The sequence below is a fragment of the Ostrea edulis genome, chromosome 2 (assembly GCF_947568905.1).
Source record: "Ostrea edulis chromosome 2, xbOstEdul1.1, whole genome shotgun sequence".
Lineage (NCBI taxonomy): Eukaryota > Metazoa > Mollusca > Bivalvia > Ostreida > Ostreidae > Ostrea > Ostrea edulis.
The window spans coordinates 42,320,377-42,392,465 of NC_079165.1; the positions used below are offsets into that span (position 1 = coordinate 42,320,377).

The window sequence follows — 72,089 nt, forward strand, 5'->3', positions numbered from 1 at the left end:
TTCAGAAGCTTTACAAAGTTTCTGAAGATGTAATGAAAGGCTAAAGCTTTACGGAGGATTTCTGTGTTTTCTTTTCATATTTTTTAAATATATATATACATGTATATATATATATATATATATATATATATATATATATATATATATATATATATATTGAGTTGATCAATCTCATAGACGGCTTGGCTTCGTTATACTTTATTTCTATGCATTTTTTAAATTCATTTTAATGATTGATACCTCAACTAATGAATGATGACATGCTATTTTTTTTTACTGTTCAAGTGTCAATAATTTTGTAATGTCATCTGTAGAGTCTAATACAATCCTATGGAAAGTTTTTTCTTCTTCTGGTATTGACAGAAAGGATGTCTTGGATGAATTAGAATATGAGTAATAATCATATTTGATAAAGTTTCAGTAAATTTAGTGTACAATTATACAATACATTCCAAAATGTATGTGATAAACAGGTACTTTGAAAATTTGGGGGGGGGGGGGCAGTAAATTTCACTGGGCCAGTAAATTTAGACAGTTTACTGCATGGTCCTACTGGCCAGCAAGTTTTAAATGTTTTCGTGAAGACTGATCCATCAACTTGTACATCTATTTTATGGTTTTATGCAAAAATAAATTGCATACCACGGATTTGCACCAAATTATAACCAAAATATGGACACTCTGTAAATTTAGCATTGCACTCTGGGGTAGGTTTTAAGAATGCTTTAAACAGGTCCAGTCCAAAGACTATTTCTACCTACATAGCTACTTATAGCTACCTAGGTATTTAAACCTACTTCTGGTAGCTATTTTTACCTACTTTTTCCTACACTTGCATTTCGTGGCCAAACGCAGGAACGGCGCAATATGGTGTGTACCAAATTCCTTGATTCACTTACACTGACGATGAATACCACAAAAATATTGGACAAAAAAGATTACTTTCTAACCTTTCAAATTTGCATCAATAACTACACCCAGTTCCATTTTCTAACTACAAAATCATATCATGAATGAATGCATATTAAATACTACAATGTATCAATTCATACAGCGGATAATTGCATTAAAATTTTTTAAATGTGTAGTAGGGATAGTCGTATATTACTAAAACTGCATGCTTTATAATTTCATTTTATTCCAAGCTTCTCTATTAATAGAAAACTTATAATTCTAAGTAAAATTTTAAAACATTACCTTTCAGTAGAAGAGTCTTTGGAAAGAATGATTCAGTTTGTTTGGAGAATAGTGTTCACTTGGGTCTCCCAGAAGTTCTTTATTCATCAGATGAAAAGTGTTCACTTGTAACTTGTAGATAGTGTGGAGAGAGAGAGAGAGAGAGAGAGAGAGAGAGTTTGAGAGTTTTTATTTTTAAAGTTTGAACTTTGGAGCGTGGGGAATGTGAGCTTGCTCACTTTTGCTTTCTTTCATTTAAACAGTTTTTGAACAAATATTGATCATATATTACAATAGTAAGTAATGAGGAAATACCTTTCAGACAAAGGTCAATCAAGGTCATTTAGTAAAGGTCCATGTCACTCAACATACACCTTATGTATGAAAAAGAAACCTTCATTTTAACAATATTTCAACAATTATTGATCATTGTGCGAGTCAATTTTTCATATGAAGTAGTACAGTGATTGGATGCATTTTGGGGAGTATCCATCAGTTTTATTGAAATTCTTGTGTTCTCCTAATGGAGTATATAATTTGTTACTCTTTCTTTTTGTGAAATTGATAAATAATCTGTCTGTCATTAAACGTAGTTCCACCCTCCTGTGACGTCATAAGATTTCGGAAAATCAATGATTTATTAAGGTTTATGCATGACAGAATTATAAATTCTATTGGAGTCTTTTTCAATTGTTATTGTAAAAAATCTTGTTAACCATAAAATATTTCAAAAGTCTAAGTTAGATATATAAATAATCAATATGTTTAAAAATATTGAATCCAAGGGTAATCACTTTGTTTTCATAGAATCCTATATTAAGTCTATTATACGATAGATTTCCTTTATTTTTCACATACATTTTGTATATTTTTTAAAGAAAAAGTTTCGTGAAATTGTTATGAATACTATTACGTCATTTAAAAAAGTTTTTGTAAAATTTTGGTAATGCTGTTTAAGGAAAATTGTAATTTTCTGATGTTGATAACAGGTATATATTTGCTAATTGACAAAATTTTTATTAATACCACAACATACTTATTTTATCATTTTTATTTGTTACTAAGATGTATTATTTCAAGAATCAACAATCAAATATAAGATTGAACTATAAGATTCAACTTATAACTCTAGAACTGGGGCCTCCGTGGCTGAGTGGTTAATATAGAGCATCATGCTCAAAATCACACGACCTCTTACCTCTGTCGGCGCGGGTTCGAATCCCGCTCGTGCCGTTAATTGAGAAAGTTGCCCAGTTTACTTTTGAAACATCTGTAGTCTCTTCCCAGGTACATTGTATCTGGGTTCTCTATTCCACCAATAAAAACGGGGTGCCTGAAAAATTGTTGAGTTTGGCCGAAAACATCAATCAATATGATTCCAGAAGGGTGGAATTACCCTAAGAGCCACATTCCTCTTCAGGGGAGATAATTATGATATATAATGGGCTTCTTGAAATAGTTAATATTTTGATACATGTAGCTGCATACAACTCCTTCCATAAACCATAAATTTTTATGTACAAAGTTTGATGTCTGTCAAGTTCAAGTGTCAAACTGGACATAGGAATATATTGTCCACTCAATATCTTGAGAACCGTTTGCTTGACAGACATCAAACTTGGTACACTGGTACATCTTCAGGAGAATATGACCCCTGATGATTTTGAGGTCACATGGTCAAAGGTCATGGGTCAAACTGGACATAGGAATATACTGTCCACTCAATATCTTGATAACCCTTTGTTTGATAGACATCAAACTTAATACATTGGTACATCTTAAAACGTAGGTGACCTCTATTGGATTTGAAGTCACCTGGTCAAGGGTCAAACTGGACATAGGAATGTACTGTCCACTCAATATCTTGAGAACCGTTTGCTTGACAGACATCAAACTTGGTACACTGGTACATCTTCAGGAGAAGATGACTCCTATTGATTTTGAGGTGACCTGGTCAAATGTCATGGGTCAAACTGGACATAGGAATATACTGTCTGCTTAATATCTTGAGGACCCTTTGCTTGACAGACATCACACTTGGTACATTGGTACATCTTAAAAAGTAGATGACCTCTATTGGATTTGAAATCACCTGGTCAAAGGTCAAACTGGACATGGAATATACTGACCACTCAGAGTCTAAAGAACCCTTTCCTTCACAGAAATCAAACTTGGTACACTGGTACATCTTCAGGAGAAGATGATACCTATTTTGAGGTGACATGGTCAAAGATCAGGGGTCAAACTGTGACAACTCGGAAAATTTAAGATGGAGTTGAAGTGACAAGCTTTATGATAGAAAACGTCATTTATCGGCCACTATTTGACCCCAGGGGCCAATATGAAAATTCCGAAACTTTATTGCGCATCTACAGGATATACCTTTACAGTTCCTTGAATGATATGTGACAACTCGGAAAATTAAAGATGGAGTTGAAGTGACAAGCTTTATGATAGAAAACGTCATTTATCGTCCCCTATTTGACCCCAGGGGCCAATTTGAAAATTCCGAAACCTTATTGCACATCTACAGGACATTACTATTCAGCTCCTAGAATATCATGTGACTGCTCCTACAGATGTAGATGAACATTCTGAAACCTTATTGCACATCTACAGGACTTTTCTATTCAGCTCCTAGAATATCATTTGGATTGCGCTGTAAATGTGGACCCAGTTTTAGTGACAACAACCGGGACGGACGGACGGACCGGGATAAAAACAATATACCCGAACTTTCTTTAGAAAGTGCGGGTATAATTACTTCAGTTTGGCACACACTCATCCACACCAGAGTGCAACAAAATCCCATTGTAAGGGGATTCAAAACGGAAAACTGGTACAAAATGTGGTACATACCATTCGAGAAGGATTATACATCTGGTATATCCAGGGTCTGTGTTTGCCCAACACTCTACATTTGTATTGCTTATAGGAGTTATGAGATTGATCACTGTTCGTTATCTTCACCTTTCATTATGAATTTGACATAATGATGTCTAGGAAAAGGAAATTCTGATATCGGGGGTCAAAGCGTTTTCAAACACACTTGATAGAAGTGTTCTACATTTTTAAAAACAGAAATCTATAGAATATGTCTTTACATACATAGGTGGGGCAGTTTCCCTTATTACTAGCAGAAACATACCATGTAATCGCTAACAAAAAATTCATAAGCACATATCAAAACACTCACGTAGAAAACGTGGATGTTACCGTCAACAAGAAGTGAAACACGCCATTTCGAGATTTTTACCGACAAAACTTCGGCAACAGTAATGAATAAGGTACACTCATTTTGTGACTTTCTTTTATTAAAAGGAACATTTATCTCAGGTGTAATGTGCAATTAGTTCATAATTCAATGAAGCAGTTCCACTTTGCAAACAAATGTCAGAAATTCAATTTCGTATTCCCGATCGAGAGTTGACTGGGAATGACGCACAATGAATTTAATATACATGTAACACCAATCATCTTTTATATCATATAAACAATATACATATACACAATGTTGTAGAGGTTTCAGGGCCGTAAATTAACCTTCAATTTGGAGGAGGCAGGAAATTAGGCGGGGGTCTGGGGGCCTGGGCGGCCCCCAGACGCTGAGCACATTTTGTGCACACTGAACACGTTTCGTGCAAAATCCTTGATTCTAGGGCCTTCTAAGATGTTACTTGACTAACTCATTCTAAAAGAAAGATTTGGAATGCTTTTTAAGGGGGTATCATGTTCTTAGTTATTGGAAACAACATAAATTCTAATGAACTTTAAATTTTAATTTTTTTTGGCTCAAAAGTTGGAGGAGGCAGCTGCCTCCTCCGCCTCCATGTAATTTACGGCCCTGGGTTTTTGGGGGTAAATGTTCTATATTAATACAATATATCATAATTCAAATTGAATTATCTCCCTTAGACAGTGGTAAATAGATAGTCATCAAAAGAAAGATGATGACATACATACAGACAAAGAGACAGGACCCCGAAATCAATAGATGTTTTCATCTAAATGTAAAATATTTCTGTACAAAATTTGAAAACTGTACAATGAAAACTGTTTGAGCTATCGTGTCACAAAGAAAGTATTGACGGACAGACGGACGGACAATGTGATAATTATAGGGCTTCCGCAGTTCATGCAGGGTCCTAATAATTACTGTTTTACTGAACTATGAGTTGGAAAGTGAACATACCCTTGTACACGAAAAAGATATAAAACATTTTTCTTTGATCCACTGTAAATTGTAGGAAATATTAGGCCCTTGGTCAGAACAATTTGAACATCATTAAACGATAATGGAGTATTGTAAAAAAATAAAATAAAATCTCAATGCAATCCGCTAAGCCATGTTGGAGAGGTGTTCACAAGCTATTTTACACCCATCTTAGATCCACTATAACTTTAAGGATAACTATCCTGACAATATGCACATCTGCAAATGGCAATGAAGTACAATGTATTGTACTAAGTTTCAAGTCTATTGGATAAGTCATCTACGGTAGGAGAAGTGTTCACAAGCTATTTCACATCCTCCACCCCTCTTAGATCTACTATAACTTTTAGAAAAATAATTGGATTCTCACGTTCCGACAATATGCACAATGAAGTATTGTAAAATTGCAAATGAAGTATTGTACAAAGTTTCAAGTCTATTCGATAAGCCATACCGAAGGAGAAGCATTCACAAGGCTTTGTGACAGACATAAGGACATAAACATCTTTCCCCTGGAAGAGGAGAGGCATAATCAGTATGCAAAGAACGGCTTAACAATTGATTCGGTCAGAGGTCTAGCAACCAAAGTGATAAATTCTGTTTTATAAAGTTTACTTGTGAAATTAAAAGAAAATGAGAAGGGGACATTATTATACATATACCCCCCATATCTGTATGAGGTAAACCTGTCCTTTATTACGCCCTTGTAACATACATATACCCCCCCCCCCCCCCACCACCACACATCTGTATGAAGTAAACCTGTCCTTTATTACGCCCTTGTAACATACATATACATATACCCCCCCCCCCCCCCCCCCACACACACACAGAGCTGTATGAGGTAAACCTGTCCTTTATTACGCCCTTGTAACATACATATACCCCCCCCCCCCCCCACATCTGTAGAGGTAAACCTGTCCTTTATTACGCCCTTGTAACAGTCTTTATCTACTCTAAGTACTGTGAATAATTTATGAAGGAGGCGAAAATAGTGAAAAAATCAGAAGATTGAAAACTGGTAAATGTTGGAAATAGCACGTACGGCATCCCGTGGAGATCCGGGTTAGAATAGGTCCCCATTATTCCTTGCTTATCGTAAAAGGCGATTAAATGGGGCGGTCCTTCGGATGAGACAACAAAAACTAGGCCCCGAGTCACAGTAGGTGTGGCACGACAAAGACTCCTCCTTGCTCAAAGACCGTCAGCGCCGAGCATTGGCCCAAATCTTGCAGCCCTTCACCGGCAGTGGTGACGTCTTCAAATGAGTGAAAGATTCTCGAGAGGTACGTTAAACAATATAGAATCAATCATGTACGACAAGCTTCAGTACATAATATCACCAATAAAAATCATTTCAAAATAAAGATACAGTAAATACACATGTATAGATATAGTACACAGAGAAATATTCAATTGTTGATCACTTTTTTCTTTTTGCGGGTCTTTTGCATGTGTATATTTTGATACGTTGGAACCCTGAAATGTTAAAGAAAACAGATAGAACATTCTAAAACCCCTGATTAGAAACTGTAAGTATATATATGTAGAAATTCAAACATTTTCAAAATCATATTTCACAGTTGAATAGTAGTAAGATATAAGTAATACATAGTAGAGAGAAAATGAAATTAAAATAGATGTATACGATTATATTTATGTCTTTACAAATACAATTGAGAAGAAAGTCTATTTAAAAAAGTCGACGCACCCAGAATATTTACATGCAAGAAAAGAAAAGGAGACGGTAGTAAAAGATTATTTACCTCTCTTCATCATCTACATAGAAACAATAAAGATCCGTAATTGCATCAGCCATACAATTTTTTTAAATTCCACTTTGGGCATATCGTGAGTAGATTTTATATGAACACCTAATGACTGACTTTCCTCACTATTGATCAAGATTGAATTATACTGTTCTTTGCATAAAATTCTCATCATTCGGAGTTTCTGATGTGAAACTCTCAATGCAGTTTTCTAATCAACAACAAAATAAATATTCCTCATAGCTGACATTTTAACAAGCGTGTTAGCCCTTTTTACAAATTCAAATTCTGCAATTTTTCTCTAGCCAAGCTTTAAACTTCATTATAGATATCGTTTTAGTGAACGCCTATAAATGTACAGTGTATAATTTATTGGTCAACTGTTTTTCAGTCTTACAGCTTTAGGTGAAGTACATGTAACACAAAAGGCGCCCAGGACCGTATTTAGTATTTCGAGTCCTTTATTGTGTCAACGCCTGCTGTGATAAATGTTGAATGAAATACTCGATATCTCAGATAATATGTTGTTCAACCTTACAGTATTTACATGTATAGCTGTTATTAAAGGCATTACATATAAATTTTGGGTTTCACTGACCGAGGTCGCACTATTAAAACACAGTACTAACTTTTCTTTTGGTTTCCACTTTGTAGTACTTCATAACTATGCTCCTCTGTGACAACTCCAGCGTCTGACTCACTGCCGAGATGGAAACAGTAAGTGGATGGTAACAAATGTCTTAAATTGATTCTTAAAATCTGATAATTCCAATGTTATTTATTACAAGTGTTTTGATTGGACAAAAATAAAACTGAACAAGAGTTTATACATCAATAAATCCGAAAACGCGATGTATTCATACACGCCTGAAAACAAATAACATAGTGCGGGGAAACTATTCAAATTTTTGCAATATTGTTAATGAAGTGAATGAATTGGAATTATAAGAATTAAACATTCTTTTTGAAGAGTTTATCGATGTGTAAACTCCGGCCATTTTACTCACAAACTTAACATAAAAGTGCTTCGCACTTTTATTCAGTTTGTAAGTAAAATGTCCGGAGTTTACACATCGATAAATTCTTCAAAAAGAATGTTTAATCCTATAATATATTTCAATATTAAATTACACTTGAATGCGCTGAATAGTAGGGAATGAACACATTTTGACAATACACGAATTAATGGAAGTAGTGTTACCTTTTCGTGCTTGGTTGTCTACCTGAAAGGAAGTTTGGCTCATTACGTCATCATGATTTTAATTTACAATAGACATCAAATTAATAACAACATTGTTTCAAAAAACATTTATATCGTCTGCAAGGACATACATGATCACTGTATCCATCAAATCAGCCGAAACATAATTTATATCTCTTATAATTTCAAAGTTGTAGGGGGGCGGGGGACAAAAAATCCCGAAGTGTAAATTTTTTTAGTTCAGTTTTCCTTTTCGAATATTCGATCTAGATTAACGAAACATTGAAATGAAAATAAAACCTATTTTGACGAGGAACCAAGATAGCAACGATGACTCTTTCGGAATCCTTCTGTGTTGAATAACGACGAGGGCAGTGCAGGTGACAATGACAACTAAAAGGATGGTCAAAGTCGCTCCAAATGCTGCGGGCGAAATACCAATATTCTTCGATTCTTCTGAGTAATTCACAATATCTGTGTCTAATAAAAAAACACTACTGTGCAATAATAGTTATTCATATAGTGTTTTAAGATTGAAATAACAATATCAGTAAATCTGATGGATACTCCCAGAACTGCATTTAACCCAGGAATGACTTCATATGACGAATGACTAGCACAATAATTAATAACTAGAAATATTGTTGAAATGAAGGTTTTTTCAATATACATGTATAAAGTACAGAGCGACGTTGTGATATTTGATCTATACATGTTCAAAAACAGGTATGTGTTCTGATAAAAAAAACGGTTGAAATAAAAATATTGAAAGTTGTTCGTAAAATTGTTTTTAAAACAGTATACTAATCAAATCAAACCTGTTATTCTTATATAACTATTCGATGAATTTCGTTCAAAGTCTTCCCGAGATATGAACGAAACTATACTTCTCGAAATGCTACTTTTAGCTCTACAATGGCAAACTTTTTCGCCCGTCCTTTTTGATATAAATGAGATCTCTGTGGTTCGGCCCATATTCCTGACATTTTCGGTAATTAAAGCACCATTACAATGCCACGACCACGTGACCTGTGGATTTCCTGCAGATGGCAATGAACACTGAAGGGTAACTGGTAATCCAACTTTAACAATGGCTGAACTCCTGCTGATACGAGGAAAGCCTGATGGAAAATCTAGAGGAAAAAACCCGCAGATCACCAAATTAATTCAAAGAAAATCAATATCTGATTAATGTAAATGCGATGTTATTTATGTATATTGTATCTCTCCACTTTTACAAACAGTACCGATCGCGGTAAGTCAACGTTAGATCGTTAGCTTCTAAACCGGGAGGTCGTTGGTTGTGTATTATTCAACGTCCCGCTCAAAAAGGTTTTACTCATATGGAGTCCACACCACTACCGGTGAAGGGCTGCAAAATTTAGTCCTTTGCTCGGCGCCTATGGCATTTGAGCAGGGATGGATCTTTATCGTGCCACACCTGCTGTGACACGGGGCCTCGGTTTTTGCGGTCTCATCCGAAGAACCATGTTGTCGTCTCTTACGACAAGTAAGGGGTACTGGGGACCTATTCCAACCGTAGTTCTCACGGGACTCCGGGAAGTCTGAGTTCGAGCCCCGCTTGTGCCATGGCCGCGTCAAACCTAAGACGTTAAAACTGGTAGTGATTGCTCCTTCGCCAAACGCTTGGCATTTAGAAGTGAGAATCGTGTCTTTCGGATATGACCTTGAAAACGGAGGTCCCACGTCTGGACAGGCATTGGCATGTTAAAGAACCTTAACTGCTACCGCTATTAGCGCCAAGCACAAGACTAAATTTGTGATAGTTCACCTGCAGCTGGTGACGTCTCAATATGAGTAAAAAATTCTCGATGGGACGTCAAGCAAACAAATCTAAATAAATCTTTTTTTGTCATAAGATGTGAAACTCACAAAGAATCGTTACGGCTGCAGCATTTGAAGACGCCTCGAACCTATACCTTGAAGAACTACTCTCCGCTGTACAGTAGCAGGATTTGCCATCTAGATTTGGGTCAGCTGTGAGAATAATATTGGACGTCAAACCAATGCTAGTTATCCTTCTACGGATTGTCTGGGTTCCGCATTTCCAAGACCAGCGAATTGGAGGGTTTCCAAGCGATTCTATGGAACAGAGCAGTGTTGTATCGCTTTTAGAGGTCAAAACTACTTGTGAGGCATTCAAAGTTGGCGACGACAAAGGAGCATCTATAAGATAAATGAGTATTTTAGTTTCGCATTTAGTTTATGGAACGTATATGAAGAATGAAGAAAGAAAAGAAAAAACAACAACAAAAAACCCCGTGCTTTTAGAGCATTTAATTACACCAACATTAGCGTATTGTTAAATGTTACATTCTGATAATCAATAGGGAAGACTATTAGGTTCAGTTGCTTATTATTGTTATTTTTTTTTTTTACAATGAATGGGGATTATAAACTCACAGTAGACTTGTATGCTCTGGAACCTGGATTTGACTTCATTCGTCTGATTTAGAGATGTGGATTTAGCTGTACAGTAACAATATTTGCCGTTGAATTTTCTGTCTGCTTTGAACGTCAGTGTCGTAATTTTTCCGTTGGAAGTAGAATTCCGTGTCAGGTCGTCATCTCCACATGTCCAGTACCACGTGATTAGCTCCGATGCGGTTACAAATACCGAACATTTCAGACTAATTGTTTGACCCTCATCAACCCGATAAGACGTCAAGGTGTTAAGAGATGGGGAGTTCATTGAAACACCTGATAAAATACCAAAGACACTATTCATTACCAATGTTGCCTCATCCAGTAGTTTTATCTTTTCAACCTTTGATGAACTGCGAAAGGAGTGGTATACAAAAAAGATAGATAAATATGCACCCCACCCCCCCCCAAATAAAACCCAGTTCTATGCTTATTGGGGTAAAAGGACTTTTATTTCGATATATATTGGTTCTACGTATTACTTCGTGTATGATAATGCAGCATGAAAAAATTACCTTATGTGGAAAATGAAAGTAGAGATCATCTATCAATATCTTATCCGAAATATCCACGCAAAATGTATTCTATAGACCGATGCAATTCAAGCGTTTGGAGAAGTCATTAAAACCCAAAGAATTTCAAATCTGCTGTAAATATATATCATTGAAAGCATTTAAAATGCTGTAAAACGGTATCTTTTGATCCTACAAATATCATGGAAGAATAATGGAACTCATTTATGCCTCTTTTGTTTTTAAATATCCGTTTTCTCTGTCGGGATGCGCAAGTCCTTGAATGACTACATGAATTACATAAGTGCCGGATGTTCACTTATACGTGCCTACCCCCATAGAATTAAAAAGGCTATGAATAGTAGGTTTTCTAAGCTCTTTAACTCGTCACTTGCTCGTGACTCTAGAACAAGAGGGAAGATAATATTTTATCGTACATTACTATACTCATTGAATATCATTCATTTTGTAATGCTGTACTGCAGTCAGTCAGTCAATGTTCTACTATATTGTGGTATTCTAATTTAAATTTAATAAAGAATGGTATCTATCAAAAAAAGTGTTTTCTTGCTTTAGTGATCCTCAATGATTTTAATTTATTTTCATAGTCGTGTCTTCCTTGGAAAAAAAATTAGAATGACTTTGTATTATCCCAGTGAGGATCCGGGTTGGAATAGGTCCTCAGTACCCCATGCTTGTTGTAAGAGGCGACTAAATGAGGCGGTCCTGCGGATAAGACTACATAAACCGAGGCCCGTCACAGCAGATGTGGCACGATAAAGACCCCCCCCCCCCCCCCTGCTCAAAGGCCGTAAGCGCCGAGCATAGGCCTAAATGCAGCCCTTCACCGGCAACTGTGACGTCTCCATATAGGAAAAATTCTTGAGCTGAACCTTAAATTGGCAGGTATCGAACACAAAAGGAAAACCATGGGACAATGTCCAATGAAAACAAACATAAGCCACAAAACAGCTTTTGTTAGCAAAGTCTTATATTTACCAGAATTGCACATTTAAAAGAATTTTTGGTTTTATTTGTTAAGCCGGTATGAAAGTTTGCGTAGTATTCAAACCTCCTCAAAAATCAGTTGTACTTCAAAAATAAATTACATAAAACGTTTTTATGTTGTTATAAAACTATATTTATATTGCAAATAACATTTTCCTCTATGAACCAACAAATTTCAGCGCGCGACACAATCCGTTCACAATGACTATGAACTAGCTTAAAACACGCGACTGAGAGAGCGTAATGGTTTGAAAAAATTAGAACATCTGTTACAAAGATCTCGCAAGTCACACCTTTGGATTAAGGTTGTAAACTTAAGTGGATTATTATCCCAATCTTGCGGTCTCCTACCTCCAAAACACAGTGCACCTTGTAATGTTGATAAAAGGCAGGGTGAGACGAAAGGTGACGTCATGTCTATGTGTTGACGTACGTAACAATAACTACTGTGACAGAGGCTAGGAGTTCGTTTTAAGCAATGTAAACAAACGGTGTTTTAGTAAATGAATATAAATATAAGAAATGAACATCACTAGCTAGCGCGATTCACAGAGAAGTTGCCTCAAATCCAAATCCGTTCATATTGACCATGAACAGCTCAAAAGTGATGTTCATTTCTTAAATGGATCGACCTTTTTAACTTGCTATATCAAAATATATTTCCTTATTTCAATATCGGGATAAAACGCGAAAGTTTTCAGTGTGACCTTTGATCATGATATCCACCACTGTATTTTGTAGTTTTGAAAACTATATTCGTGTTGTATAAGTACATATTTCTACTTTTTGTATTAATCGTGAATGCATATACCTTCGCCACAGAATTATACACACCATAACCAAATATAGTAATATAACGTAGGATGTGATAAAACAATGGATCAACCTCTTTAACTTGCTATATTAAGATTTATTTTCTTATTTCTCAAAAGGTTAATTGTTAGCCAAAAATTGAAGTTGGTTAATTTGGTATCGTAGATTAGAGATGTAAAATCCTTACCCTTTGTAATCCCAACAATTAAAATACTCATCAGATGAAGTAATGGCATCATTGTTAGGGGTAAACGTTCCGCACACTAATTATATACCAGGAAGAAAACAAGCGTATAAAGCATTTATCTTTCCATTACCTCTTAGATAGGACGAATGAAGACGTACAGTGATTACAATGCACTGTGGGGCGGTTTGCCTCATTCACTGGTTTCAAGCCTCATTCTAGAACACTTACTCTTATAATGTCAAAGTGTTAATATTAATAATTACTCAGAATAGTTAAAAAAATAAAGGATTGATTGAATATTGTTTTACGTCCCTCCCGAGAATATTTCACTCATATGGAGACGTCACCACTGCCGGTGAAGGGCTGCAAAATTTAGGCCTATGCTCGGCGCTTATGGCCATTGAGCAGGGAGAAATCTTTACCGTGCCACACCTGCTGTGACACGGGACCTCGGTTTTTACGGTCTCATCCGAAGGACCGCCCCATTTAGTCGCCTCTTACGACAAGCAAGGGGTACTGAGGACCTATTCTAACCCGAATCCTCACGGGATAAGAAGATAAAAGATTCAAATAAAAAATGTTCTGATATGATCGAATAATTTCGTGTTTTCCTATTGGCTGAGATCCAACAAATCTAAAAAAAATAAAACGTTTTATTTAGGCCAAAAAATGTATTACTTGGTTCTCAGGCCAGTTTTGTCAAAAATAAATGAAAGAGGGAGGCTTTTTTTATATTACCTCATAAAAAAACAGACGAGGGATTTTTAAAATTTTTATTAATTCAAAACTCCCATATTTTAATCCAGTGCTTGATAACATTGAGCAAAGAAATCAAGAACATTATTTCATTCTTTTCTTTTTCTCTGGCATTTTCTACATTCATTCTTTTCTTTTTTTCCTAGCATTATCTACACTCATTCTTTTTTTCTGGCATTATCTACACTCATTCTTTTTTTCTGGCATTATCTACACTCATTCTTCTGTGTGGCAACTGGTGATTAGCCCTACAGCTTTCACAAGTGGGATAAGCCCCTTCAATTTGCTCAACTGTGTCATCTGCAAAGCATATTGGAGGGAATACCAGCACTAAAATATGGAATTAGCTCTAACATGTATACACATGATCAAGCAGGGCAGATATCTTTGGAGCTCTTTCGTTTCTTATAGCACGAGCTATTGAAGCTCACATCCACACGAATATTGATAAAGATCCAAAACACGTTTCAAAATCATGTGATCCAGTGCCCAGTTTCACAAAACTATCGTATAACTAAGACCAAAATTTGTCATAAGATCCATCATAGCTGTTTCACAAAACTGTCATATCTTAAGATAATTCTTAAAATTGTTAGAAATCTTAAGACATCCAGATACTTGTCTTAAGTCACAGGGGCTAAGCCCATGTAGTCTTATCCGCAGGACCGCCTCATTTAGTCGCCTCTTACAACAAGCATGGGGTACTGAGGACCTATTCCAACCCGGATCCTCACTGGGAAAATACAAAGTCATTCTTACTAGGACATTTACCTGGACCGGTAAATGTCCTAGTAAAAATAAACAAGTGAAATCGAGAGAACGATGACGTATATCTTTGTTATTTTAAGAACCAGTGACTTGAAATTTGGCATGCAAGTAGTTAAAACATTAATCTATGCAAAGACAACGACAAATTACGCATAGCTTACCTAGTTTAAGATTTTTTAGGCATTTGAAGCGAGTGGTTAGTTTTTTTTATCTGTATCAGAGTTAGACCCCTTTCTATATTTATGGTATCACAGAGTTCGGGCCCAAAACGGGCTTAGCCCCTGTGTCTTAAGTCTATACTGAACATGGTGGTGGCCTCTGTTTTACAAAGAGATAGGTAGCTTATCCGGAGGGAACGTGGTTTCAAGGACAGAAACAATATATTACACTATAAGGATGATTGATAAGCTTATACCGTGACATGTGATCTTTAGGATGAACTCAATATTCGTTTAGAATATCCCACAGCCAACTTTTTCCTACTCTCGCTGTTAAGGCATGTCCATTTTTCTTCATTTCTTCCCCCGACCGGACATAGTCTGTTGAATTTAAAAGCGACATCTCCCCAATTTCCCTCATAGCATAGGAACTCTAGTTTTGTGTTGAAAACAAACGTCTTTTCTTTTCTCCACCTCATCAAACAATGCTGTTATTTCAGCAGCTGAAATGTTTGGACATCGTTTCATAAACATCTTTTGACACCGATTTGTTTGAGAGCATGCACACGGACTTCATTACCGCTATGTGGTCACAAGTAAACGCATTCGAATACCATTCATTTGTCACATATTTACAATGGTTTTCTTTTGTTGTTCAGGTATTGTATCTGGTTATCATCAACAGGTTTTTTTTTTATCGCATATGTGATAAAACGAGCTCTTCCCACCTTGATATCGCATGGGCGGTACTAACATCAGAATTACAAAATAGAAACAAGACAGGGATAATTCAGTTTTCGTGAAGTTACTTTTGCTGTTTCACGGGAAAAGCGTGCGCCGATCGATGTCTGGGGTGTTGAAACAGACGTGAAGTGTTATGTAACAAATACATGTATACATATACCTGTGACCGTTTTTGCAGTCAGTAATGTTAAATAGTTCTCTCTCTCTCATTTTATAAAAAAGTTTGCTAATGCAAGTCTTTAATCATTTTCCCACTTTAATATTTGTGTCATACAGCCACCAATATGCAAGGTGAAGATAACGAACAGTGATCAATCTCATAACTCCTACAAGCAATACAAAATAGATAGTTGGGCAAACACGGACCCCTGGACACACCAGAGGTGGGATCAGGTGCCTAGGAGGAGTAAGCATCCCCTGTTGTGATATGTGATAGATACATCCAGGGATAATCAGTTTTCGTTAAAGCTGACATGAATTAATAAATACGTACACCTTTCTCATCTTATCCGCCATATTTCTCTCAGATAGCCTAATTTACTCTACCTGTATATACCCCAAATGTGATTGTTACACCTGAGTGATTTTTCTAGGTGGACTCGACCAGTGCACATCTCCGATAGTAATATATAGGGAATGCGAAACAAATAAAATCACATTTTAAAACATTATGCTTTGCTCAAAATTACAAAATATTTATTGTATACCAAAGCACCATTCCGAAAGTTTAGATAATTTAGGAAAAAAAATGCAAAAAAGCTTTTCTTGCATACTTGCAAGTGCATGCAAGTATTTGCAGTTTCTTATGAAATAAATGCGGATAAATCATTTGCCAATTACATACTGATAGAATGGAATAAGCAAAGAGTATGAAATATATTAATAATATCAATTCTTGCAAAATACAGGTCCATGCCATATGCATAATATGTAATGCCAATGGCATATCCCCCCCCCCCAAAAAAAAACCCCCGGATCAAATACGGACGTCTATTCAACAGGTATCGGAGATGTGCACTTACCGAAAATATTAGATTCTCTTTATTCTGATAAATCCACGAAACAAAATGATAAACTCTATTTGCATCTCGTTAGAACTTTACAACACGTTGTCATTCCATTATACAGACTACGACACACTTCACCCGTGCAAAACAGGGTGTCTTCAATCAGGGGAGATGTCAGAGTCCAAAATTTTTCCTGTATTGGATGCTTGTCTGGTCGAGGTTTTGCAATTTATAGAAATCGGGAATCTAATTATATACACTGAGTATCTGGTTGGCTATATTGCGTGCTCAATTCAAAATTTATCGATGATCATATACAAAGTTGGATATACAAATAAGGGAATAATGATCGAAAATATACATCTGTTTAAAAATGCGGGTATTACATTTGCAATCGATAAAAAAACAGTTGATTACACAAAGACACATATAAAAGGAAATGTATAAACGAAAATATAGTTTTATTGTCTCTTTGGGAACCACATAATTATTTACGGTATGTGTATGTCCATATTCATTGATTGAACAGGAGAGAGAGAGAGAGAGAGAGAGAGAGAGAGAGAGAGAGAGAGACTGTCCTACTTCGATGTACAATATATCATTTCACAGAAGGAAAGAAAATTTATCACTGATATAATGGTAAGCTTACAAGCATTAAAAATTTCCAGCTATTTAAAAATTTGTGATTGACAATATATTAAAAACTTAAAGGAGTTGATGCTTATAATTGAATTCATTACAAATGTTTTAAAAAAGTTTAAACTGTGCATGTAGAAAATACTGACTTTGTATGTTAGAATAACGGAAAAAAGTAAATTGTCAAAAAAGTGGGGAGAGCAGACCAGCCCAGCCTCCCTGCCCACCCCAACCCCCTGTATACGTGCCTGAAACAACATATCAGTTCGTGTTGAAAGAAAGGTGCATATCTGCATTTCATTAAATTCCAAAGGAGCTCGAATTTATGTGTTCCCCTATTAATTATTTTGTATGCAAGATTCGTTCCCGAATTTCGAATCATGATTTCAGTCAGAGCAGAAATGAATTCATTTTGAAGTACATCTAGTTTGAATGTAAATGTGGGGTTCCTTCTTTTAATTTCATCAGACTCATTAGAACTCCCTCCCCCAAACTATGCAGCTTTGTTTTTATTGATATCTAAATCGGCATATGAATCCGGATATAAATTATATAATGTTTTTCCGTGATCATATAGATATCGATACTAGAAAATGTTTATACTCTTGCCTTTTGCATATCCTACTAATGTATTACAGTAGATTGACACTGTATCATATCAAATAAAACCTCAACACGAACTTTACTGATTTATGAATACTAACATCTTATCGAATACATTTGAATTTTCGACGTACAGCGGTATGTCTATTTCCAGATTATATCCATTGCGCTAGATCTACGAAATGAAAATAATCATTATGGCATGTTACAGAAACGTTAAAACACACATATGCTATAGTCCTGCAATGCATGCATGCGCTTTTTCTGAATACATGTATTTATGTATTCGTGAATGAAATTCCTACGCTTAAAACTATCTTGGCCTTTATGCATTTTGTTTTGTGATTTTGGTTTACCATTCCTTACACTGTGTAATTGAAGGAAAACTTGGTAAAGGGTGCAATTCTACACCATACAATTAGTATGCATGCATGTGTTGAAAAGCAAAATGTACATGTAATAACCAGACATGTATCGTCATTTTTCAGGGGGGGGGGGGGGGGTGCAACAGGAAGAAAAAAAATGGAAAATTGGATTCTTCAAAATTTCTTGCCATTCAAAATGATAATAATAATAAAAAACAAAAATGAACGAAAACAACTATGAAATAAAACAAAAAAATCAAACCAACCAAAATGTTTTATCCGATGTTCAAAGTCCTAATGTGGGATGAAGGGTTAAAAGAGTCTTTTACTTTGACTGCCTCAATAATTTTCCCCTACATTTCATTTTCTTCCATCGTTGGGGGTGGGATGGGGTAGTTAGAGTCCTCTACTATGAGTGCCTCATAATATCTTCATTTTCTTAATTGGTGGTGGTGTGTGTCAAGTTGGGGGGGGGGGGGGGTTGTCATCCAAGATATCTTTTATTTGCATTACAAAATAACGGCCTCTTACCTCTGTCGACGCGGGTTCGAAACCCGCTCGCGCCGGTAAGTGAGAAAGTTTCCCAGTTTACTTTCGGAAGGTCGGTGGTTTCTTCCCAGGTACATGTACATTGTATCTGGTTTCTCTCTTCCACCAACAAAAACTGGGCGCCACCAGATAACTGAAAAGTTGTTGAGTGTGGCGGAAAACATAAAAAAAACCCAAATAAACATAATAACAAAAAATGGATATTGTTATCAAAGGTGGGGGACAGACACTCTTTTCCCCTCCCCTTGATTCTATGTGCTTGATAACTACGCATAATATGATAAACTCAATTATTACATTTTGCATTAGTACAATTTGCGTCGAGTTCAACGCAGAATGTAATAACGCAAATGGCATAGATATATAAGATCTATTGAGCACCGAATTAGCATAAAATGAAGTAATTGAAAATAGCATTATTTAAAGATATGTTTAATTCTTAATTATTGCGTGCTTTAAATGAATCAAATAAATCTGTATTATCAATTAATGAGAGCAATATTGAGTTACTGTTCTCTTATATTGAATTAGCGATATCATTTGTCTTAATAAGAGCGCGATTATAGATCATCGTTTATCTCTCTCTCTCTTAATCTCTCTCTCTCTCTCTCTCTCTCTCTCTCTCTCATCCCATACACTCGTACAGTGTTGTATATGCAAATTATCTATGCACAAACAATTTATGTACCTAAATGATTTCCTGATTTATAAATCTGCAATACTCTGACCAGGAAATCATACGGTATAAGGATTCATGCACAATAAAGGGTAAATATTCTAATCTGATACTTCCCTAGATTGAAGATAGCTGATCGGCACGGGCTAAGTGTGTCGCAGTCTTTACGATGGACAATGTTGTTTACTGTTGGAATACAAATGGAGTGTATCGTTTTGTTTCATGGATTATGCTAAAAAAGGGAGTTTTACTACTACTTTGAGTATTTTCGACAAGTGTACATGTACATCTGCGGTCCTTTACAGATATTACGAGTAGACCCAGGTGAATAGTCGTCCGCATTCGATGCTTTTTCATGGCGAGCATACATGACCATGTCTTCTATATACGTACAGTAGCATTTATGCATTTGCATTTTGCTTGATGTAAGAATGAATGGTATAGATTTTATACCCTTTGCTTATTCCATTTCATCAATAGATGCAAGGTGAAGATAACGAACAGTGATCAATCTCATAACTTCTATAAGCAACACAAAATAGATAGTTGGGCAAACACGGACCCCTGGACACACCAGAGGTGGTATCAGGTGCCTAGGAAGAGTAAGCATCTAGATAATAGATGAAATATTTCTCCGCGTTTTTGGTATAGTTTTGACATATTTATTGCAAATGTACACACATTCACGTAAAGAAAAAGGCATTCTACATGTATATTTATTTATCCAAAGCATTTAGAATGATTTACTACTGTACGATATGTTTATTGTAATTTTGAGCACTGCGTGGTGTTTCAAAACGTGATTTGATGTTCTATAAATTAGTATTGGAGATGTACGTGTTACCTCTCGAAGCTACCCGAACAGGTAAATCGAAGACACTGATGTGAAGTGAAGCGTAGCAAAACTCGTTCTCTTATATACCATGCGAACCCTGATATATATAACAATAGAATATCCAACTACTATGGCGGATTAGCAGAGAAATATGGCGGACATATAGAATTATACTATATTTATTAATTCATGTCAGCTTTAAGTTAGTTTTGCTTTTTTACGGGTAAGCGTGCGCCGATTGAGGATGGGCGTTAAAGCAGACAGGAAATTGTTATGTAACAGATATATACGGAAGCGTATTGCTGCCAATTGATATAATTATACCTCCCACAAACGAAGTTTGGGGGGGGGGTATACTGGAATCACTTCGTTTGTCCGTAGACGCAATTTATCCAGAGTTTATTTCTAATACCGCTGGACATATTTCATTCAAACTTTATGCACATCTATATATTATGTAGTTGTGCATCTCATATTTTCATTGAAATATTTTAACAGTTATAGAAGTTACGCACATTTTCTTTTCATTTTGGGGGTTGCGCACTTTGTCCAGAGTTTAATTCTAATACCGTTGAACAGATTTGATTCAAACTTTATTCTCATCTTATATATATAATGTAGTTGTGCATCTTCTATTTTGTATATGGCGTGTAAAACGTTGCACTATTATACTAATCTTGTTATTCATATTCGAAAAGTTGTCATTCATATTCGATAATTTTATCATTCATATTCAAAAACGTGTTATTCTTATTCAAAAACATGTCATTCTTATTCAATAGATTGTTATTCATATTCTAAACTTTTCATTCATATTCAAAAACATGTGATTCATATTCGATAATCTTATCATTCATATTCGATAATTATGTTATTTATATTCGACAATCATGTCATTCATATTCTATAATTTTGCTATTCATATTCAAAAGCATGTAATTCATATTCGATAATCATGTCATTCTTATTCGATAGTCATGTCATTCTTATTCTATAATTTTTAAATTCTTATTCAATATAATTTGCATTGAGGGTAATATTATCTGTTTGTAAAGTCTCTGCTTATTGGGTACATGTATGTGAAAGTATTTAATGTGAAACTAAATGTCAATTTTACTAAATGTTTACTAAAATTTTACTAAACTAAATGTCAATGTCGAATATGAATAACAACTTTTCGAATATGAATGATATGCTTTAGAATATAAATTACAAGTTTTCGAATATGAATAACGAGATTAGTATAATAGTGCAACGTTTTACACGCCATACATGTACAAAGTATTAAATTTTATAAATAAATCAAATCATTACAAATAGCTTAAATCGTAATATTTCAACGTCTTGTTTATATTTCTATATACTTTAATCTTTCATATACATGTAACATTTAAATTCATCCATGCAGTTAAAAGTTGATAAATGAAACACGTTATTTTACAATGTAACGAGTATAACAAGGTCCTAAGATCTAAAGTTAAGATATTTTTGTGAAACGGTACTACCGTATCTTATGATTGTCATAAGTCAGATCTTAAGACACTCTTACGATCTATCTTATGACAATCTTAAGATAGTTTTGTGAAACCCAGCCCTGCAGGGTTGTAAGTGTGTGAACAGAATAAATAAGTCTTGGTTTATCGCATGCTATATACTCCACAGTTTTGTTTGCAGTTTGAGCAGAGGGAGCAAAGGGTATGTCATGATTGTTTGCAGCACTGGCACTTTCTGCTGTAGTGAAGGACGATGCTCTTCTGTGGTATCTGTACCATAGACTCTTTATAATGTCCATCCTCTCCTATGGAATACATGGTAAAATTGACATTTAGTTTCACATTAAATACTTTCATACATTCAATGCATTTTTAACTTAATTTTACTAAAAATCTAATTCTTCTACAAAATAAATATACCTGGATCTGGAAATGAATGAAGTTGGGAAAAATCGTCAGGATGCAGGCGAGGTGGAAGGCATATCTGGCATTCTGGATTCCCACACTTACGAATGGTAAAGAAATAAGACCTGCACACAGTACAGTGGTCAAAGAACTCCTGAAGCTTGGGCCTGTCAATGAAGAAAATGATTCATATTTGTTTCTTATCAGAATTTTTCATAGTGAATTTACATTCCGTAAATCAATTCTATTAAAGATGAAGAAATTTATGTCCAAAAGTGTTCTTTTTAGAAGAAGCTTCAAGATTTGTAGGTATGAAGTAAGTAGGTTTACAGTATAAATGCTACAAAGAATAGATACAGGATTCAGGAGTAGAGAGCATTGACAGAGACTAATGAGTTACAGTTCGGTTACATCCACCTGTTTATTACACCTTTAATTTACCATTAGTATAAAGGAAATGGCTATAGCCCCAAATTAGGTAAAAAGTTGTGTATATCGATAGTTTCTAACAAGCCGTGCAAAAAAAAATACTCACCAGCTGTAGATGTAATGAACTATTAATTATTACTGTAAACATATTGTATTTGACTATTACATGTATTCTATTATTTGGTGCCTTTGGTGGAAAGCAGCTTCCACTAAACCAAATACTCTAAATATCATGTATATATGAATGCATTTATTCAGAAATGCTCTATATCAAATCTGGGCACTTGTGAAGCAATCAATTTTTGCGAAACATTGTAAACGCTAAATATAGACAAAAATTAAATTTTTCGAAACGTTACCAATAACAAATTCTATCATTTGCATAAATATTCATATTTGGTTTCTTGCAAGAATCCATCATCACCTGCATATGGTGTTTATATATCTCAACTGATTCGATATGCAAGAGCTTGTTCTGGGTATAGTCAGTTTTTAAATCGAGGTAAGCTACTGACAAACAAGTTGATGGTACAGGGATTTCAACAGTCTCGATTGAAGTCAGCATTTTGCAAATTCTATGGTCGTTATAACGATCTAGTTCGTCAATACAACCTCACATTGGGTCAAATGCTGTCTGACGTGTTTCATACCGATTGTTAAGCCGTTCTTGGCACACTGATTTTGACTTGCGGATAACTCCGTTTACCTGATCAGGGTATAGGGCTCACGGCGGGTGTGACCGGTCAACAGGGGATGCTTATTCCTCCTAGACACCTGATCCCACCTCTGGTATGTCCAGGGGTCCGTGTTTGCCCATCCATCTATTTTGTATTGCTTGTAGGAGTTATGAGGTTGATCACTGTTCGTTATCTTCACCTTGCATTATACTGATTTGGTTTGATTTTTAAAATAGCCACATTGCTTTTCAAAGTGTAAGGATATTAAACTCATTACATGTCCTTACGATCCTTTTTCAGACTTGGTTGTTTCATATTATGCCCTGGGGTGGGGTGGGGTGGGGGGGGGGGGGAGGCAAACTTTTCCAGCTGATCCCAAAGGTCTTCAATTGCTTTCTCTGTAGCAGCTTGGAAACATTCGAACTGCTTGTCCTTCAAATAAAGCCTCCAGAACATCCGAGTAAGAAGGGCCGAAAAAGGATAGAAGATAGAATTTGATGTAATTATGATGTAAGTCTTCACTATACATCTCTTAGCACAGAAACTAGAATTTGAACATGGAAGATTATGATTCAGATATTTACCTTTACTGGCTCAACCGAATCCTTCATTTCTTGCCGCATTGCCGGATCCTTTGCCACTTCCCTGAGCTGGCCTAATCTACTGGCCGGACGTAGCCTTTTTTCACACCTATTTGAAGCTTGCGATCTCATTAAACCCACAGCCTGAAGTGCTAGATTCAAGATTGACATGATGTACTCAGCTGAGTTTCTCCATGATCCCATGGGTGGAGTTCTTGCTGCTATCAACATATCAAAGTCTCCACTCAAAAAAGACAAACCAGTGATAGCTGTACAGACAAATAAGTGAGTCGATGATCCGGACCACCATCTGTATAAAGACATAATATAGGCTTGGTATATAATTCCTCATCCAAAAGAATCTGGTTTAGTTCAGCAATATGCCGCAGTGGTGAAGACGGCTCAAGGACCAAATCTTTTACGCCAAACCTGTCCCCTGTAGAAGGATCCCTCTTCATGAGATTCAGGTATATCTATGAACATGGTGGCACTTGGGACATTGCCAAATTTTGTGAAATCGTGGTAAGAAACTGCAAATACTTTGTCCTGAGCTACGGTACTACACACGTTTCCCCCCACTCCACAGCAGCAATGCGATTCCCTGGCTCACCGACCTTGTAATATTTGTCGTCCATGCAAGTAAATATAGTAAAGTCACGAAACGTGATACAGAATTCCTTATGATACCTGAATGTAGCGAATGCATAATGTGTATCTTCATGAGTTTTTACGCAACTGTCTACTTTGTACTTGAAATGTCTTTCAATTAGCCAGTAAAGAAGCATAAGTCGATGTACACTTGGGTGCAAATTGCAGTTTGAGCCATTGTTCTGAAGGTACAGTTGTTTCTGGTGGGCATGTCTCCTTTACACAACGCATGGGGTCTGGAACGCATATTGTTGTGGGCATGTCTCCTTTACACAACGCAAGGGGTCTGGAACGCATATTGTTTGTGCCAAGTGAGTTATCTGATCATGACGTCTCTCATCTACTGCCGTCTCAATAACGTATTAGAGATACTGTTTTGCTTTCTAAAAAAGAGAGCATCATACTTCGACAGTTGTCCTTCACTGTGACACCTCAGATCAGTAATATGTCTGCATGGATCCCCCATTTCAAAGGCTTGGTATACACGTGCATCTATCTCTATCTGATCATCTGTTTCAGCTTCCGCAGAATCACCAGCAAGTTGCCTGTATATGAATCGTGCCTCTTTTGCTTTTAAGTTACAAATGAGAGATGCCTTCCGAATAAAGTTTCTACGCAGAGCTCTGGTGTGGTAACTGGGTAATTCTTCTTTTCAAGACTGTATGACTTCTGTATTTTTGGCAACAGTATCTGATTCTACAGCATTGGAAGGAATACGCCAAATGAAATTGTGTGACCCAAGGTTATTGCTTGTAGAAAATGTCAGATGCATACACTTGTATGGTAATCCAGATTTTAAATAGTCAAAGTAATATCGTCTCTGTCTGGTGGATTCTGGAGTATATTTGTCAAAACAAATTGGCCTGTATTCCTTAGATGATCTTCCAATGCCTTGTACCTTACAACAATACAAGGTTTCACTACATATTTTGGATATATGAGTGCGCAGAGGAAACATTTTGCTCTGTTTTCATGCATCCTTTTGGCTGCATTTATCAAGTAATCTGAATAAATGTGGAGATTCTAAGACAGTTAAGTCAAGGCTCTTTTGATTGAAAACCACATTGGCCCACTCATATATAGCTGTTCAATACATCTATCAAGGCATGAAGCAAGATGGAGAATAGAAGAATTTTCCAAGGGAGTGTTCTTGTGTTTCTAGTTCTCAGGATTGTTGTATCCCATGAGATGTAATCAAACAAGAAAGGAACATAAAAACTTCTTTCTCTCAAAGTATCAATATGCGGATCAATAGTCCAGATGCAGTTTGTTATGATTTGAATCAGTGTTTTGCCTTGGTCTACATTGGTTGGTGTAAAGCCTAATCCTGCCTTTTGCAGCATTTTTGGAACTCTGTTGTATAACACTCTCTTGTTGTTAACAATACCCCCATCTACTGCATGTGGTTCTGGTAGTGACAGTTTACGAGCACCAGACAGCAGAACTTCAAACGCATTCTTCTTAGCATTGCCTATCAATATCATAATTAACAAGAGGCCAATGGGCCATATCGCTCACCTGAGTCACCTTGGCCCATATTTTAAGATTTTCTTTATAGATTTGCATGTAAAACTTTGATCCCTATAGTGACACCAACCTAATCCCGGGGGCCATGATTTTTACAAACTTGAATCAGAATTATGTCAGGATGCTTTCATGTAAATGTAAACTTCTTTGGCTCAGTGATTCTTCAGAAGAGTCCCGTGGGGATCCGGGTTAGAATAGGTCCTTAGTACCCCTTGCTTGTCGTAAGAGGCTACTAAATGGGGCGGTCTTTAGGATGAGACCGTAAAAACCGAGGCCCGTGTCACAGCAGGTGTGGATCCCTCCCTGCTAAAATGCCATAAGCGCCGAGTATAGGTCTAAATTTTACAGCTCTTCACCGGCAATGGTGACGTCTCCATATGTATGAAATATTCTCGAGAAGGATGTTAAACAGTATACGATCAATCGTATTATATCATATACATTGTTGGCCGAAATGATTAAAACAGTAACGAAATCCAAGTACAAGGTGATCCGGGTTAGTACCACATGCTTGTCCTCAGTGGCGACTAAATGGGGCGGTCTTTCGGATGAGACGCAAAAACCGAGGCCCCGTGTCACAGCAGGAGTGACACGACAAAGATCACTCTCTGCTCAAAGGGCGTAAACGCCGAGCATATGCCAATATTTAGCAGCCTTTAACCAGGAATGGTCACGTCTCCATATGAGTAAAAAATTCTCGAGCGGGACGTTGGACAATATTCCATCAATCAACCAAGTTCTAGATTTGCTCAAGTATGACGTTGTTTTTATGTATGCTGACCTCTCTGTGAGTCTGTCCAACTTTGTGAAAAATTAAGAATTTTGAATCTCTGAAATGGAAATAATAATCACGAGTATGTTTCAACTGTGCGGACATGCACGATGCGGAATTCATACACGGTTAAAATATGTACATCTGTTTTGAGATATATATTGCATGCTGTCTTGAGCTAAAATTAGTCAATATACATGCAATTAAAACGAAATGTAATTCATTACTGGATGAAAGTCTACGCTGTTTCTAGTGTGCGAATGTATAAGCAAGGAAGAATAGGGGAACTGGATTTACCCAATGCTTCATTCCGCATAATTAAGAAACTATACACATACGAATATTACTTATATTTGTATTTGTTACACGACTTGGCTTTTACGAGTGTAGACTTATGCAAGTCATAATGCTTATGCATTGAAAAATACCATACAGGTACAATGAAAAATCAAAGATTGATCACTGAAAAAAAAAGTTGAAGATAGCGAACTTTGATTAATCTCACAAGTCCTATAAATAATACAAAATCTAGACCACTGGAAACACCAGAGGTGGGATCAACTGTCCCCGTTGACCAATCACACCCGCCGTGACATACTCTGTGTGACCAAAACAAACCCACCCTAGTAAAGTACATGGCAGTCCATGAGACCGTTGTACACGAAGCTCCTTAGATATAATATCTTTGAAAAATTCATTCAGAGCAGATTATACGTGCCAAGTTAATTTTTATAGGCAATATTTATCTAGGTGGAAAATGATGCACGGCACGAAAAGTGGGAAAGGCTCCAAAGAGATTGGAAAAGACATGAGGAAAAAGTATGCTTGCTGTGGTTTATTATACTTGCTGTTAATATGTGATAATTCTGTTTACAAATGACTTCAGCGTAACGACAAGTACGTGATTCTATCACGATTTTCGACATTCAAGAGTTACCCAATGATAGTGTTGTCTTATGATAATGTAATATTATAGGGAGAGAGTATGGCGTTAACTGAAAGAGGTGACGTGTCTCCTCTTATACTGTTTCCGCATTAATGATATATTTTTTAGATGATATACATCCTCTTTATACACTTACCCTGTTCATCAAGCAATCACGGAAATACGAATTTAGTAATACGTATGTACTATACAGTTAATCTCTGATAGATCTTTGCTTTAGTGCATATACATATATAAAAATACCCAGTCTCATGTAAATTCTTGAAATAAGTATCTAATATAATTGAAACATTTCTGAAATTGAAATACATATAAAGATGACATTTGTTTCAATATTTATTACTTGAAATAAAAAAAATATGTACATATGAATGTGCATTTTACATACTACAGGTGCTTGATTTAGTCAGACATTGTTTAGCAATATCATCCCAAAATGTAGTAGGTGGACAACGACGTAGAAAAGCGCCATCTGGTGCACAGGAAATAAAGTGATCACATCGGTTACAGGCGGCGAAATCTCCGTCAGAAGGACAGTCCTTGACGGAATTAATTTGACGACAGTTTCCGGTTTGTGTTCCCGTGCTTGGCTGTGTTACTGTAATACATGTTAATGACAAAAAATTACATGTGAAGGTCTACGGATACACACACAAAATAATCTGACGAGATATGATTATCCTGAGGGATTTCTTTAACAAAGCAAATCAATCGTTAACATTATACATGTAAATATTCAATTCCTTGGGATGAACATTTCATACGGTGTATTCAAGAAAAAAGCACTTTGTCCGCGGCGCTTATGATAGAAACCCAAATCAAAGTGTGAACATCTCCCGACAGCCGTATTTCAGAAGTAATAACTGCCTGATGAGTATAACCAGCGTTATCCTGAATACAGACATCACTAGCACTGTTCATTTCACATAGATACTTACCCATGCCGCCACCAGTTGCACGGCACATCTGAAACTCCATGCCATTTTTCCACATGTTGTACGTGTCACAGGTGAGCGACGACGTGCGAGTTCCGTCAGCAAGGGCAAAACCGTTGTTACAGGTCTGGGTACAAATTCTGTAGCGGGAAATTAGAGCACGAGTCTAATTAAATACAATTATCTTTCTCATCATAGTTTAGACTCATACAAGTGAGCTTTACTACCCTATTAGTGGTCCAATAATGAAATAAGAACTATATCATTGCATATTACTTTGTTACATGTTGTACTTATTATTGTATTAAGATACATGTACTTACAGTATATAATTTAAATTTGTTCATAAGAGATAGTTGATGAGTGGAAATTCAGAATTCTTCAAATCAAATGGGACAACAAAGGGGATCAAAGTTTTACTTGGGGATAGATAGAAAATATCTATGAAGATCGTCTTCTGAAGACCAACAGTTTCATGAATAATAATATTGATACAGTGTATGCATTGATGCCCATATAGTTTAGATTCAAGTTTCTTCAAATCGTATCCCTGGGAGTAAAGTTGGGTCACAGTAGGAGAACAAAATTTTACATGGGAATATTTAGGGGGAAAATCTTTAAAAACTTAGTTATAATGATAGCAAGCATCCATACGTAGTATAGATTCCAGTTTGTTCAAATATTGGCCTCGGACTTTGCCTCAAAATAGGGAATCAAAGGTTTACATAGTAATATATTAGAAAAACTTCTTCTCAAGCCCAGAAGGATCACAATTAGTCACATTAATATGCAAGCATCATCAGGTGGTGTAAATTCCATTTTTTCAATTCATTGTCCTAGAGGACAAGGTAGACCACAACAGGGGATAAAAATTACATGGCAATATTTACGGAGATTTTTTAAAAAAATCTTCTCATGACCAGCAGGTCCATCATTTGACATTCATATTAAAAATATGCAATCATGCTTAGCTTCTGCATATTAAAAGTTTCGTCAAAACATCAAATCATGCCCCCCCCCCCCCCCCGGTGTGGTGTTAGGAAGGTGCCTCAATAGGGGGTTCAAAATTTGACATTGGAAAATATTATAATCTTCGAAACGTTTCTTATCAAAAGCCACTTGTCATGATTAGTCATTTTAATATGCAAGCATGGAAATAGGGGGATCTTTATAAAATCTTCTTCAGGATATCGAGGCCATGTTAGTCATATGAAAAGTTGAAGATAACAAACAGTGATCAATTTCATAATTCCTATATGGAATACAAAATTAAGAGTAAGGCAAACACGGGACCAAAGGTGGGATAAGGTACCTAGGAGGAGTAAACATCCCCTGTCGACCGGTCACATTCACCATGAGCCCTTATATCTTGATTCGATAAACGGAGTAATCCATAGTCAAAATCAATATGTAAAGAACGGCCTAACAATTAGTATGAAACTCGTCAGACAGCATTTGATCCAATGGCAGGTTGTATTGGCAATCTAGATCGTTATAAAGACCACAGAATTTGCAAAATGCTGACTTTAAACGAGACTATTGAAACCCCCGTAACATCAACTTGTTTGTCATTTGCCTGTCTCGATTTAAAAAAAGATCATACGCAGAACAAGGTCTTGCATATCGAATCAATTGAGAATGCAGGTGATAATGGAATATTGGTACATAAATGTGGAAAGTTGAATCCGTATATCATAAAGCAGAGTTGTTATTTTGCCGTTAACACCTATATTCAATAAAAATATCTAAGTATGAAGAAAATGTGTAGGGCTCTGTGGTGTCTTTTATGCTTTCTTCACTGGAATATATCAAATTGATATATGAATGATAAAACGTCGTCGATACATCTAAATACCGAGTTGAATGCCACAGCAAGAGAATTTTCATGTAGGATCGTTTGAATAAATTCTGCCTCATAAGAATATAAAAACAGGTCAAGTAACAAAGGAGCAAAATTGGTGCTCATGGGAATTCCAACGGACTGTTGGAAGACCTGATCACCAAAGACTACGGAGATATTGTCAATGAGGACTCCAGCATATTTTAGATTTCTATTTCAGAGTACTTGTGCGTGTTTAACAAATATTTTTTCGGATGACTGATCACTAGATATGAATACTTCCTTTCCTTATTATTGTTAAAGAAGCAACTGTCTATGATGTCAACAATTCTAGTCTTTAGTTCATGGTCATGTAAAGTGTTGAAAAGACATACATATTGATTTTGTTGATTTGAGAAAAGTTTTGCTATTTCAAATTTACTAAAACTTCTTTAGAATCCACATTTGATTGACATCATTTCTGGTATATGTTGTAGGACAGTAGGTTTAAATGTTCTCCTTCACAGCTTTTAATATCTTCGCGAAGAGCAAAGATAGTGGCTTAGTAGAACATTTACTGGATCCAGCAATGTATCTCTCTTTGTAAGGGTTTTTGTGAAGTTTAGGAATCCAGTATAGGTACGGTAACTCATATTCATCCATCCCATCGACTGGGATATTAGTTGTGTCTACAACTGAAGCATGATTTTGAAGAATATCCTTATTTGAAAGGGCAGTTGGAGTACAATTACGATTACCAAATGTGGGATTAATGCCAAGTTACAAAGTTTTTAATTCCACAATCCATTACTAATATAATTATCAATTGTAAATATTTCCCATATTTAACAACAATTGTAACCAAACCAAAACATGTTATCAATAACAAAAAATCTAGAAATCCTAGTACTAATTATATGGGTGTGGGCTAGAAAATAAACCTGGTACTATAAATTGTACATGAATCGATGTTTTGATTGAAGATGAGTGTATTATTGGTATAAAAAAGGAATGCATTTCTTATACATTATACTACCAGATAACATAGTATTCATTTATGTAAATTCCATCACTCCTCTGTTTAGTATATGATTAAATACAGTGCGATATGATACAACACACTATAGAATACAAAAGGATGCAATTTTTGTATACGTACAGCTGTGATGCCTTGTATGCACATTTTACTTTGGCATTAGTTGCAGATCTTAAAGGAATACACCTTGTCGCCAAAAATGGATCTGAAAGAGTAAATGATTGTTTTAATCAATATTTTACAACCTCGTGTCAGATGATCTCAATAGACACCAAAGTACATGTTCTATGCATTAGTCGTTTGATACTTATGTTGCGTCTTTACCCAGGTGTGGTGGATTAAGTCCAATTATGCTGAAAAGTAGGGCATCGCTGGTGATGACACTTCCGCTGAAAACTGTAAAAAGAAAAGTTTGGAATTACGACGAAGACATATCCATCCAGAATTGCAACTGCACGTCTAGGATTAAGGTGATGATCACGTCTCACATGTATATAGAGAATGGTAAATCTCAAACGAAGGGATTTAGCCATACATGTGATATTAAACGGGGGTTAATATAATACATATTTCATAATGTAGTGCATTCTATTCATTGCATATTTGATTCCCCCTTAATTCTATGATTTGGATATATACATGATAAGAAAAGTAACGGAAACGATACCTGATACGCCCACCAAACGTCTGTTGGGTGTTTTAAAGCCACCAGTAACTTAAAGTAGCATCAGACACCATCAAAATTATATTCCGTGAGAATCTGAGTTAGAATAGGTCCTCAGTACCCTTGATTGTCGTAAGAGGGGACTAAATGGGACGGTCCTTCTGATGAGACCGCAAAAACCGAGGCCCCATGTCACAGCAGGTGTGACACGATAAAGATCCCTCCCCGCTCAAAGGTCGTAAGCGCCGAGCATAGGCCTAAATTTTGCAGCCCTTCACCGGCAATGGTGACGTCTCCATATCAGTGAAAGATTCTCGTTTGGGAGACATAATAACTCGTGCTTTTCGTAGGGTGTATATTTAAAGCTATTTGAGAATGTGAATTGATGATATGACGTCACAAATATAGCATGGAACAAAAATGATGTAAAGTATGTGATAAATTGATATTATGACATAATATTAACGTTAACATGATATACCCCATTCGTGTTATATTGGATGACTTCTCGATCAGATTACTGACTTTGTTGCGATTAAGGCTAATTCACAACACTTAAGTGTACATCGAGCTTAGATATCACACTTATAATAGCACATGTACCAAGCCAGCCTGTCACGAGCCTTTTGAAGTCTTCCTAATAAAGTTAGAGACAATGAAAAGAAAAAAGAAAAACAAACACAGCACACTGATGTTTGTTTACTTTTCAGATAGAGTGGTCCTGAAGGCCAAACCCATTACCATATATCATTGTAAAAATATATTTCATTGTCTAAATCCAAGAACAAAACAAACCGCGCAAGTGTGAAGTTTTATCTTTCAATATACCAACATGTATAGACACAGCGAAGTTGTCCGTTACTCTTGATATTTTTCAAAATCATTGTAGCAAAAAAGAATGTGATGAACCTTTGATTGACAAATTCGTGTGACTTTATTTGGGGGTGGTAGTGAGGTAGGATGGGAGTACAAACATCATTAAAATTGTTTCATGAAGATAAAATGACCATGTACATAGAAGTATTTGTTCCCCTCAGTGTTTGTTCACTGTTCGTTATCTTCACTTATTTTCATGCAGCAACCCTAAATACAAATAGATCTACTTGGAACTCGTCATAAGCTTTGATTCCCAAGTGATTTTCTTACACAAAAACTTAAGTAATTTTACATTTTGTTATGCCGTATATACTCAATGTCACGACTGCCCAGTTTTAATTAAAGTTCTTGTACAAGAACGTAGGGAATTTTACAATTTAAATAAAGTATACAGTAAAGAGGCCAACAAATCCAGTATTAATAATCGTTGGTACTCGGGATAACTCGTATCCGAAACCCAGCTCGTTAATTTTTGTGATGTTCCGAGACTTTGCCATTACTCTAACCCATGTAAATACAACTGTAATGTTTTGTTTCCACATGAAGATATCAAAACACCTTATAAATGACAAGAGAAATAATATCAAAAATGTAATCGAGGTGGCTGAGCGCGGATTTTGATATGAATGGGCTGTGAATTTACTAGAAAAACATTTATTGACTGGGTCTCGAGAAACGTGTTTTGTTGGAGTTTCATATAAAAGGGTGAAGATAAAGAACAGTGGTCAATCTCATAACTCCTATAAGAAATACAAAATGAAGAATTGTGCAAACACGGACCCCAGGACAAACCAGAGGTGGGATCAGGTGCTTAGGAGTATCCCCTGTTGACCGGTCACGTTGTCTAAGGCCTCAGGTAAAATTTTGTCATCAGATCTTACAAAACACATGTTGCCCTCGACGTGAGTCAATAATCATATATCATTGAAAGCAATTTGAAACTGCTGATTTTGTGCAAAACGACATTGATGGTTCATATTTATTCACAAAGTAATTAAAGAAATGTCATACCTGTTAATGCGACCAGGAGAGACACCATGTTGTCAGACGCTGTCCACGATTATATATGTTAACAGAATGTCGCCCAGTAGTTGCCCAAACCGAAGATCGCCTTATCTTTTATATAGTTCAAACCTCTCATCTTTGATAAGGCAGGAACATCTTATCTTGACGATATATTATCTCTGGATTCGGTTTTATGTACTATACTTTATAATACCTTGCAAATTCTGGGTTTTTGTATCCAAATGAAATTAGATGATAATTTTGTGTGAAGTTGCAAAACTTTTCTTTATTGATTTGTTTGAAGTAACTTTCATAATTTTAAATGTAATGTATTATTGTGGGTTTTTCATAAATTGAATACAAAATATTGCCATGAATGAATTTCAAAATGGATGGTTATTTCTTATCTATGTAATTTTCATTCATTAGGTAATATCCAACGTAAAGTCCCTTCCGTCTTTGATGTCGACATTGTACTTTGGTAAATGAACTAGTGAACGTAACGAACAGTGATCCATCAGAATCACAATTCCCATTAGGAATACAAAATTCAGAGTGACTGATAGGTGTGGTCAGGTGCCTAGGAGGAGTGTTGACCAGTTCCAACCGCCGTTGGCCCTGTATCTCGATCAGGCAAACGGAGAAAACCGTAGTCAAAATCAGTGTGTAAAGAACGGCTTAACAATTGGTGTGAAATACGTCAGAGACAGCATTCGATCTAATGTTGGGTTTTATTTCAAATTAGATTATTATGAATATATTTAAAGAAAACATTAAAGAAATTTCGAATTTTATTTTTAGAAATGCGCTTCATTCAATAGATATTCTCTTCGAAGGAATTGCAATATCAAAATGATTTTAAAATACCCATCAAGTTTTGGCGCATCGTCTAGTGGTCAGTAAAATACACTGCACTGTACTTTGGGTGTCACAAAGTATATTTCAAGAATATAGAACACGAAATTGTCCAACAATTGGTTAAAAGCTGTCCAAGACTAGAATGTGGACGCTTGCAAGATTGAAACTTTAAAAAAAAGGATTTTTTTTTTACCACTGAAGTTGCAAATGTCTCTCTTTTTGATTTCAGACTTAAATTAAGATGCGTCCGGAATTTTATTAAGTAGTATCGAATGTCATCTGTAACATTAATAGGAAATTGAGATAACTAAACGTCCGGTTGTGAGTAATTGCAAACTTTATGAGATGCAAAGCTGTGTTAATGTTTACGGAACATCAAGCAATGAAGTATATTGACCTAGTCTTCTTGTTTCTATTGAACGACCTCTCAGTGGAAGGTAAGATAGTACATGATTTATGAACAAAGTCAATAATGTAAAGGGGTCAGATTCAACTCCTAATATGACTTTCGCCTTTTTGAAACAAAGTGTACATTATTTTGATTCTATGGTAATTTTAAAACAAACAGCCTATGGGCCACATCGCTCATCTTAGTAACCAGGGTCCTGCTGTTGTTCATCTGTTATGATTTATAAAAATCTTTATTCCCATGAAAAATTTTGATTTCTTATTGTGGCCCCAACCTATTCCTAAAGGGTCATGACCTAACCGAACTTAAATTCAGGAAACAAAAAATGCCTCGATGCCAATGTGACTAATATAATGTTGCTGTTCTGAGGATAGTCAAAGATCATGGTATGAAATGAAAATCTTGCCATAAGAAATCTATATACAAAATACAAAAACCCAGTCTTAGATCGTTCTAAAGATATTGAATAGGTTAGTGTTTTTAAAAGTAGCGCAAACTCCAAGGTCACAATGTGCAAAAACGGTATTGTCACAAGGAGTGCACATATGAAACATGAGAGCCCAATCACTCACCATTCAAAAGTTAACAGGACAAAAACAGTAAAACTTGAATATACACAATTTAGAAGCATTTGCATTTCTATGTGGGTTAGTGTGACCCTGCTACTCCTGAAAAGAATTTTTTAAAATTAATTTCCTGTATATTCCTATATAAAACTTTGATATCCTATTGTGGCCCTACTTTACCCCTGGGGTCAAATTTGAATTTGAACTACCTGTAGATGCTTGCATATCAATATGACTAATCATGGTCCTGCTGATATTAAGATGAAGAATTTTAAAGCTGTTTCCCTATAAATTCTAGTGAAAATACATTATATCTTTAGTTTGAATTGGTCATCACCTGCATAAGGTGTTTATATCTCTCAACTGATTCGATACGCAAGAGCTTGTTCTGCGTATAGTCAGTTTTTAAATGGAGGCAAGCTACTGACAAACAAGTTGATGGTACAAGGATTTCAACAGTCTCGATTGAAGTCAGCAAATTCTATGGTCGTTATAATGATCTAGTTCGTTATTGGGTCAAATACTGTCTGACGTGTTTCACAGTGGGTGTGACCGGTCGACAGGGGATGCTTACTCCTCCTAGGCACCTGATCCCATCCCTGGTGTGTCCAAGGGTCCGTGTTTGCCCAACTATCTATTTTGTATTGCTTATAGGAGTTATGAGATTCATCACTGTTCGTTATCTTCGCCTTTCATCAAACAATAAAAACCGAGTATATAAAAGGTGAAGATAACGAACATTGATCAATCTCATAACTCCTACATGTAATATAAAATAGAGAGTTGGGCAAACACGGACCCCTGGATATACCAGCGGGAGGATCAGGTACCTAGGAGGAGTTAAGTATCCCCTTTCGACCGGTCACACCCGCGTGAGCCCTATATCTTGATCAGGTAAACGGAGTTATTCGTAGTCAAAATCAGTGTGCCAAGAACGGCCTAACAATCGGTATGAAACACGTCAGACATCATTTAACCCAATGATAGGTTGTATTCGCAAACTAGATCGTTATAACGACCATATATTTAAGAAATTGATTAAATTTCATTTTTGAAAATACATGAAGGCATGCACAGCTTTACGCCAGCATACTTCATGAAGCGCGCTGCTTCATGAAAAGTATGCTGACGTGAAGCGTTGCTGTACATACCCTCATCCATTTTCAAAAATGAAATTTATATTTTGTATTTATGTCCCAGCCGTTAAAATAGTCGTACTATATTTATCAAAATTCATGTGTACATTGTTCACATTCACCACTTCAACTGGAAATTATATCGAAGGTAAAAACATTGGAAATGTAAATATAGTGAAAATGATATGAGAAGCTTTTACTAAAATGGTGAAATTCACCGACAGGATCAAGAGCTGGAGCCTGGTGAAAATCTATTGAAAATTATATGATTATAAAATCGTTCCTTTACATACATACATTGAAGAGACAAATTATGTGTATAGACATGATAATCAGGGTGATTCTAACAAAATAGTGAAATATATGGCCCTTGTGTCATGGGTTCTGATGGTAGAGGCTCACAGAGTGAAGATGTGCTATAACATCTTTTTTTTTTAAATCTTGCTTTCGAAACCGAGTACTTATAGTGATAATGATGGGAGACAATTCTAATTCTACCAACAATGTGAAATCCATATCCCCTGGATCAAGGGATAGGGTGATGGGACTGGGTTAAAGCCGTAAACAAACTCTGCAGTATCTATCTTCGTTTTTACTCAGAGACATCTAGCAGAGAAATTGGATGTGTCGTCACGATGAGCAAGTATGCTTCTACCAGAGATTTGAAGTTCTTCGCCACTCTATCATGGGTTTTGGCACTAGAACGGTTTATGATTCACAAAGTGAAGTGCATTATATCTTTTAAAATCTTCTTTGCTCCTGCACAGATTGAAGAACACCAAACCTACCACTAAAATGACCCCTTGTCATGCTCCAGGGCAGGGACCGAATGGGTATTATATAGTGGAAATACATTTATATTTCCATAGTTTATTTATTCTTTCTTTTGTGAGGAAGTACTGTATGCATGGTTATAAAAAGCATGCATCGGTGTACCAAAAGTTTGAAATATCCTACTCCTGGGACAGTGGGATAGGCTTTAAGGCGGAGGAAATATAGTGAAAATACATTTTGTCTTTTGAAATCGTGTTTTCCCTAATTTCTAAGCATTGTAAAGAGATTGCGTGTGTATGGTTATAAAACATGTTGATTGTAGATACATACAGTGTTCCAAAATAGTAAATTTACCAACCCCAGGGGTAGGAGTTTAGGTCTTACGACATGGTTTAAATGGGTATATAGTGAAACTGCATTCATTCTTTAAAAATTGTCTTTACTTTTGTGTATTGCAACTAAATACATGTACTTTATGCATAGAATCTTATGAGAAGCATGCGACCCTTTGCCGAAAACTGCAATGCCATACTATTGCAGAATTCTAGGGCAGAACTAAATAAGTAAAATAGTGATACACATTTTATCGAGTAAATCCATTCTCTTCATTTCGGTACATGTTGTATGTCGTAACAAAATACAACACCATTACATACTTCTAAAAATACTCTCCGAACATATCAAACACTTGCAAAAGCGGTTGTAAATATAATTAATCACTAGAAACCAAATGTGCTTCAATACAAGCTTTGACATGTTTATTTTAGTTTAGAAAGAAAAGTGACATAAAACTTATATAGTTGTCCACTTTGTCATCTGCAGCTGATGTTGATATAATTGTGAAGTCACCAGTAATATACGGCAAGGACAGCATGACTGTATTCTGCAAGCCACAGGAAGCATTGAAGAGGAGCATAAAAAGTATCAATATGATACGAGTGTATGTTGAGCACGACGGTGACAAGCTGGGGTCAGTGCAATCGAAATTGTCAAGAATAGTCAAATATGCTCCATATGGAGGCGACGATATTCAGATGGGACCCGCGAAGACAGAGAGATATAACATTACAGGTAAATGAGACTGTGTAGTGATATTCAATAAAAGTTCTCTATCGTTCTTTGTGAACCTGTTGATCGATGGTAGGCTACAATGCAATAATGAGACTGAACTCAACAGTAAATTTTCCCCAAGATTAAGAAGAGATAAAATCATTTTTTAATGCTGAATTCGCTATCAGAGCTCATCCAAATTATGCATGTAATTTTTTGGCCTAGTTTAAAGATGTATCTTTGGTAAAAAAAAAAAAAAAATCATAACAATTCAGTTAGTATAAAAATATAACCGACGTGTTGCAGTGGCGATCTGAAATAATACATTTCCAAAGTCCATCATAATCAAATTCTGAATAAAATAATTATTTGCATCATTTCCTGTTTGTCTGTGAAATCGCATGTGTGTGGGTGTTTTGCCCTCCTACAAAATTGACTTAAATCCTATATAAAAGCATACATGTAAAACATATTTTGAATTTGGTATTGGAATTGAGTTCAAGACGTGTATATAAAAAGGCAGTATATTCATGCTCAAGGACACTTGATACACTACACACTAGAACTACCATTAACAATTTACAGGTTTTATTTAAAAAGAGACAATACGGCTCAATTTGCGCAAAAGTCATAAAATAGCAATTTTACCACAACTCCAACCTTTGTTGCATAGTTGAAGTAATGAACGTTGCGAAAATAATACATTTCCAAAAGTGAAATTTTCGTTTTATCACAAAAATAATACCTTTTGATAGCCCATACAAAAACCAACACTGAGTCTATTTAGACGCATGCACACAGAAAGTAATTATAAACATTGCAGCATGGCGTCCAGCGAGAAAAAAGCGTCAGCGGGTAGACCCAGAATTTTCACGAATTCTACAAGTAGAGCGAGATAAAACTCAGGTGCGAACTATAATTTACCTAGATCACTTTTTGTATGTCTGTTGGATAAACACGAGTTAGGCGAAACACGCTGGACTTGCAAAGATACTGGTTGATAATGTAGGCCTAGTAAGTGCCAAATGTAAATTACTTCAAAAGCACCGTTAGGTGATGGGAGGCTTACCGTTCAAACATTGATTGATATCACTTAAAAATATAAGAAACGGAATAATCCATAATTGAAAATATGAATATTCAAACGGAACACTCCATAGGGATATATATTTAACATTCAAAACCACGATTCCCATGGGGGTCCGGGTTAGAACAGGTCATCAGTACCCCTCGCTTGTCGGAAGAGGCGACTAAATGGGGCGGTCCTACGGATGAGACCGCAAAAACCGAGGCCCGTGTCACAGCAGTTATGGCACGATAAAGATCCTCCTTGCTCAACGACCGTAAGCGCCAAGCATAGGCCTAAATTTTTCAACCCTTCACCGGCAATGGTGGCGTTTCCATAAGAGTGAAAAATTCTCTAGAGGGAGGTTAAACAATATACAATCAAATAAAATCACGTGATGTAAATATACATTTAAAAGTCCGAGTCAACATGAAGAAATCTTTGAATTCAGGATGATCTTCAAAGTGCAACTCAAAGCAAAATGATGTATTTAATTTAATCAAAATTGCCAGCATTGGAATAATTTCTATCATTTTATCGATACGTGTTTAAAAAACAACAAACGATTAAATTATGAAAATTGAGTTGTAGTGTCTCTTTAAATGCATCATCAATATACACTTTTTGTAGTTAAGAAATGTGACCAACCAGATATCCTTCTCTACTCTTCTACTTTCAAAATCTAAATTTTGTTATCAATTAGATTCATTTCCTCGAAAACCAACATGGAATGCCTACTTTTAGTTTGGTTGTATCATTTCAGCACTGCTGGAGTGACAGGTCAGACATGAATTTATATAATATTATTTATTAAAAACATTTTCGGTTAGTGCATCATTTAAGGTCAGTATTATTTTCGCAGGTGATATCAGCTCAGTAGACACTGCATTTATTGGGGTAAATGTAAAAAGCGAGGATGTCATTTGCTCAGATAGTAGGTTATTTCGGTGCGAGATGGATTTTATTTTCAAGAATGGAACAAAGGCAAATACTTTTGCGGATGCAGCAACATGTGTAAAAGGTAATTTAATTCGAAAATAAATTACCATTTTTTACTATAATTGTACTCCAATTATTGGATTATTCATGGTTTAAAACGAGTGGCAATGTAACGCACCATGACTACATATTTATACCCCCCGCAACAAGTTGTGTGTGTGTGTGTGGGGGGGGGGGGGGGGGGGTTACTGGAATCGAGTTGTCCATCTGTCTGTCCGTCCGTCTGTAGACGCAATGGTTTCCGGGCTCTAAAGCATTATCCTTTCCATCTACCGTCACCATATCATGATATGGACTACCCATGGGATGAAGATGTTCCCTATCGATTTTGGGGTCAAAGGTCAAGCGCACTGAACATCGAAGTAGCAATATGGTTTCCGGGCTCTAAAGCGTTATCCTTTCCACCTACAGTCACCATATCATACATATGGACTACCCATGGGATGAAGATGTTCCCTATCGATTTTGGGGTCAAAAGGTCAAGCGCACTGGACATCGAAGTAGCAATATGGTTTCCGGGCTCTAAAGCGTTATCCTTTCCACCTACAGTCACCGTATCATACATATGGACTACCCATGGGGTGAAGATGTTCCCTATCGATTTTGGGGTCAAAAGGTCAAAGGTCAAGCGCACTGGACATTGAAGTAGCAATATGGTTTCCGGGCTCTAAAGCGTTATCCTTTCCACCTACAGTCACCATATCATACATATGGACTACCCATGGGATGAAGATGTTCCCTATCGATGTTGGGGTCAAAAGGTCAAAGGTCAAGCGCACTGGACATTGAAGTAGCAATATGGTTCGGTTTGTCATGCCATTTGTTTTTTACACTCAGAAAAGAGGTAGTTTATACCTATTACCAACACCCTTTGGGAGATTGGGGTAAGCGGGGGGTATTCTTAGTGAGCATTGCTCACAGTACCTCTTGTTGAAAATTTCATTTGTAGATCTACTTCTTCCGACCTTTTCCACAAATCCTTTCTCGACAAAGATAAAAAAAAATCCTTTGCACCTTACAATCAATTGAGTCCGCTAGTTTAAACTTGTTTTACAATAAGGCTGTGCTTGACGGCGCAACTTAAGACGTCAAAATTTTCTCGCGGTGTTTTACATGTAAATTTATCCTTCGAACATCAAATCCTTTGTTTTTCTTCAATTTTTAAAAGCTGAGGCACCCACAGTGCACATACCCCATGCGTTCCTAAATTATCCGATAGACTGCGGTGAACAGACGATTTGCTGATTCCCAAAATTTATTCAATCTCTCATAAGGCCCGAAGTCTGTTTTCTCTAATAGTGTTTGCGGGACATTCAAGGAGTTGCGACAAACTTCCGCCAGAGTTCGTTTGCTTACAAACCAAACTCTTCCATTTAGGCATTATGGGATAGCGATTCCTTAGGCCGCGTATACTGTGTGACGTCACTGTAGAATGACGAAAAAACATAACGTCAAACGTAAACAACTTTCAAAACAAGAACGTAAACATTAATTAAGTTCATTAATTTATACAATAATTTGAACAGATTCTCCCTACTTTTTAACAATCTTTTGATCATTTTATGTTTAAAATAAAATCCATACTTTTATATTAATGCTCTTAATGTCAATATCTTCAAACTTTTAACTACGAACTACTTCATTAGTGTTATTTGCCTGCGTGATAATCGCGGACTCACAATATACAAATCTGTATATTGTACTGCGTCACATAGGAGAGCAATCTCTACCCAGAGTTATCGTTCCCGCTACGCTCCACTAATACCTCTGTCAACGTCTAAAAAGTTATATTAAAATGTACAAAAACTAACTTAGCATATCGAACTGTAATGATAATATCTGAGCAAATCAAACACTTCTCTGAATTTTTTTAAAATCAGAAGATGGTAAATATGAGACACCTGAGCGAATTAGAAGGTTTATATAAATATTCATTCATTCAATAATACTAGTATAATCATCGAATTCGTTGTTTTTGTGAACCTACTTTAAGATTTAAAGCATAAAACTTATAAAATTATTATCCATGATGCTATAGGTATAGGTAAGTTTTGCCAAGAATCTTGACATTTAGACGTTGACAGAGGTGTTGTAGCGCAGCGTAATACGCCCTCTGGTGAGAGATTGATAGGAGAGGTCTATTCGTAGGTGACGTAATGAGGCCTCGACGGGGAGTTTGGGAGTTGCGATTGACATTTGCACCTCCCAACTGTCGCGCGATATGCCACAATTTATTTAAATATGACGTCCAATCTAATTAAAATTAGATCCTTAGCGATATACGTGAGCGGATCAAAGGATCTAATTTTAATTAGATTGATACGTCATAATGATAAAATTATCCGGGTATATGAATGAGCATTTAAATAAAATCCTCTATAATATATATACTGTCAGAAATGAAATGAACAATTTTTTCCCGCGATTGTAATTTCGTTTCAATTATTTTAATTTGATATTTTTATGCTCCCCTTCAAAGAATGGCATATTGCTTTGCACCTGTCGGTCGGTTGCTCGGTAAACCACATGTTGTCCTCTCAATATCTTGAGAACCAGTCACTCTATTGAAATGATATTTGATATCTGGATTGGTTATGAGTAGAAGAGGACCCTTATTGATTTTCATGTCAAGGGTCAATCCACTCTGGACATAGGAAAATATTGTCCGTTCAATATATTCAGAAACATTTCCTTGACAGACATTAAACTTGGTACACTGATACATTGTGAGGAGTACATGTAGATGACCCCTATTGATTTGGAGGTCACATGGTCAAAGGTAAAATTGGACATAGGAATATACTGACCGCTCAATGTCTAGAAAATTGCTTGACAGACATCAAACTGAGTACATCTTCAGGAGAAGATGACCCCTATTGATTTGAGGTCACATGGTCAAAGATCAAACTGGACATAGAAATATACTGTCCGCTCAATGCCTTGAGAACCCTTTGCTTGACAGGTATCTAGGTACACCTTCAGAAGTAGATGAGCCCTATTGATTTTGAGGTCACATGGTGAAAGTGGACATAGGAATATACTGTCCGCTCAATATTTTTAAAATCCTATGCGTGACAGACATCAAACCTGGTACATCTTAGGGAATAGATTATCCCTATTGATTTGGAGGTCACATGGTCAAAGATCAAACTAGACATAGGAAGATACTGTCCGCTCAATGTCTTGAGAACCCTTTGCTTGACAGTCATAAAACTTGGTACACTGGTACATCTTAAGGAGTAGATGACTACTATTGATTTTGGGGTCAAAGGTCAAGGTTTAACTGGACATAGTAAGATATTGTATCCTATATTTTAAGAACCATTTGCTAGATTGACACCAAACTTGGTACACTGGTACAACATAAGGAGTAGATGCCCCCTGTTGATTTTTAGGTCACGTGATCAATCTGCTCTGGACATAAGAAAATATTTTCTGTCCAATATGTCGAATTGGTTTGGCACTACTATCAATTAAAATGATGCATGTGTATAACCCTTTTCCAATTTGCACCAGGGTGGGGATGGGGGGCATATATGTTTTACAAATATTTCTTGTTTACTGTGCGCCGCATTATACTTCTCTATGAAGAAAAGCCTAAAACTTTTCCTATTTGATGTCAATTAATATTGAAGCTTTTTAAACCTTTTCATTGTAAAAGTTTAATTTCTCAGTGACGTTAGTTGAATAGTAAATCAGTGTGAATTTTTAAAATGTTATTTTATCATTTATCGTGTCTCCTCAAATGATGAAACTGATATCATAAACACGTCGTGCATTCTATAACCACATGGAAGTCGTATCTCTGCACCCCCCCTCCCTTACATGCAAAACATTTTTCTTCAGATTAAGATGATAATATCCACATGAGATCATGGATCGACAAGCAAGATATTATCACTCCTCATTCATCTGGAAAAAAAAAACATTAGGTAGGAAATTTTTTCCCGCCAATACCCGACATCGTACATGCAAAATACACATGTTCACATGCATCTTATTATGTCAACACACATCGACTTGTTTCTAACAACATACGACTTGTCTATGTCGACATGTGAATTAATTATGTCTACATGCTACTCATATGATATATGTTTACAAAATACAATTTCGCATGTCGACAAAAATAAAAGGAATCATGTCACATAAATAATTGGCATCTCGCATATACGATGTTACATGATTATGATAGCCACTAGCCAGTACGTCCAAAATTTCATTTTAAAGCGCCGAGCACAGGCCTAAATTTTGCAGCCCTTCACCGGTATTGGTGACGTCTCCAAATATTGAAATATTCTCGAGAGGGACGTTAAACAATCAATCAATCTCGTATCTATGCAGATAAGATATGGCGGCCGTTTCACTAACCAATTGTAGTTATCCACTTAAGATTGCGATTTACGTCTTTAGAACTCTTTTCTCTGTAGAGGTAGATTTAAAATTAATCTTACTGTGGAAAGAAATATTCATTATTTCCACATGATTTTGAACATATCCTTACCGTCTGCAGTAATTTATCAATACACATCCACGTTATTAACGAAAATAATGGAAATTTTGAGTCCGATCTCTAGTGTAAAGTAAAGAAAATTACTAGAATTCTAAAATATTGATAGGATAAATTTATTGATTTTCATGAAACTTAAAATTAAAAAAAAAAGATATAAGAAATAATATAAAAGATCTATAATTTATAAAATCTTAAATGCCATGCATCGATCTGCTCAAGTGAGTCAAGTTTCCATCAATAAGTAAATTGTATTCAAAGGGGCATGGACACGATTTGAGCTGAATTTTTTTTCCCATTTTTGATGTAATATTAAAAATTATTATTGATATTGCACTTAATAACAAGGGGTCGGAGCCCCAAGGGTCTGATAACGAGATATCCCTTTTTTGTTTAAATAGTTTTCACATTCTATTTCTAATGACCTCCATAAAACTCGACAGAAACGTTCCACTTTCAAAATTTGGATTTTAACTCATACCCCATTACATCATATTTTCCTATAACTTTATATTGTTTACCATTCGAATGTACATGTATTATGCATTTAGTCAGTCGCATCAAAGGTGTATTAATTTCTAAACATGTCATTTTATGTTTGGCACCCCTCCCCCAATTTTTGACAACTGCTTTCGTTGTTATTATTACATGCAAATTGCGATATATTGACGGCACCCCTCACTTTTTTTTTTTTTTTAAAGTAGCAATTGGTAATAGTGGAAATATAACAGTGAAGCGATGAATTTACGCAGAATTCGTGAGTAGCAAAGAAGGATAACTCTAATTTCAAATTCGGACTCGAACTGCGTAGTACTATCGTGCAAAAGCAGACTGCAAGTCATACTGATTGTTTTCTTCCTCCACAGTGTCAACAAACTCAGTCAGGTAAATAATGTCACAAAATGATCTTAGACAGGGCCAGCATGGCGGCCATATTGCTCATTTACGTGCATGTAGGAGCACTTACGACAGCCTTAGACCACTTGTAGAGTTACGATCAATATTGGTCGTAAATGGCAAGTCGTAACTTTTAGTTAAACGGTCGTACGTTCTACGTTCACATTTACGTCTACGATTGGTTAGTGAAACGGTCGCATATCCTATAAAGAAAGGTATGAAAGATATTTCTACCTTTCATATCACGTGATTCCGTGGGGACCCGGGTTAGAATAGGTAGTACCCCTTGCTTGTCGTAAGAGGCGATTAAATGGCACGGTCCTTCGGATAAGACCGTAAAAAAGAGGCACCGTGTCACAGCAGGTGTGGCCAGATAATGAAGAAATAAAAAATCGACCAGATCGCTGTTGAATCAACACTTGCTTTCGACGTCGATGGAATTTACGCTACGCTGCCACTAGCTGCAAATTGATCGAGATTTAAAATGAGATACAGTCATTTGACATATATTTTTAAGATACACTGCATTTGATATGTTTTATAAAGCACTGAGATTGCAATGGACTCTAAAATAAACATACTGACTGTCCTAAGTAAAGAAATATTGACTATAAAGCATAGATAAATCCACTCAACATGGTACCCACTTCGTGGTTATATTACAAATGTATATTTTACTTCATGATTCATCTGATTTTACCAAGTATTCTTTGTTCACATTAATGGTCTTTTGTGTTCTAAAATAAAGAAGACGGGAACAAATGTAAAGTAGATTCCGCTTGTCTTACAGCTGTAATTTTAACACCCTAATTCCGGATGATCGGGTTCATAAATTAACTGAGCACTTGATATACTAAATATTTATAAATCCGGTGCCCCTTAGAAGCCTGAATTTGATGGCTACATTTCCGTGTTTGGCAAGCTTTAGATTCTTCTCCTCTTCTTCAATGTCACTAGACAAGACGAAGTAAACAAACAAGATCGTCTCGCATAAAGAAGCAGCGTACAGCTTTGTTTTGTTTTGGTTCTGAAACATGTGGGTAGAGGGTATATATCAAAGTTACGTTATGACAAACTAATGAAAAATCATATTTCACTTTTATGTCAAATTTATTATTATTATTAATTTAATCTAACACAGAATAAGCAAAATAAATATAATTGCATTTACTTAAAGACCAGTTCTGAAAATGGAATTAATTCAGAAAATGACATGGAATATTTCTTGGCGTATGTTTAATCAGAGTGATCACAGAAGTAAAGTAGCCCACGCTGAACCTTTCTAAATAACCCTTACAAAATTACTGCGCGTTGTTTGTGGCCAAAAGTATTGCAACAAACATGGCTGACGTCATCACAATGTAAATATCAGCTGCATGGAAAAAACCAACTTTCAATGAAATAAACATTATTTATTTACCATTTTTTCCTAGTATTTTGTTGCAGTCTTTCTGAATAATAACTTGTCGTAGTCTTGAAGATATTGAAGTATGGAAGCTACGGATATATGTTTAAGAGAGGCCATTCCAAATAATTGTCACTGCAGCCATTGGGTCATCCCGGTTTTTAATATCATCAAACTCACGGGACAGTTTCATTTTGATACAACGCCAGACATTTTCAATGACATTAAGGTCCGGGGACTGTGCAGGCCAGTTGAATTTTGGAATACCGTTTTCTTGTTTCCAAGTATTGGTCTGTCTAGAGGAGTGGGGGTGGCATTATCGTCTTGGAAAATAAATTGCTGATTTCCAAAAACTTTGCTAACAACGGGCCATGAGTGATTATCCAGCAATTCAATACACTTTGCTGAGTTTAGATTTCTATCAACAGGTACACGAACACCAATACCATAATAGGTAATACACCCCCAAAACATACAACTTACTCTCACGGGCGTTTTGCGTTAGTTCAGACGGTAAGGTTTCCACTTCTCGGACGATTTTCTCCACAAACTTACAGAGTTATTTAGTCCAATGACTACCTGTGTTTCGTCTGAGAAAATAACTTTCTACCACTGTTCAGGTTTCCAATGTCTTTTCCTCGGCACCACAAAATTAGGCGTTGTTTGTTGACTTTAGCGATTGTAAGCGTTTTCTGAATTTTGCCCCTCCTGTATCCTTCCTGGTGTAACTTACGACGAACAGTTCTCCTGGACACATTTGTACCTTCATTCCTATTAAAAGTTGATGTAATGTCTTGAAGAAATTGTCTTGTTAGTTTTCAGAATGCGATAAAGTTTCCGACCACCCCTCTCATCTATCACTCGGGGTCTTCCACTCTGGGGATCGTTTTCAACACTTTCTTTTTGATGAATTTTTTCAAAACTCGTCCAACAGTGCTTCGATGGATTCCCAATGATTCACTAATTTTGTTGTCATTAAATCCCTTTGAATTTAGAATTACAATCCTTTCCTTTAGGTCCTTTGACAATTCTCTCTCATTCTTCCGACTTCGACATTGTTTTCATTCGATACCTTACCGGAAATCGTCTGCTACTTTGAATTACAAACGGTTTCCCCATATAATTCGTACCCTAGTTAATTCGCATACCTGACATCACGACCCAAGCTTACTTTGTTACGCGTCAGCAATAAAAATAAAATTTGAAGCGAGTAAAATTGTGATGACGTCAGCCATGTTTGTTGCAATACTTTTGGCCACTCAGTGTAGGAACATACAGTAGTTCACCTCCCAGAAAAGCATTTCAGTATGATTCTAATAAAAGACATCATTTCTATAGAAAAAATGACGGATACCTTTTTCCAAAGTGTGAATTACCACCAAAAACAAAATGACCTCTTTCATTTCTATATTAGGACCTTGTAAAAAGTGCGGGATCGGAATTCAAAATCTAGAGGCAGGAAGTGGCCTATCCGATGAAGAAAAGATGATGGAGACAATGAAAGGTACGACGTAAATGTTATCAGTACAAGTATATAAACATCTTACCGACTAATGTATCTTTACCTTTATTAATTTCCACTTCGTATAAAAAAAATACTTATATTTGATTAATAATTAGAGAATATATAAATTTGCCATCTTTTTAAAGATGCAAGACATAAACAGAAGTACATGTATATGTCAACATCAGAAAATCTCACATTTTAATTAAACAGCATAAAAACTGATTGAAAAGACAAAATTTTAATCTCAAAAGTAAAAAAAACAAAAACCTGCTACTTTATGAATAAATTTAAATATAATTGTGACTCAGGGAAATCATTGTATATCAAAGACACAATAGAGAAAATGCCAGCATATTGTCCTTGACAAAAGTTTTTGATATTGATAGGAAATATTTTTCTAAAAGTATTATATAGTTTACCTTTTTCCCCCATTATACCCAGTGAATACAATTCTTCCAAAAGATATCTTTCTATCATGCACAAAGTTTAGAATCGTCGCAAACCACGGGTTATTGTTTCATTCTATTTCAGAGAATGAAACAATAACCCGTGGTTTGCGACGATGAAAGTTTAGTTGAAAAAAAAATTCCCCAAAATCTATGACGTCACATGAGGGTGGAGCTACTTTAAACTTTAATCCGTAGACAGATCGTACACACAGATCTAGGGTGTTCAATTCCAAAGTTTATTTTGCAAGTGCTGCACGGACAGCCAAACTGGGCCTTCAATATCAATTCTAATTTGATTCGTCCTGCTTGTGCATTGAAATTTCATATAACCACCAACTATTCAGCATGCAATCGGACGAAATGTTTTTGAATATTTCAACTAAATTTTCATGGTCGCAAACCACAGGTTATTGTTTCATTCAGTGACCTTGAACATAAAAACTGGTATAACTTTAGAACCGGGATTGATAGACATGGGATCTTCAGATATCATAAAAGGATGCAAACTAGTATCAAGGTCAAATGACTCCTGTAACTTTGACAATAACACTTGTATTACTCAAGAACCGGGACCTATAGACATGCAAATGTTTCTACTAATAAAAAATTACACCGTAGTTTCGATCCGCGCAAGTGGGAGAATATTTAGGGTACATATAATATATAATCACTGGATACAATGTATTCAATTATATATTTTGTCGTTTCTTACGTGTACATACTGTATAAATGCAATCGTAAACGAAGGGCATATTCTAGTCAGCGGTCAGTGTAACCATGGATGCTTAAACTATGTCAAAGAACCAATCAAAATTGCTGCCCTCTCTTCTAATGGTTTTTATATGTACTAAAATGTTATATTCTTAGAAGTGAATCTTGAACTGACCTTCTCTGGAGATATGCTAGTTACTGTCGATGTATATCCAAAAGGTTTTTCAATTGAGGTTTGCGTTGTACCTTAGATGTATCATTTTCTCTGCTCAGAAAGGAGAATACAGCCCCCCCCCCCGGTCATGGGAAAGAATTTGTTATTTTCTTAAAATATTTCAAGCAAGAGGGTAAGGGTATGTTACCAACATTGCTCACCCCTCACCCTATTCTCCACTGCAGTGTATGATCCCCCTGACCCTATTCTCCACTGCACCGTATAATCCCCCTGACCCTATTCTCCACTGCACCGTATAATCCCCCACACCCTATTCTCCACTGCACCGTATAATCCCCCTGACCCTATTCTCCACTGCACCGTATGATCCCCCTGACCCTATTCTCCACTGCACCGTATGATCCTCCTCACTCTATTCTCCACTGCACCGTATGATCCTTCTCACCCTATTCTCCACTGCACCGTATGATCCTTCTCACCCTATTCTCCACTGCACCGTGTGATCCCCCTGACCCTATTCTCCACTGCACCATATGATCCTTATCACCCTATTCTCCACTGCACCGTATGATCCCCCTGACCCTATTCTCCACTGCACCGTATAATCCCCCTGACCCTATTCTCCACTGCACCGTATAACCCCCTGACCCTATTCTCCACTGCACCGTATGATCCCCCTGACCCTATTCTCCACTGCACCGTATAATCCCTCTCACCCTATTCTCCACTGCACCATATAACCCCCTTCACCCTATTCTCCACTGCACCGTATAATCCCTCTCACCCTATTCTCCACTGCACCGTATAATCCCTCTCACCCTATTCTCCACTGCACCGTATAATCCCCCTGACCCTATTCTCCACTGCACCGTATAACCCCCTGACCCTATTCTCCACTGCACCGTATGATCCCCCTCACCCTATTCTCCACTGCACCGTATAATCCCTCTCACCCTATTCTCCACTGCACCGTATAACTCCCTTCACCCTATTCTCCACTGCACCGTATAATCCCCCTGACCCTATTCTCCACTGCACCGTATAATCCCCCTGACCCTATTCTCCACTGCACCGTATAATCCCCCTGACCCTATTCTCCACTGCACCGTATAATCCCTCTCACCCTATTCTCCACTGCACCGTATAATCCCCCTGAACCCTATTCTCCACTGCACCGTATAATCCCCCTGACCCTATTCTCCACTGCACCGTATAATCCCTTTCACCCTATTCTCCACTGCACCGTATAATCCCTCTTACCCTATTCTCCACTGCACCGTATAATCCCCCTCACCCTATTCTCCACTGCACCGTATAACCCCCTCACCCTATTCTCCACTGCACCGTATGATCCCCCTCACCCTATTCTCCACTGCACCGTATAATCCCTCTCACCCTATTCTCCACTACACCGTATAATCATCGAAAACTTCGAAAAATCTAGTTTAAAATTTAATGAGAGAAATCTACAAAAGGTTCTTTGTCATACGACAAACCAAAATACAGGTTCTCATGAAATGCAAATAATTAATACCCGGAAAGGTAACTGTCATTTATAATGAATCAAAAGTATGCAAATGAATTGTTTAAGCTGCAGTGAATAAAGAAGAAATTGATTCGATGGTTTTAAGTTACATATTACATATACAAAGCTTTATCTCTAGTTTACAGTGACGTTTAACAAATAAATGCATAAATAAATAAAATCTGAACTTTTATAATGGTACTATAAAACGTTCACGGTTGTTTGTTTTTTTTAGATTACCTGCTACCGGTAGGCGGAGTCCTCGCAATCGTCGGTACCTTGGCATTGGTGGTTGGCATTGTTCTTACAGTTAAATATATGTCAATTCGAAGTAAGCACCCTACAAATTCACTAAAGTTTCAGAAACTTATAAAAGATAATGAAAGCTTATACTGAAAAAATTACTCGTCATGACGTTTTTATTAATATTTGATATGAAATGAATATTATTACGTGTAATGTATTTTCTGTTTCAGAGAAGACAGCACGGTAATGCATAATACTTGACATACCATGATATTTACATTTCCTATGTCTTTATTCTTCGATGTCTTTACCAGTTGAAATTATAGCCATTTTCTCACGAATGTGAACGATGTGCGCATGAATCTTGATGAATATAGTACGACTATTTTGACAACTGGGGATATTCCGACAAGACTGAAAGAAAAATGAAAAATAAATTTTAGTTTAAAAATACATGAGGGTATGAAAAGCAACGTTTCACGCCACCATACTTTTCCATGAAGCACTAACGCGTGCAGAATGTATATACATTGTATGTTATATAGATTAAGATAAATACATATGGATATCAAGACTGTATATGATCATCTCCTTGCATGTTGTCTATGATTTTCAGGACAAATGTAAAAGCAGGACCCTTTTCCGTTGAAAATTCGCATTACGCAGAAGCAGGTAGGTATAAAAAATACGAGAATGATTCTGAAATAAACGTCATTATAGCAGAATGAAGCACTTCCAGAGATAACATTCTCATTTAACTAAGATTACATTGTGTTTCATCTGTAATGATGAAAACTACACTGAATAACTTTATAGGCAAGACATATATGAAATTTATTTGTAATAAATCAAAATTCTTTACATTCTTAAAATATGATTTACTATAATTTCAGATGATTTGAACAGGTAAGTATAAATCTGAATCAACGAAAACTTACTGAAGTGTTCCCTTTAGTCTATCCTAATACAACTCTAGCTACAAACGCCTCAGCACTACCATGTAATTTTTCACGCAAGAATTTTCATTCTCCCTTCCTATATATACGTTGTAGAGATACAAGTAAAAACAAATTCTCTCTAAATATTAAATAAATTGAATTTGGAACGGTGTCTTTGCAGATCAAGACACTTAACTATTTCTCTTTCTGTACTGGGATTAATGGGAAAGAAGTTTTCTTTGTTAGATACATGTATTTGTTAATTCTATGGTTTATTTAACTTTTTTTTTTTATAAATGTTGCTGTAGATCAGAATGAGCGGACGTTTACCTTCTAATTGCAGGATGAGCGTGGGGTATATTTCAACAATGCAGAGAGCAAGAGATGAAAACATGTACTCCACTCTTCAATGTTGACATGTATAAAAGTGCACATCGCATAGTGTCATCTACTCAGTTAATTTATTCATAGAATAATGATAATAAAACAAATACAACACTTCTATTCGTTTAGCATCAATTTGTATGTGAATGGAATAACTGAAGTATGCAACTTGATTAATAACGAAATTCGAAGTAGTGCAATAGATAAACCAATAAATAATTATCACAAACAATAGACGAATAATTGTCCGCCATCATAGACATTTGCCTAATATAATCATATCGACTATGATATAAATAATCATGAAGGTATTATTTTCTTCTTTGTGTACCTCTGATGAGGAAATAATGGAAGTCGTTGATATTCTTTATGATTTTCTTTTGACAAGCGCCAATAATATGTCCATAAACTTAGCAGATCGGAATACCATAGCCCAAACCTATTGGTTTTTATGGCTATAAGGACATGGTTTAGTGTCGGTCACGCATAATTTGACTCACGTGATGGACATGGTCTGTCTGGTAATTTCAGATGGAGATGAAGGATACCGTTCGGGAACATGCATTCTAGTGATAGGAACTCTAAATTATGAGTGCCATGTTGATGATAACATAGGTATTGTCAGGTCTGCTTCAGATGTAAGAAAGTATGACGAGAAAAAACCAGATTCTCTTTTTGGTTTTGCTTTGTGCAGCTGATGTCGGTAAGTTTTCACTTGTTTAATTTACCTTGTGAAAGAGAAAACGTTATCTATTAAAAATTTGTTTGGAGGGTCAAACAGAACAGTGAATTGCTAAATACCATCAATTGTAGGATTTTGTGGATTACTCGTAATGGTGAGTTGAATAAAGGGTTTATAATTTATTTAATAATTTTAGAAAACAATAAGTTTCGAAATGTATATTTGAAACTTAAATTTTAAAAAAAAGTGTTACATCATCCCCCCTCCCCCCCCCCCCCGCACTTCTTGTTAAGCACTGACGAAAACTAACATTGATTTCCATACAATTACATTGTAGCCGTTTGTTTTGGTGTTCTCAATCACTGTCGCTTCTTTGTCTTTGAGTTAACACTTTCATATCACTCTGTGGGCCCATGATTGGAAATAAAGAAAATGAAGAAATCAATCATAAATGTCTAGTCCTATTTCATGTTTTATATCTTTGAATAAAAGTTTTTTTTATATTATGATGAATTTAATAGATTATTCGAAATAGATTTTGCTGGTTTCCATGGTTTAAAGGGGGGATTGAGGTTTGACAATTTCAGATAATGATATTACAACAATATACGTACCTCGACAAGTGATTGACCGACATTGTTATATTTTTATTGACCAGTTGGTTACTAGTAACTACTTTTTTTAAAACTATGCTTTGGGTTCAATTTTCCTAATTAGGGATATGGGTATGTTGTCTGCCTTCTTCAACAAGTTCTTTGTTCAATCGCTCGTTTGTTTATTTTACGTCCCGTAGAGAAATTTTCATTCATATTGAGACGTCACCAGTTGTATTGATTGTATATTGTTGAACGTCCCACTCGAGAATTTTTAACTCATGGAGGCATCACCATTGCCAGAGAAGGACGGCAAAATTTAGGCATATGCTCGGGCTTACGGCCTTTGAGCAGGAAGGCATCTTTATTGTGCCACACCTGCTGTGACACGAGACCTCGGTATTTGTGGTATCATCCGATTGATTGATTGTATCTTGTTTAACGTCCCTCTCGAGAACTTTTCACTCATATGGAGACGTCACCAAGAGCGATGAAGGGCTTCAAATTAAGGCCTATGCTGGGCGTTTACGGCCATTGAGCAGTAAGGGTTCTTTAGCGTGCCACACTTACCGTGACACAGGACATCCGTTTTGAGGGTCATCACCGAGGACCCATGCCATTCACACCTGATGCCGAGTGTTTGGCGATGGAAATGTCACTACCGGTTTTTTAAAACGACTTAGGTCCGTCACGGCCAATATACGAACCCCGAAACTTAACATCTCATGATTTAACTGTGGGTACGGTCCGTTGCCATGGAAACACGATGCATGGTTCCAGTAATTTTCACTTTTTTAACATTGATTATCACCACTGACCATACACAAAAGTGTGAGAGTTTCATTCAGATTTGTGATTTTTGCACTTTTCACTTTTTTAAAGAAAATTCTCAATGGTTACTGACAGCTTCTCTTAACGACTTAGGTTCGTCACGGCCAATATTCGAACCCCGACCTTCCGCATGCGGGGCGAACGCTCTACCGCGGCGGTGGGTCTCATCCGAAGGACCGCCCCATTTAGTCGCCTCTTATGACAAGCAGGGGTACTGAGGACCTATTCTACCTCGGATTCCCACGGTACTCACCAGCTGAAGGTGAAGTACCACAAAGGACCTCCCCACTGTAGATGTAGCTTGTGATCCCATTTTACCATCCCTCTTTTGAAAGAAATATTGACCGATTTATCTCTAGTAAGTGTTCAGTCCTTTTCCCTTGGGATAATGGTAGATAAGGGATGAAAACCAAGTCACTCTTAGTCTGAAAACTACAGAACTACTACCCGAGGTCAATGCAGGTAAATGAGGTAGAAAGAAAATGTATAATTTTTGCAGATTTTCCCCGTTATTTTTTTTTTTATGAATTTCATCACTAGCACAATATTGTCCAGTCTTTTGGATATGATTTTCTCTATTCCAAAAAAGGCTTATAATAGAAAAGATTGATAGTATCTTGCTTAACGTCTCGCTCGAGAATTTTTCACTCATGGAGACGTCACCAAGACCGGTGAAGGACTTCAAATTTAGGCCTATGCTCAGCGCTTACGGCCATTGAGCATTGAGGGTTCTTTAGGGTGCCACACCTACTGTGACACGGGACTTTAACTTTTTAACGTCATCCCCGAGGACCCGTGAAATTCACACCTACTGCCGAGCACTTGGCGATGGAACTATCACTACATGTTTTAACGAGTTAGGTTTGTCGCGACCGGGATTCAAACCCTGGCCTTCCGCATGTGGGGCGAACGCTCTAACCACTTGGCCACCGCGGCAGTTAACAGGTTGGGGACACTTCCCCTATAGCGAGGTATTCTCGCTAAAACGCGATTATCCCTTCTAGCGAGAATAAATATATCCCGTACAACCGAGAAAAACACCCGTGGAGCACATCTCTTCGTGATTCACGTGAAAAGAAGAAAAATTGCTAAAATGTCTGATACTTCTGCGAATATATTAAGACTATGTTGTCAATTTCATAGAAACAATTCGCATCATGTTAAGTGCGTGTGGCATTTATTCAGCGTTGCACGGGATTTGTCATTATTTTCTTTAAAGACGCCAAAACACCTGTTTATGGTGATGTTTATTTCTCGCTATAGAGGGCTAATCGCGTTTTAGCGAAAATATCTCGCTATAGGGGAAGTGTTCCCAACCTGGTTAAGAGAAAAGAGAAATCTGGACAATTTCGTGCTCTATATAAACAAAGGCTTTAAAGACCGGTCATTCCATGAATAGCGATAGAGATTTATAAAAAAAAAAAAAAAAAAAAAAAAAAAAAGACAAACGGATTTCAAAAGACTTCAGTAAAATAAAATGCCAAACCTCTAAGTTAGGTATTAACATCTTGGAGCATTTTAAATTGCATAATTCAAACTTCATTTTTTACTAAATCATCAGGATCCGTGTGTCCCAGCTAAAGTATGATTGATTGATTGTATATTGTCTAACGTCCTCCTCGAGAATATTTAACTCATGTGGAGACGTCACCACTGCCAGTGAAGGGCTGCAAAATTTAGGCCTATGCTCGGCGCTTACGGCCTTTGAGAAGGAAGGGATCTTTATCATGCCACACCTGCTGTGACACGGGACCTCGGTTTTTTGCGGTCTCATCCGAAGGACCGCTCTTACAGTATGGATGCCGCGACACTAGACCTCCATTTTTAAAGCAATATCCGAAAGACCCGTGATTCTCACTTCTACAAGTAAATTCTGAGCGTTTCAATCGTTCGTATTATCTAAGTGTGTACATCAAAATTTTGAATAAAATAACTATATTTATCATTTTGCTTACTTTCAGCACTGATAGGTGTGGACATAATTGCACCGGAAGTCATAGTTCTACAGAGAAGCGGACTGGAGATAACATGCAAGCCCTCAAAGGGTAGAAATGACGTAGAGAGAATTACAAACATCGTTCTCTTAAGTAATAAAGTGGCTCCATTCACCAGCAGCGTATCACAAATTGCTCGAGCAGTCACAAAAAACACAAACGATACGATGTTGAATTTATATTGGACGGATAGTCGGTACCACGTGACAGGTATCTTATTTACATACTTGGCTTCTCTATGTTTAGAATCTAGGCCGTTCTTTCTAGGAGGAATGCCACTAGAGAAACCTTATATGGATGGAAGTGGAGGATATGTAGAATAATATTTTGAAATTGAAAAGTTGCAAATTGTCCTTAATTAGTTTTTTTGGAGGGGGGGGGGATTAAAATCCCTGCTAAACTTGAACGCACGAGCTACAAATCTGCAGTTGACACATTAACCTACAGAACCAACCACCTAGGCAATAGCTCTTATCCTTGGACGAATTTGGCACGCTGTTTTTGGCTATATTTAGCTCTAAAGCTTCATAGTTATTTCGGATTTCAAACATTTCGGTTGAGCATCACTGAAGAGACATTATTTGTCGAAATGCGCATCTGGTGCTTCAAAATTGGTACCGTATAAGTTTTACATATAAAGGGAATATACAAGTACTGCAGATATTTATATTTTCATTCAAGTTTCAAAAGGAAGTCAGCCATTATGACGATATCGATGTATTGACCGGTCAGCAGGACAATCTAGTTCTCCTTTCACTTGATCCCACATCTGGTGTTTCCATAAGACCATATTTGTTCTGTTCTCGACTTTGTGTTCTTTATCAGATTTATAAGATTTCTCACTGATGGCTATGTTCGCTTTTTCATATGAATGATTTTTACATTGTTTATGGTTATATTCCACACACATATAGGACGTGAAGGGGCAGATGTGGGCTAAGAGTATCCAATCCACAAAACACCCATTTATTATGTAATATAAAACTTGATATCTACTGTAAGATATTTAGCATGCACAGTGATTCACGAAAACAATTAAAAAAAATTTTAAATCATTTATTCGGTTTTTGTCACATATATACATACATATACTACCCTCTCACACTGATTCATTCATTCTTTAATAGAATTATTAAATCTATGGTTACTTGCTGTACAAAAATGAAAAGAGAGAGAGAGAAAAATAAATAAATGAAATACCCCCCCCCCCCCGAAAAACCAACAAACACAAGTGAAAAGTAGCTAGTAAAAAACAAATCAATCAAAAATAAACTTCCATCTGGTCCACATTTTATCAAAGATGTGCATTTTTAACTTTTGGATTACGGCATATTTTTCCACATGGTATTTTAACCTTAGATGACATAATAATCCAATCGATTTTCAAAATTGATAAATCATGTAAGAAATATCGGTCATTGACATTAACCCCTATAATAAAAACACATTTCTGACATATAAAATCAATCGGAATATGATTTCCAAAGAAAGATTCGTATGAATAGGATCTTTCAAAATATGCAAAGAAAAGAAAAGGGCGCCATGCAAATTAAAAAAATATTTAATTTTTATACAAGGGAGACAACACAGAAAAACAATCTAATTCACTATGAATAGTTATAAGCAGCATATACTCTCTCCGCCATCTTTCTTTCGCTCAATATTAGATATTCTGTTTCCACAAAAAGATTTAGTGCAACAGATTATGAATTTTTTTTCGTGAAAATTAATGCTTCTATGCATCGAATACCTTAATTGTACTGCTACATAAATCCTGAATGAATGGTGCTCAAGATTTTGTTTCTATTGATGGAAATCATCACTGGATTTAATGTATTTGGTATAAACATTAAAAGTCAAATACGATCAGCCTGTGAAATTAACGTGCCTCAGTCACAAAAGCTATTTTTGTCTTGAACAAATAATCATTACTAAAAAATCATGACACTTGAAACTACATAAAACGTCTCCATATGAGTGAAATATTCTCGAGAGGGACGTTAACCAATATACAACCAATGAAACTACATAAATCTAGAAAGCAGCAAATTTTTCTGGATAAAGTAACATTCCACAATTCAAAAAAAGTTCGTTATCGGAAATTAAAATTCATTTTTCAAATTCTAAAGATAAGATTTCACTTTTTAGAATTTCTTTACTCATGATCTATTAATGTTTTGAACAAGCCATAGTGTGAAATATAATGTAAAATCTACGAATGAAGTAGTTGTTATTACACGGTTTTCGCCACATATTGTACAGATTGCAGTCACGTATTGTTGCTAGTATCTTAACACGACTTGTTGTCAATCAAAGTTTGACTTTCTGACTCATGTGTACGGTCTGGGCGGCCTTCGTGTTTGGTTTCAATGTAAGAGGATAGCGCTTGAGCCACCGAGTGAAATTCACATAACAAAGGGCAGTGAACTGTGTATAAACAACATGATAAACCTTTAAGTAACAGCAGAAGATATTACAACAGAATGTTATTATCAAAATAAAGCGAAAACAGTTATTAATGTATGGGTATTGAACTAATAAATAAGTCTGTTAGTAAATATGTGCACGTCTTGCTTACGGCTAATAGGTAATGTGATTTCTTAATAATTTTTTCTCTATAATGACAGCATTTAAAAGCGGTAATACATGTACCAAATGCAATCAATATAATGATGTTACATGTATATATATTAGCGGCGCATGTAGTGTAAGTTCTGGATTAATTAAATCATGTTGGATAATTATTTACCTTATAGGGCATTAGCTGTGAAAGTGATGGCAATCATTCTTTTCTCAAAATCTCTCAATGGCATAGGAATATGTATTAATGACTAATAAAACATTTATTTTTACAAAAACAAGAGAAACTAATAAAAGTACGTTAGATAACCGCCTTTCGTGTAAAGATATACATAAGGAAGAATTATTGTCTTGCAAGACAATAATTATTTAATCACCAAAATTATACATTCATGTGTCTGCTTTGAGGTTAAAAATGATTGAAATGATTAAATACCGGGGTTATAACTGAAACGATTATATCGGCCTGGTAATATTTGAAATGTCATATATTATAGAGAGAAAAAACCCAACAACAACCAAAAAAAAAAAAAAAAAAAAAAAAATGTGAAAATAACATAAACAATTTAATACATTTTGAAATAAAAATTCTATTATATGAAATGTTTATGAATAAAATTCTATATCAAGATTCTTTTATTTTGATGTTGTTAATATAAGAAGTTGCGTGAAACAAAAATGGAATAGAAAGTATCGGGAAATTCTGGCATCGTTATCAAAATGTTATCAGAGTGAAAATCAGGAAGGATGCTGATCAGCCGATTTATAAGTATGCATAGACCGAAAGGATGTAGCTCGAGATATGCTAGTATGATTTCCCGTGAAGATATGCACCAATCAATTAGAAATTAATTATAGTTACCTCCTAATATTGGAGAATATTACTTCAAATGTAACTCGAAGTACATATGTATCACATTTGGTAGAAAAGTGGTTTCCATTTTAAACATAGCTATTTTGCGAAAACAGAGACCGCTTAGAATCTGAATATGAATATATGTTTTAATAATTATTTTGAATTATGAATAGGTAAAACAGGGAATCCTGTCATAGCCTACTTAAAACTCGCGGTTAGTAGATCAGACGTGTCGTGTGAGGATTCCGCCAGATATAGATGTCAAATGGAGGCTATCATGGCGGACGGAAGTGTAAAAACGTACATCAAAGACACACAAATATCCATATCAGGTAAATGTAATTATGCTGTGGTTGAACTTCATGACAAAAATGATGATATGAATGAATATAAGGCAAATATGAATGGAATTCAGGTTGATTATGAACTTTCCATATTACAAGGGAGAAAATTAAACTACATGTAGTGTACTGTTTATATTTAAATGTATTGTATCTGACTCTCGTTGAATAACAAACAAGTACCTTATCAAATTAGTAATTACGGTGAAGGGAATGAAACATTCCACAACAAAGAGACGTTTTATGATCAAATTTTGTCTGTTTACGTTGTCCTTGTCATCAGAGTATCTTTTAGTGAAGAGGATTCAGATCGTTCAATTAAGGAAACATTTACCTTTCCTCGGGGGGGGGGGGGGGGGGGGGGGGGGGGGTTAAGAGACGGCAAAAATTGGGTGAGGTCAAATAAAAATCTTCCCAAGAAACACTAGGCCAGAAAAGAATGAACTAATTTGGAAGGTTCTTGACATAATGAACATAAAAGTTTATGAAAATCATGACCTCTAAGGACATGGGACTCTGATTAATTATATCGTGCTTGACGTCCCTCTCGAGAATTTTTCACCTATGCTCGGCGCTTACGGCTATTGAGCAGTGAGGGTTCTATTGCGTGCCACACCTACTGTGACACGGGACATCCGTTTTAAGGTCATCACCGAGGACCCGTGACATTCACACCTGATGCCGAGCATTTGGTGATGGAACTGTCACTACCTGTTTTAATGACTTAGGTCTGTCGCGGCCGGAATTCGAACCTCGACCTTCCGTATGCGAGGGCGAACACTTTAACCTCCAGGCCACCGCGGTGGTGGAGGGCTATGATAAGGAATCAAAGTTTTATATATGGATATATAGGAAAAATCTTTTAATATCTGCTCAAGAACTTCAGGGTCATGCTTATCATGGAGCCACAATAGGGTAACAGATTTACATGGGGATATTCTCTGGACATTTTCCCAAGAGCACCAGGGTCATGGTTAATCCTATTAACATGTAAGCATTGTCAGGAAGTTGTTCAATTTGTGACCCAGGGGGTAGGATCGCTATTGGGGATAACAGTTTTACATGGGAAATATAGTAAAAAGTCTTCTCATGAGCCGAGAGCGTACGACCATGGCCCTGGAGGGTAGTCTGGGGCCACACTAGGGGATTAAAGTTTTACATGGCAAAAATAAGAAATACATTTATTAATCATCTTCTCAAGAACAACAAGGTGATGGTTAGTCATATTAAAGCTGTATGACCCGATGTTCATGTATTATTTGTGTACATAATTACTGTAAAGCAGATTAATTACTTTATAAAGTTATCAACTTTCCCTTAATTACATGCTTGAAAACATCTGCATGTAAAAGAAAACAATGTGAATATTATTTAGAAAGTAAATATAGTGGGTACATATATAAATCATCCCATAATAGACGTCTATAAATAGACCCATGCGCGTCAGGGGAATCCCAACATGATGTATTAACTAATACGCAACTGTCTAGTTTTAAGGCTGAAAGAGAGTAAAACAACGAATTACTAAGAGGTATTTGATATTTTTATTTCTATTAAACTTATGGTACGGTACTGTTATAACAAAATACACAGCTTTACACAGATAAGAACACCGATGATCTGAAAGTTTGAACTGGTCACGTGACTGTCACTTGAAATGGCAGAGTGGCGTGGTTATTTGTAAACATCGATTTAAAATCAAATAATTTTGGTTAAAACAGGTGAAATAATGTATGATAATTATGTCATACAGCCTCATAACAACATACGTGCGATGCTTTAATAGCGTTTTTACGAGATGGAAAAAAATATTGTAATTCGGACCATACAGCTTTAAGCAACATCAGGTACTGCAGAGTAGGTCCCTTCAAATAATGACCCTCAGTATGGGATCAAAGGTTTGCGTACACACAAACAATATATAGGATAAAATCTTCAAAAATCGTATTTGCAACAACAGCAGAACCAGTATTAGTCATCTTAATATGCAAGCATATTCAGGTAGTGCAGATTTAAATACCTTATAGTCGTTATATAAATATTGAATGATGTAGAGCTAAAGTTATTCGTGGGAATAAAGAGGGTACAAAATCTTTCTTAAAATCTTCTGGTGAAGAATAGCAGAACCAATGTGACTTGGGTGAGGAATGTTGCCCATGAGCCTCTCGCTTAGTTTATAAACATATTGAAATAACTGTGATATTTGAAAGTGTTACGAATGACCAATCAATCAGAGAGTTTATATGATTTATGAAAATCATTGCAGCTACCGAAACATTGATATATGACAGTATGAAAGTATATCCCAGAGGTCAAAGCAAAACACCTTACGGACAATATCCTCTAAATACAGAACTGACTTTATCATGTTCAGCTTTAGTTGAAAGTGAAAGTAAGGATTTAACATGGTGCATCTACACAGGATATTCCACAAAGGGAGACGAGTACGATGCGGTTAAAAGGAGTCGAGTAAAGATGAATAAACCATGTTCATATCATTTGATAAGTGAAATTCAATATGTGCTAAACCGAAGTAATGTATTCACATGGATAATTTGTAAATTCGGACCTTGCAACACATTAACTGACAAATCCAATGTCTTTTCTGTGTTCACATGTGAGTATCTGCACATATGTCTTGAAATCATACACTTTAAGTAAAGCATGTCTTGGGATATAAAGAACACTTATAGAATAATACCAATATATTTTGCAAGAAAAACGCCTTAAACTGACACTAATTTCGTGTCCTTTGAATTACAGATTCTCAGGGATTTAAAAACATATCAGATAATGAGATACTTCTCTCCACTGTTCTCCCATCTGGTAAGTTTACCACGAATTCATCAATAGTCTATGATAAAGTTTTTATATGTAGACGTTTTATGTAGAGTGTGTCGTAGTAAATATTAAGGTATGTTGATCTGATACTGAAATAACTTTAAAACGTTTAAAATATATATCCATATATTAATTTTAGAATATTTATTTTTATATATATTTATTCAAAAGATTCTATATGAGAGGGGGAAATATGTTGCTGAGACTTTCAACTTGGCATTTAGATATAATAGCGAGGTTTTATGTATCAGCAATACTCATTTTCGTTCATATGTCGATTCCATATATCTCGGTCAACTCCAAATAAAAGAAACCACAGAGTCTTCCACATCTGCTTCATTCTTGGATATTCTAATGAACAACAACTCAACTTTATGACAAACGGGATGATTTCTGGTTCTCCATCGTCAACTTCTACCTGACCATATTTATGTAACAATGTTCTATTATCACCTACAGATGGTGTTTATGTCTCTTGATTGATTCGATACACGAGATCATGTCTTAAATCGAGGCAAGCTACTGACAAATAATTTGATGTTACAGGACTTCAACATTCTCGTTTGAAGTCAGTATTTTACTAATTCACAGGTCGTTTTAATGATCTTATTTGCATGTGCAATATGCCATTAGGTTGATTGCTGTATGACGTGTTTTATCAAGATATAGGGGTCACAGCAGGTATGACCGGTCAGCAGGGATGTTTACGCCTCCTAGGCACTGGTCCCACCTCTAGTATATCGAGAGGTCCCTACTCTTAATTTTGGATTCTTTATTGGATTTATGAGATTGATCACTGTTCGTTATCTTCAGTTTTCAGGATAAACAGGCTACACCATGGTAGAAAATTCTCTTGTATACGTATTATGACTGTTGATTATACAATAAATACAAAAGTATATACAAATATAATCAATGTCCATGTAATTAGATATTTGTTTCACACCACATTCTATCGGTTATCTTTGTCGTAACTGGCGATGGTGATTCGTTTGTTTTACTATTGAATCACGGCCAACGTTAACACCTACTATGGTCTGAATCTGTACACAAAACAGTTCTTGGATTGAAACAAAACGAGGTCATTATGTGATTGATCAATGTTCCTTATCTTCAATTTTTCATTTGATGAATGAATATTGTGTAAAAAGGGTGGTATTAAGTATAATATCTGATCAAAAACTAATGATGGCAATAGAAGTATTTGTATGTTGTAGTATGATCCACTTTGTCACAGATTTTAAGCATTTAGGAGTAAATGTTAAAGGTACACGTTTTTTCTTTAATATACATTTTATCAGCATTTTGTTTTGATAATAGAAATGTATGGATTTCCATGGCAAATGTTTCCAACACGCGGAAACTTGACAGTATGTTGGGTAATTAATACAGCAGTATGTTATATCATTCATCTGTATGCATAGCACCATCTTCGCAAGCCAAGTGTCCGATTCGCTTACTCTCATCTACCCCTTGGCAGATTTAGTCGCGACTGAACTGCCATCTAATGGATCGAGCGAGTTATCGTTCTTGAGGGAACCAAATACTAACCAATCAAATAACGCGTTATAAATTCTGGTACATGTGTACGTTTACAAAATGGAGTTGACAGATGAAAAGAGAAAAGAGATTGAAGACAGGTTTAGCATAGAGTGTTTGAGGGGAAATCAAGTAAATGGGATCAAAGCGGTTTGTAATGGAAAGGATGTATTCGTAGGATTGAAGACGGGTAGCGGGAAATCTATGATTTACGAAAGCATTCCCGTCATTTGTCATGACGCTTGTGTCATAGTTGTGACAGCCCTTGTTTCCATAATGAAAGAACAAACGGAAAGACTCTGCAAGCTAGGTTTCACTTGTACATATATTGGAAAGGACCCAGACGACGATGATGTGTTACAGGAAGGGGGATTTCAGTTTATTTTTGGCAGTCCGGAGGCACTGGTTGGCGAGAAGAAGTGGAGGGATATGGTATCTAAATTAAGAGAGAAAATTAAAGTCATCGTCGTGGACGAGGCCCACACAGTTGTTCAATGGTAATCAAGCTTGTTTATGACACCCCTCCCCACCAACATGATTGTAAATGTTTTGTTAAAACACAGGTGTAACTATATTTACAAAATTTCACCCTTAAATGAGTCATTGTTTACTATTCCAATCTACCTGCATATATATACCAGGCCTCAAGTCAAGACCATAAACGGAGAATATATTCTTAAGTCTAAATTTCAAATCCAGCTACCTTTTGAAATAATTTTCATAAACAAATAATATTTTCAGTATATGTTTGCATTTGATCCCCCTATAAACCTGCAGTTTTACAAACATTTGTGCAAGATAAATCTTGAAATATAATGAAAATTTTGATTCAAGTTTATGGTCTTGGGGCTGATAATCTGAGAGAGTTAAGTGAGACATAGCAAGGACACATTTTAAATATACTTAACTGTATTTTTTTTTAATTTAGGGGTGAAGGAAATGATCACCATAAGGCCTTTAGGGAACATTTCAGTCAAATAGGAGAGTTGAGAGCAATTTGCCCAGACGTCCCTATAGCTGCCTTAACCGCAACATCAGGTCCTGCACAGCGTCGCAAAATCACGAGAAGTCTTTGCTTCAGGACATCTGAAACTGTGATCATATCAGAGTCTCCCGATAGGAAAAACATTAAAATATCCTCAATGTGTGTCCCTAACAACAGTGAAATTGAAGATGTAATGGGTTGGTTGTTGAATGAATTTGAAAAGAAAAAGGAAACACTTCCAAGACATATAATATTTTCAGAATCAATAAGTGATGTGTCTAAAATTTATGCAATATTTAGAAAAAGGATAGGAAAAAGTGAACATTATGAAATGTTTCATAGCAAAACAGTAGAAGGCAGAAAAGAATACATTAGGTCAGATATGACAAAAGATGGAAAAATTAGAATTTTGATATGTACCAATTCGGCAGGCATGGGTGTAAATTTCTACAAAGTACATAATATTATTCATTATGGCCTCCCAAGAGAAATGGACACTTTTGTTCAACAGATGGGTAGGGCAGGCAGGGATGGAGAATGCGCATGAACTTATTATTTACAAATTCCACAAGGGACAATTAAAACGAGTTGAAGAGGAACTTGTTCAATTGGCTAAAGATTCAAAGTGTAGACGAGAAATTTTGTGTTCGTCTTATGGATGTAAACTTGAGAAGGTGATTCCAATGCATATGTGTTGTGATGTCTGTGAAAAAAGTTGCAAATGTGAACTAAACTGTACGGACACCCATCCAGCACTATTGTTTGAATTGCAAGAAGAAAATACGAATCATATGAGCCGAGATGTCAATTCAGCTGACAGGGTACTATTAAAGCAGAAACTAGATGCATTACAATTTAAACTGTCAAATTTTTCAACACTGATGAAATCAGAATTAATTCACGGTTTGTCTAATGATGTTATACACTATGTTGTACAGCATGTTGAACAAATTTTTACACCTGAAGATATTTTGAAAAACTGTGCTGTATGGTCATATGATGTTGCTAACCAAATCTCAAATGTTATCAATGAAATATTCGGAGATGATGTTATGTACAGTGTTTTAGATACTGAAGACGAAGATGAAGGTAACTATAATGAATGACATGTAAGTACATGTATGTACACGAATCAATCTAATTAAAATTAGATCCTATGATCCGCTCATCTACCCATGTGTAGCGATAGTAGATGAGCGGATCATAGGATCTAATATTAAATGGATTGGTACACAAATTCTTATTTAGCACTGTCAGAAAACATTTTCTTAATATGTTAATGCAATAAAATGAGAACAACTGCTCTTTTTTTTCATTTCATTATGGTTGCTTTGACTTACATCAATCTATACTGCATATACAATGTACAGTATTTAAATGGCTTCATAAGACAGTCTCTCCTTTTGTTTACTTAACCATTTGTGTAATTCTGGGATATTAATTCTGGAAAACAGATCATTAAAGTTTTTGAAATTGTCATATTTTCTACCAGGAATGTAATCAAACACACTGGCAGCAGAGAGTTCAGTCACCATAAGTACAATGTCTTTGTCCATTGAAGTACTTGAACGAGTGGTCCCCGATTTCTTCATGCCAGACTTCTCAATTAAATTTTCCTTGATCTCATCTTGTATTTGAAGAGTCAAAGCTGCCTTCCGCGCACTTGAAAATGTCACATTTGCTCCCTGCGATTGCAACTTTGATTTAAGTCGATGGACTAGAATCTCTACCAAGTTATCATTCGGAATGTTATGCCCATATCCACCTTTCATATTTGTTGTGCAGTTCCATTTGTACTCAAATGCTTCCCTTGGACTTAGCAAGCAGTGATAGTTTGCTAGAAATCTGAATAGCCATAGTTGGTATTTTGTATGATGTGCAATCCCTGAGAGAAGCATTTGAAATTTGGAATTGTCCATAATTCTATTTCCATCACCCAATTTATAAGCGTCACTTGTGTCTCTAAGTAGAAGAGCACATTTCATAAATGATGCTCTGTAAAGGGCCACTCGATCATGATCTTCACCAGCTTCTTGATCTTGATGATGAAATTCCCAATCATGTTCTTTTTTAAGATGATTTTTAAGGTGTCCCTGCTTCTTGTATGGGCGCCGACAATCAACACAGTGGTATAATCCCTCAGTGGCATCAAACATATCTTTGATTTGTTGCTCTTGCATATCCAGTTTCTCAGAAGCATGTTCCAAGGTGTGAAAATCTATAAAACAGCTTAAAATCTTAGTTACCATGGTTACATATGAACAAAGTTTCTAGAAAAATAAAGAAATTAAAGAAGCCCATAGTTACATGGACTTGTGTTTGACAACATGAGACTGTTCAGTATTTACTATTTAAACTGTTTCTATGCTCAAATAACTTTTAGTTTTGTAGAAAACTAAGTATGCAATTAGAATTTAAATTGACATCAAAATTTGTTAAACAAAATGATTTGATTCCTATAAGACCTGTGCAGTTAACAATGGCTCTTCGGGTTTATAATCACTTTATTAACTTGTCAATGAGTTTAAGGAATTTTTCTTTAAATTCTGATATAAATCACCTTCACACTTCTCAATTTGATACCAGAAGATTAGAATATAGTAATGTAGCTGAAATAGAGTGATCTCTTTTCAGAGTAACTAAAATGAAATAGATGCAAATTTAAATCACCTTTGTCACCCAGAACATTTTTAAGTCACCTGAGTGGCCGAGTCACATATTGCAATTGGTCTGCATCTGTCATTGGGCGTTAATAATCTAACATTTTCAACTTCTTGATAACTACTAATCCATTTTTTTTCAAATTTGGTATGAAGCATTTTTGGTACAAGGTGGACATAAATTGTAAATTTCAGGAGGGGGGGGGGGGGCATGATTTTAACAAACACGATTCTGCACTATCTCAAGACACTTTCATATAAACTTTTCTGGCCCAGTGGTTCTTTTTAAATATTTTCCCTATATATTTGCATGTAAAACTTCTATCCCCTATCGTGGTCCCAACCTACCCCCAGCCATGATTTTAACAAACTTGAATTTGCACTATGTCGGGAAGCTTTCATGTAAGTTTAAGCTCTTCTGGCCCAATGGTTCTTGAGAAGATTTTTCAAATGACCCCACCCTATTTTTGTGATTATCTTTCCTTTGGAGGGGGCATGACCCTTCATTTCAACAAACATGAAAGCCCTTGATCCAAGGATGCTTTTTGCCAAGTTAGGTTGAAATTGGCTCAGTGGTTCTGGAGAAGAAGTCGAGAATGTAAAAAGCTTATAGGACAACGGGTGATCAGAAAAGCTCACTTGAGTTATCAGGTCAGGTGAGCTAACAAAAACTAAATGTATATTCATGTAGAGCAGGGAGGCCTCTACCAAAGTTGTAAATTTCATAATCCTTGGGGTAGAGGTAGATGGTTCGAAATCAGTCATATTGTGTTAATGTTACCTATTTTATATTATGTAAATGTAGTCTTTCATAAGTTTAGGCACTTTCAGGGGCATTTAAGTTTAAAGAATATATCTTGTTTTACACTGTTCTTGAATAAGAGTATCCAGAACTAGAATTTTTTCCAGATTTTATAGTCTTGTGATACTTTTAACAAATATTCAGATGATAAACAAGGCCTGTGGACCTTGTTTGTAGATTAAAATGAGCAGCATACCGTTTTCCAGATTGATGTACTTTTTCTGTATTTCTGATGCGATGTTAGTAATGAACTGCATCTTATCCTCTGATGAGATGGCCTCAAAGAGAATCTGTTTGGACTGTGGTTCACATTCAATGCTCTCCATTTTCAAGTGATGCATACAGGCACCAACAATGAAAGCATCTAAGCAATCATCAATGAAAGCAGAGTGTGCTCTAAAACATACACAGGGTACATAGTTATTATTTTGTAAATAGTTTGAAACAGCAATCAAGGAAATACACAGCATAGGTTAAGCCATAATACATGTATATCAAATCAGAAACCCCTCAAAAACCAGCATTCTTACAAAATTTTTAAATACTGTTGTAGTATAAATACTATAAATTTATACTATTATATATTATTAAATACTATAAATATTTGACCAGAAAGGGCATCTTCACAAGCCAAGTGTCTGATTGGTTTGCGAAAATGCAGAAAGGGATGAATGCCTCAACATAGATGTTTTCATACCTGTAACTTTCGATAACTCTTTCTGCTCCTTTAACATCAACTCGATGAACAATGTTTCTCAGCTGGGAAAGAGTTCCCCGGTCATTGGTAGATGAAGCCTTGTAAAACTGCTGGTAGAGAATCTGCATTAAACAATTGAAAATGTTGGTTATTCATAAAAAACATTTCATTGTCTTCATTTGAATACATGTATAATTCTTAATTTTACAATCGATAATCTAAATATCCAAAAATACATAATTATCAATATCATTCAAATGGCATAATTTAAAAATTAATGTTGTTGGTCATTCAACAGTACATCTGAGAAGAGAACATGCAGCATTTTATTCAATGCATGTTATTCTAGTAAACAACCTAACTATATTAAAACTAAAATCAAATGTAATACAACATGCAATAAAAACAATAAAATTGAACATCTACAATCTAATTAAAATCTAAATAGCTGCTTAGAATCTGCTACCAAAGCAGTAGCAGATTTAAAATTCAAATCAGCTAATTCTAATTAGATTGTAACATCTACATCATGCAGTAAAATTATATAAGTGAATTCAAACTGAAATATTAGTTTATGCGCTGAGAAGTAAGCATGTCCCACAGCAAACAATAAAACCATTTGTCCTCTGTAGCTATACTGTATTAATGGACAAGGGGTCACATCACTCACTTGAGTGACCTTGGCCCTGTCGTTGGCAAGCAGTTGTAATTTTAAAAGAATTTTAATCAATATTTCTTCCCATAAAAATTTTTAACCTCTGATTCTTGGCCCCAACCTAGTCCCAAAGGATCACGAAATAACTGAAAATGAATTCACATAATACAGATGTGCCTCAAAACCAATATGAC

The 72,089-nt window shown here is 36.0% G+C and overlaps 5 protein-coding genes across 8 annotated transcripts in view; 2 read left to right on the forward strand and 3 right to left on the reverse strand.

Moving 5' to 3' along the window:
- Nucleotides 1-4,472: 4,472 nt before the first annotated feature.
- Nucleotides 4,473-13,478, reverse strand: LOC130051685 (uncharacterized). 2 transcript variants are annotated; one of them, XR_008799962.1, is made up of 8 exons: nt 13,325-13,478; nt 10,784-11,080; nt 10,253-10,546; nt 9,178-9,492; nt 8,660-8,839; nt 8,360-8,381; nt 7,156-7,858; nt 4,473-6,868 (listed from the first exon to the last, which is right to left on the reverse strand). XR_008799962.1 is itself a non-coding variant. In XM_056154064.1 (8 exons), exons 1-8 carry the CDS (start codon nt 13,374-13,376, stop codon nt 7,152-7,154), a joined length of 1,248 nt encoding a protein of 415 aa, XP_056010039.1. In that variant the 5' UTR covers nt 13,377-13,478; the 3' UTR covers nt 4,473-7,151. The 2 variants fall into 2 exon arrangements, 1 of the variants encoding a protein (XP_056010039.1); XM_056154064.1 differs by having other exon boundaries at nt 4,473-7,168; nt 7,788-7,858.
- Nucleotides 13,479-28,222: 14,744 nt separating this feature from the next.
- LOC130051686 (uncharacterized) lies at nt 28,223-34,368 on the reverse strand. The gene is made up of 5 exons (XM_056154067.1): nt 34,241-34,368; nt 32,014-32,085; nt 31,813-31,894; nt 28,838-28,974; nt 28,223-28,497 (listed from the first exon to the last, which is right to left on the reverse strand). The coding sequence occupies exons 1-5, from the start codon at nt 34,266-34,268 to the stop codon at nt 28,280-28,282; spliced, it is 537 nt and encodes a 178-aa protein (XP_056010042.1). The 5' UTR covers nt 34,269-34,368; the 3' UTR covers nt 28,223-28,279.
- A 1,053-nt stretch (nt 34,369-35,421) lies between these two features.
- LOC130051687 (uncharacterized) lies at nt 35,422-53,959 on the forward strand. 3 transcript variants are annotated; one of them, XM_056154068.1, is made up of 9 exons: nt 35,422-35,529; nt 38,800-39,048; nt 40,956-41,114; nt 49,319-49,408; nt 52,507-52,602; nt 52,748-52,760; nt 53,134-53,189; nt 53,411-53,423; nt 53,799-53,959. In XM_056154068.1, the coding sequence occupies exons 1-9, from the start codon at nt 35,433-35,435 to the stop codon at nt 53,869-53,871; spliced, it is 846 nt and encodes a 281-aa protein (XP_056010043.1). In that variant the 5' UTR covers nt 35,422-35,432; the 3' UTR covers nt 53,872-53,959. The 3 variants fall into 3 exon arrangements, with proteins under 3 accessions (XP_056010043.1, XP_056010044.1, XP_056010045.1); XM_056154069.1 differs by lacking the exon at nt 49,319-49,408; XM_056154070.1 differs by lacking the exon at nt 40,956-41,114.
- A 12,029-nt stretch (nt 53,960-65,988) lies between these two features.
- On the forward strand, nt 65,989-68,382 carry LOC125650162 (uncharacterized). Its single transcript, XM_048878186.2, has 2 exons — nt 65,989-66,593; nt 67,025-68,382. Exons 1-2 carry the CDS (start codon nt 66,157-66,159, stop codon nt 67,626-67,628), a joined length of 1,041 nt encoding a protein of 346 aa, XP_048734143.2. The 5' UTR covers nt 65,989-66,156; the 3' UTR covers nt 67,629-68,382.
- Nucleotides 68,383-68,384: 2 nt separating this feature from the next.
- Nucleotides 68,385-72,089, reverse strand: part of LOC125650163 (uncharacterized) — a 6,485-nt gene continuing 2,780 nt past the window's right edge. The window contains exons 5-7 of the mRNA XM_056153378.1: nt 71,241-71,362; nt 70,740-70,939; nt 68,385-69,299 (exon numbers count right to left, since the gene is read on the reverse strand). Coding sequence (XP_056009353.1) covers nt 68,455-69,299; nt 70,740-70,939; nt 71,241-71,362 — 1,167 coding nt within the window. The 3' untranslated portion in view covers nt 68,385-68,454. The remainder of the gene's footprint in view (nt 69,300-70,739; nt 70,940-71,240; nt 71,363-72,089) is intronic.

Bases quoted from the DNA above. Each gene is read 5' to 3' on its own strand.
- LOC130051685 (XM_056154064.1), bottom strand. From the start codon at position 13,376: ATGATGCCATTACTTCATCTGATGAGTATTTTAATTGTTGGGATTACA. The intron at 10,547-10,783 runs GTGAGTTTATAA...TTTATCTTATAG, and splicing joins CCAGAGCATACAAGTCTACT to ATGCTCCTTTGTCGTCGCCA. The intron at 9,493-10,252 runs GTGAGTTTCACA...TTTTTCCTCTAG, and splicing joins TGCAGCCGTAACGATTCTTT to ATTTTCCATCAGGCTTTCCT.
- LOC130051686 (XM_056154067.1), bottom strand. From the start codon at position 34,268: ATGGTGTCTCTCCTGGTCGCATTAACAG. The intron at 32,086-34,240 runs GTATGACATTTC...TTCTTTTTACAG, and splicing joins TCTCCTGGTCGCATTAACAG to TTTTCAGCGGAAGTGTCATC. The intron at 28,498-28,837 runs GTAAGTATCTAT...CATGTATTACAG, and splicing joins TGCAACTGGTGGCGGCATGG to TAACACAGCCAAGCACGGGA.
- LOC130051687 (XM_056154068.1), top strand. From the start codon at position 35,433: ATGAGATGCAAAGCTGTGTTAATGTTTACGGAACATCAAGCAATGAAG. The intron at 39,049-40,955 runs GTAAATGAGACT...TTATTTTCGCAG, and splicing joins AGAGAGATATAACATTACAG to GTGATATCAGCTCAGTAGAC. The intron at 49,409-52,506 runs GTACGACGTAAA...TGTTTTTTTTAG, and splicing joins GATGATGGAGACAATGAAAG to ATTACCTGCTACCGGTAGGC.
- LOC125650162 (XM_048878186.2), top strand. From the start codon at position 66,157: ATGGAGTTGACAGATGAAAAGAGAAAAGAGATTGAAGACAGGTTTAGC. The intron at 66,594-67,024 runs GTAATCAAGCTT...TTTTTAATTTAG, and splicing joins GCCCACACAGTTGTTCAATG to GGGTGAAGGAAATGATCACC.